This window comes from Teleopsis dalmanni, chromosome 1, assembly GCF_002237135.1.
Source record: "Teleopsis dalmanni isolate 2A chromosome 1, ASM223713v2, whole genome shotgun sequence".
In the NCBI taxonomy this organism is placed as follows: Eukaryota; Metazoa; Arthropoda; class Insecta; order Diptera; family Diopsidae; genus Teleopsis; species Teleopsis dalmanni.
The window spans coordinates 88783248-88855336 of record NC_051846.1 but is presented as its reverse complement, the minus strand read 5'-3'; the positions used below and the strand labels follow the sequence as shown (position 1 = coordinate 88855336).

The window sequence follows — 72089 nt, the reverse complement described above, 5'->3', positions numbered from 1 at the left end:
TAGCTTTGCAAGGAACAAATCTCAAAATGCAATTTCAATATTTTTGAAGGTTCAAGACCTCATTATTCTGACAACTTTTGCACTTGTATTTGTTGGCTTTTAATTTTAAATTAAATGCAAATGTTTCCAAAAACAGTATAGATAAATAGAACGTTCTAACTTTAGATTTAATAATCAATAATTACTTCGTTTTTTCACTTTTAATATAATTGACAGAATATTGGAAAAATCGTTGGTGGAAAAAGGTTCAAGAATGTATGAAGCACAACTCTCCATTGCCCATTCAAGCTGCATTATTAATTGCACTAATTGACATTTATTCGAATAAATGTGTTAAATAAAACTCGAATGCTAATAAATGTCATGAAATTTCTTATAGTAAAAATTATTACCATAAAAGTGAAAGGTTTTATTTTTTGTTACGCTAAGAGTATACTGTGTAATAATTAAAGAAACACAAATTTGGGGTAATACTCTTATTATTAAATCACATTGTACATTATAGTTATGAGAAACAAAAACTAAATTATATGTTTCGTTAATTGCAATAAATCAATGCCAGCTTGAACGAACTATTATTCAAAGAGATAAAATAAAAATGGTCAGAGGTATCCACTGCTCTATTAAAAACATAGTTTGTAATAGCGCTGTAAGACTAAAAGTAACAGGCGTATGGTTGGAACGAACATATGGACATAGTCGGATTCTAGGTACAGTTCCAAATTGTCTGTATAGGATGACATCAGATTATCTGAATCCGTGTATAGACTTCGAAAGGAATTTTCAGACAATATTCCCTTCAAGAAATGAGTGGAAAAGGAAAAATTTCGAAGCAAATTACGATATCTCAATATATACAGATGGTTCGAACATTAGCGGTGGGGCAGGAGCAGGAATCTTCGCACCATCTAAAAATATAAATAACTCTCTTAGGCTACCTAATGAGGCTACGGTTTTTCAGGCTGAAATCCTAGCAATAAAAGAAGCCTGTCGGCAAATTGCAAGCCACATCGAGAACAGATATAGTGTTGCTATTTTTATTGACAGCCAGGCAGCAATTAAAGCTCTTGAATCCTTTATAACAAAATCAAAAATAGTAAAAGAATGTAGAGAAGCAATCGACGAGCTAAATCGGTTGGCCGATATCACACTCATCTGGGTTCCTGGGCATAGGAACATCGTGGGGAACGAGAAAGCTGATAGTTTAGCCCGCTCTGGTGCCTCCCTAGATGCGTCACTGGCGGTACCAGTTTATATTACCCTGGAGACCATCAAAAGAAGTACCTTCCTTTACTTTCTGCAACTCGCCAATAACAGATGGAAAGCACTAAAGTCATGTGCAACTTTCAGGTTAACGTGGCCCACCTATAATAAAAATAAATCCCTGGAACTGATCAAAAGAGATCGCGTAAACACTGCAAGGCTTATTGCAGTTCTTACTAGTCATTGGTGTATAGGAACTCACGCAGAGAAACTGCGTATTCCCTATAACTCTCACTGCAGAAGTTGTAGAAACCCGCAGGAGAAAGAAACAATAATACATTTTCTCTGTGAATGCCCAGCTCTAGCATCCAGAAGATATAGGTTCTTAGGAAAATACTTTTGTGATAGTTTATCAGACTGCTCAATGGTGAAGATGAAAGGCCTATTAAATTACCTAAATTCAGTGGGATGGATTTAGTCTCTACTCTTCTATACTAGGGTTCTTGCGAGGAATGTGATAACAAAACGGCGAAAAATCGCTAATTGAGGTACATTTGAAGTTATCTTATAGCCAGCCACTGCAACCAACCAACCAACCATCCACTGCTCTATTTAAATGGCTATTCTTTCTATCCTGATAAAACCATTTATTTTTATATATAATTTTTTGGGTTTCTTATATCCAGTTCAAAGTGCACCATTAATACATTAAAGCGAATGGTATTAAATGGAATATGTATAGCAATAAATGTCCAGCAAGTCAATGCAGATTTATCGCAATAATATATTTATTACCATTAAACGCTTTGTAAATGCATAATATATATAAAATATAGAAGAGTAAAGAGCATACAAGTGCAATTTCCAAATAAATTTAAGAATTTGTTATATTAAAAGAATATAACAAATTCTTAGTTTTAGCTATAGTTCAATTTTAAAATCTGAAGGGACGAGCATGAAATCTTACTAATGAATATTATTAAATACGTGGTTTTTTTACATTGGGTAAAGCCTTCTAAGAACAGTATAGAAATTGATTAAAGTAACAGTCTTCGGACCCCCGTAATATTCAAATGTACCCTTTCATATTCAACAATATGTGATTTTAACATTCTCTAAAAGAGACATCGATTTTCACTCCAGTTTTGAAGTTCTTTAAAAAGTTTGATATCTCTTCTAGAGAATGTTAAAAGCACATACATATTGTTGAATATGAGAGCGTACATCTGAATATAACATTTGCTTTTCTTCGTGATATCCAAACATTTAACATTAGCATTTAAGTACATTTTTTTGATATAAATCAAATTAAAATAAAAAGAACATGACATTACATGTTGACGATGAAATAAAAATGATCTGGCACATACTATTTTTGGTTTTTATAATAGAGAGAAAGACACATAACTCAAATATTAAAAATTTTATTATAATTTCTTGTATTTTAAAAAAATTTTAAAATGTTGTGTGTATACATGGGCGTACCCAGGGCCGAAATTAGGGGGGACGCTGATATACTTATATGATACTATTATATATTATTAAGTGTGCTAAGACGCCCCTCTTTAGTACTTTTTTCTTTTTGGCTTATATTAGCTATATAAACCAAACAGTTAACAGAAAATAAAGATTTTCTTTTATCTCTTATTTTTGATCAACTTGTATTTTATCTCTTTAAATTTTTATTGAAAACAATAATAACATTTTGAAATCTAGGGGGAGGCCGAGCGCCCTTTCGCATTTCTTTGAATTGTGTCTAATTATGAGACATTCTGAACATAATGTAAATTATGTAAAGGAAATAATAAAGTATTCAGAAACAAAAAGAAGATATGTTTATATCAGTTGTCAAAATATATATTAATTTTTGAAATTCTAATTTTTAGATAAGAATATCATAACTATTTTTAATATCATTCTTACATTTTTTTCTCAGTTTTTGGAATTTTTATCGTATTGCAATACTTTTACCAGAATAGTACTGAAACAGGTATATTTATGATATACTGGGAAATTATTAAATTTTGCTTGGCGGCTCATATTAAACTGTTTTTCTTTTTTAGCATTTTATATTAAAATTCTGTTATCGTTTTGAACTTTTCATTCATTTAGTTTATCACAAAATGAATCTAATTGATGAAATGATGAAAGATTTAGGTAATGCTATTATATGAAGTAAAGTGGCAAATAATTTAAACATATTTATCTGCAGAAGTTGGATCTCATGCAATGAAGTCCCAAATGAACTCTATTTCGGAAATAATGGATAAATCAAATAAAATTTTACTAAAAATGAAGACTGTGCGTTCAGGAAAAAACAACTCAAATAAACAACGCAGCAATCTGGTTAAGGTAGAATTTACAGCAGCCAGCATGTTGGCTCTCGCAAAAATTATTAGGTTTTCCAAGCAATGCGCCGCGTTAACTAATGAAAATGGAGTAAGTTTTGAGGAATACCTAAAGTGCCAAAAAGAAAGACTTGATTTTTTGGGCGGTGCCGTGAGAGAATTGTTGGCGATTGGTGAAGCCACAACTTTTATGAAAGCCAATTTGGTATCAATCGCTAACACTTGTTATGATGAAAATAGCAATGATGACAGTCTAACAAGCGAATAAAATGATTACATTAAGTAAAAACCTTTTTTGTACTAAAATCCAATTGGATTAAGCATATTTATTTTAATTAATTAGTTTAATTCAGACAATTAATAGAGTTTAATGAATGCGTTAACAAATCAACGATATTATCTAAACGTGCCACATTATTTTGTGGAGTAATTTCGAATAACTGTTGATTGCTTTGTATAAATGCAAGATCCTCTGCTCTCTGTGCTAGGTGACACAAGTTGGCAACCTCATTCGAATCGAAAGCAACTTCTGTTGACATATCTGTAGGCACAAGCTTTTCCAGCTCTGAGGCAAAGCATGTAAGTTGCCGAAGTTTGGCTGCATATTGGGTAGTGATGTCTTGCTGTTTTATTTCATTGCAAAGTATTTTCAGGTTTTGACGAAATTTTCTAAAATCGGTAAGAGCCTTTGTTGCAGAAGCATACTCTTTTGACATCGTAGTATCACCATTTCTTACAATTGTAATGTCGCTCATGTTTTCTGAGAAACTTCTAAGATCAGTGGTATTATCTCTACTAACATCTTTATGTAATTTCTTTTTCGGTTTCTGCAAATTTACGGGATACTCATCAAAACTTTTAAATGCATTTGCAAATGTTTGAATGCTTATATCTGCTTTCCCGGATGCGAGCTGCGACTCAATTTCCTTAACTTCACTTTCGTAAGTATTGTAAAAATCTGTCATTGGCAAGATGGATTCTGCCATACACAGCTTCTTAACGCATTCTTCGTGTTCATCCAAATGTTGATACATTATTGCTGATAATTTACTAAACTCTTCATTTGAAGCCATCTTCACGAAAAATATTAAACTTTTCATACACTCCGCTATTTGCGCTAAAAATAACAGGAATTCAAAAGTTGGTAAATTATGTACATTACAAGACAAAAAAAGTGCACATAAAATTTGCTAATGAAAATGTCTCATTAATATGGATGTCACAATCATAGTACGTTTTGTTTATTATATTAATACATTTTTGTATATAATTTAAAATATATTTACAAATTATTATCATATTTGATATAAAAGGCTTACGGAAATATAGAAAATAGTAATAATAGTTATTGAATTTCAGTTACGTCTCATAAGAATTATTGTAGAATGAAATAAAAGTCTGCACTTCCTAATATTGTTCTGCACTTATTTTCAGTTACATTTCATTAAATTTTATTAAATAGAATTCTTAAGTTCAACTTTTTTAAGTAATTCCTTTTTAAGTATTCGCTGTTCGTTAATATTTCCATGAAATTTATATTTAGTTTTGACGAAAAATTTAAACTTCGGTAATTGTGAAGTGGTACGTAGTATAACATACTTCTACTTTAAAAAGTTATTGTTTTAGGTTAGTTTAATTGTATTTTAGTTTAGTTTAATTAACAAATATAATAGGTCTGTTTCACGAACTACTCTTACGAGTAGTAAAACTGAAGTAAGACACAAATGAAATTTACACGAAAATTCTCTGGTGGAACGCACTTGCGGTATTTAACTGTGGTACTTAAAGTTACAACGAATAGCTCGTGAAACATACCTATTTTTAGTTAACCAATTCAAGAATTTGTTATTAACTTTTAAAAATTTAGCTTTAAACCATGGGAAAAAATATCAGTGAATCACATTGAACAATAAATTATATAAAAATGAAATTAAGATAATTTTATTAAATATTTATTAATCAGCTTCTTTTTTTTTAAATGTTGCAAAAATATTGATCAAGATCGAATTGTCAATTTTTTCATTCTCATACTTTTATTCGTTCTGTATTTGAGTACAACGCCATTTTGGCAATTTTTGCATATAGTGGGAAATTATAAGCTACCAATAGCCGCATGGTAAAATTTATATAGAGAACTTATGACACTTCACTGTGTTGGCTACTCTACTAGATAATTGACTGCTGTTTCGTAATCGTAAGTGCAGAGTGAAAAATTTTCAGAATTTTCCAGTGATTGTGTAAGATATTTTTTAAGTGATTTTAACTTTTGTTTTTCTTTTTTACAATTAAAGGGCGAGGACGCAGAAATAAATATTTGAATTTGGCTGCTTGCAAATAAATATAGAAAAAATGTTCTCTGCCGTTCGTTCTGCCGTAACAAGGTCGGACAAAGTTATATCACTACTTGCCCAGTCCCAACGTGAATATGCAAAGGCTGCAGCAAAAGCAGCAGCAGCAGGTAATGGCAGAGTTGTTGCCGTTATCGGTGCCGTCGTCGACGTCCAATTTGATGACCAATTGCCACCAATTTTGAATGCTTTGGAAGTCGATAACCGCACACCACGCCTAGTTCTGGAAGTTGCCCAGCATTTGGGTGAGAACACTGTACGTACTATTGCTATGGATGGTACCGAAGGTCTTGTGCGTGGTCAAAAAGTACTTGATACTGGTTATCCAATTAGGATTCCAGTTGGTGCAGAAACTTTAGGTCGCATCATCAACGTAATTGGTGAGCCTATTGATGAACGTGGTCCCATTCCAACCGATAAGACTGCTCCCATTCATGCTGAAGCTCCTGAATTCGTTGAAATGAGCGTCGAGCAGGAAATCTTAGTAACTGGCATAAAAGTCGTTGACTTGTTAGCTCCTTACGCAAAGGGTGGTAAAATTGGTCTTTTTGGCGGTGCTGGTGTAGGCAAGACCGTACTTATTATGGAACTTATTAACAATGTTGCTAAGGCTCATGGTGGTTATTCTGTATTTGCTGGTGTCGGAGAACGTACACGTGAGGGTAACGATTTATATAATGAAATGATTGAATCCGGTGTCATTTCACTTAAGGACAAGACCTCTAAGGTCGCGCTTGTATACGGTCAAATGAACGAACCCCCAGGTGCTCGTGCCCGTGTTGCTCTTACCGGTCTTACTGTTGCTGAATATTTCCGTGATCAAGAAGGTCAAGATGTATTACTTTTCATCGACAACATTTTCCGTTTCACTCAAGCCGGTTCCGAAGTGTCTGCATTGTTGGGTCGTATTCCTTCTGCTGTCGGTTACCAACCAACTTTGGCAACTGATATGGGTTCTATGCAGGAACGTATTACCACAACCAAGAAGGGCTCCATCACTTCCGTACAAGCTATTTATGTGCCAGCTGATGATTTGACTGATCCAGCTCCAGCTACAACATTCGCTCACTTGGATGCCACCACTGTATTGTCGCGTGCCATTGCCGAGTTGGGTATCTACCCAGCTGTCGATCCTCTTGATTCCACTTCACGTATTATGGATCCCAACATTATTGGTCAAGAACATTACAACGTTGCTCGTGGCGTACAAAAGATTTTGCAAGATTATAAATCACTTCAAGATATCATTGCCATTTTGGGTATGGATGAATTGTCTGAAGAAGATAAATTGACCGTAGCACGCGCACGTAAGATCCAGCGTTTCTTGTCACAACCTTTCCAGGTTGCTGAAGTCTTCACCGGTCATGCCGGCAAACTTGTGCCCTTGGAACAAACAATTAAAGGCTTCACACAAATTCTCGGCGGCGAGTACGATCATTTGCCAGAAGTCGCCTTCTACATGGTAGGACCTATTGAGGAAGTAGTAGAGAAAGCAGAACGCTTGGCTAAGGAAGCAGCTTAAATGTGTAGCGGCCCGATGTCAGATCAAGTTCTGAGCCACCACGTAATATGTTAAGCTACAGCAGTGTTAATCGAACTACATAACTAACTACCCTGGTATATAATCAATTTAATATGTGAATTCATTTTGAATCAAAAAGAATAAAACTAAATAAATCCAAAACTTTAAAAGTTGCTTTGTTAATATTTATTTCTTAGTGGTTACGTAACCTTCGCAGTGCATTGGACAAAATACATTTCGTTTGTTAGATAACAACATATATAAAAATGGATAAGTTTTGCTGAAAACAAAATTAAATAATTGGATTAAGGCTAAGGAAGAATAAATAACTTCGCTTTATCATTTTTTAGCCTTAAATTCACTTTTTATTACATAACCTTAAAAATTTGTGAAAAAGTGAAAAATATAAAAAGAACTCGCTTTTAGTTTTTAATAATAATATATCAGAGGGAATGTGTTAGCAAGTGATGTACTCCTACAATTGCGTAAACTGAAATGAAGCTCCATTAGTTTCGCCACATTTTTACCAACGAAATTTAAAATCCACCTACACTTTCGATTATTACGTATGAAGTTTAGGGTTTCTTCAAATTCATCTTCTAGGTATAAGCTATTAGATTCTTTTAGATCTCCAAATACATTGATAACTTGTTACATTAAATGGACGTTTGAATATATATATATATTACAACGTCATTACTCAACTCATTCATTTAATTGGTTATCCTATATTCTCAATAAAAAATGTATGTGAATTTCTCGCTAAGGTGAGTTGATCCAATAACCCAACATTATCAACTTTTATGTAATATGTCTCGAACTTGTAAAATAAAATTCTATATATATATATATATATATTTGTAGATAAGCTTTTTGACAAGCATTTATAAATATCAAATATTTAGAAGTTTTGAACAACTTATTATTTAATAACAAATTATTAATCTGTATTTATTATTTCTAGAAATATAAAAAAATCCATTAGGACTATGAGTTTACATCGATTCACGCGTACGTATACTTGTAGTTTAACCGTATTCAGATTGTATAGTGAGGGCAAATTGGCCTTTCGGTATAGAAGTGCCGTGATACCAGATTCTAGTGTCTACCAATACTGAAAAAACCAGAATTAATATTAAATTTGTAATTAACAAGCCTATCGATCTACCTGCATCACCGGGTTCCACATAAAACGAGAAGGATTGACAAATATGATCACATTCTGGAGTTGGAGCTAATATCCAACTTTTGTTTCCCTGCAGCTGTGCCTGCCACATTAACCTAGGTATGTAGTCTAACTGAAAAATTAATTTACAAAATGTGGGAACCCATAAAAACTATTTAAAGAATGACTAATTACGTGCATGAATGCGCCTTGTTCATAGCCTAAGAAAATATAATCAGTATTTGGCATTTCTGCATCAGCTGGTAGAAAATGAGGACGAGGATAGAGTTTGCGTAATTCCCCCAACACAACTGGATGACAATTACTCCAACCAACATACCAAGTCTCATCTCCTTCCCTTAAGTTAGCTCGCTCGGGTGGCATATTTAAAACATCTCGAAGATTTTTAAAATCTGAGCGGAAATGCAAAAATTGGCAATCTTCATCTAAAGCACCTGGTATACTTTCATACAAGTTCTTTATAAAAGTAAAGTTTAACAACTTCGTCGCCGGCCAGTGTGTCACAGCGTTTTTTATAATAATTGGTTGCGATGAATAAGCTAAAGGTTCAAATTCGTCTCGAGTTAAATTTTTCAATATCAGTGGTCCATTAACTCCTCTGAAAAAGCAGATTTTATTTTCGTTGTAAATTGATGAGAAAAGAAAACTTACTTGCAGAATTCACAATCACTTATTGGTCTTGTTGCTTCTCTGATAACTAAATAATTGTTTGGTAAAAAGCAACGCACACTCAGCAGAAAAGTAATTATTTCGTAAAAGAGTGGGGTCGCCACCATTATAAAAGCCATAATTCCCAAGCCATACCAAATATTAGTTAGATTTGGGTTTTGTTCTATTTCGCGAGATTTACGATATGCTTCCTGCAAATCTGCAGTTGTTACCAAACCAGTACGTATTGCTCCATCATGCAAAGCATCTAACTGAAAAATAAATTTAGTTTTATTATACTTCTAGTTAGAGATTTGTTATCATCTTGTCATAAATTTTCATACTTTCTCAATGAATTTTTTGCCAAGCAGATTTTGAGTTCGCTGAGATGTTCTAGCAGGTGCATTATTATCTGTCCGGTTCCAAAACTAGCAAAAAATGTTGTTAAAATACTTGTAATATACAACAGATTTCTCTAATACCAAAAACATAATCCTTTTTTTATTTAGTCTCTATTCATAATGTAAATCTTAAATATTCTACGGTACTCCTTTGTTTTTTATTTAGTTAATATAATAATATTATTGTTTTTGTCCACTTAAATCTTTTTGACAGCTGTCAATTTGCGCTCAGTGAGTTAGTGTATCGCAAAAGTACTTTTTGAAGTACTTCACAATATCTTGCATTCAATACGAACGCAATATGTGATGTAAAGCGAAGTAATTACAAGTAATGAACATTTTTCATTTAGATTGTTCAATTTATTGAGGTCCACAAATGTAATACGGAACATGGAATACGCATGTTAATTTTACACATAAACAAATTGGTCTTCATATTTTCACTTGCTGCCTTGACAACTTAACTCTCAAAATTAAAATGTAAGCAGTTAACCATATTAAGAACTGAAACGTGAACATGCTATATTGTCATACAATAAATATAAGTATTGCAATTAACCAAACTAGATGTTAACCCATTTTTGTTATAGTACATTTACACTGTCTCATTTAGGCTCCTGCTCATATATATTAATGAGTGAACGTTCTCTAAAGTGAAATAATGACCTCATTTATGCAACTGATAACACTTTTATATACTTCACACAAAAAAAGTTAGTATATAGTTTACATATTAAATCATTTTTGTACATTTTATATATCAATTACATATTCAATTAATAAAAACATTTTATTAATTGATATATTTTATATATTAAGATTTTATTAAATATTAACTTCTTCAGTGCCTATGCTTACAATTCAGCTGTTTGTTACATTACACAAATAAAACATATAATACCTATTTCAAATTTTGGTAATTTCTTTTAGGAATTTCCCTTGTAGCAAATTTATTTTTAAACGCTGCATTCGACATTTTTCACCCTAAAAAGCTCATTTATTGATAATGAGCTCATTTATATGAAAGTTGTTTGTATGGTAAATCATCTTTATTAGTCGCTATAATGAGCAAAATCGCCTAAATGAGACAGTGTGAATGTGCTGTCAAGCCAGCAATTTTGATTATTTGCAATTAATGATATATCAAATTTTTTTATTTTGTGTATATTCTGGAAATTCATTACAATTTGTTTTAAAAATAATTTTCTTGAAAAAGTGAAAAATGAATAGGAATTATATATAATTGATTTGTAATGAGTTATTCAAACTATTATTAATTAAAAAAATAATAGTATTGAAATTTAACAACTAAAAATAAAAATATAAATAATTAATTCAATTAATCTACAACTGGTTTATGATTTCGTTCTAATATAACAATGTATTATATATTTTTAGCAAAAGTGAAACACACGGTCCGATGTATTTTTAACATGTTCTTTACTTCGCTTTATTAACTATACTAAAAATGAATAATGAATAATAATTACAAAAGGAATATAGAATAATGACAGGCCAGAGTTGCCAGGCAATTAATATTTAAAAAGTACTTTACATAACAACACCCCCTCTTAAAGTGCTTTTATTATGTATAAAATATGACTTTAATATTTCATTCCTAATTTCCGTAAGCAATTAACATGCTTTTCTGTAGTGAGTCCTTTGGTAAGGACGTCTGCGGGCATTTCTTCTGTTGGCATATATTTGATTTTAACAGTGCCGTCGTTAACCTTGCTGCGAATAAAGTGATAACGAATATCAATGTGCTTTGTCCGTGGATGATACCTGAAGCTTTCCGTTAATTTTTGAGCGCTTTGATTATCATTAAAGATTTCAATTGTCTTACTTGTAATGCCAACATCATCAAGGATTGCCTTTAGATATAACGCTTCTTTTGTGGCCTCAGATATGGCCATATATTCTGATTCAGTGCTTGAAAGCGCTACTGTACGTTGCTTTCGAGCTTCCCAACATATCGCTGCTCCTGATATAATGAACGCATACCCTGAATATGAACGTCTATCGTTTAAGTCAGCGCCCCAATCAGCGTCAACCAAACCATACAATTCTTCATTGTTTTTCTCATACAATAGACCATAGTTGCTTGTACCTTTAAGGTATCTTAGAATTCGTTTTGCTGCTTTCCAATGTTCCACGTTATAATTTGAATTGAACTGGCTAAGAAAGTTTACAGCAAACGCAATATCAGGTCGAGTTGTAACAGCTAAGTACATTAATGCTCCTATCAAGCTTTGATAGGGATACATCTTCATAACACCTTCATCAATTTTTGTTGGTTTCGTTAACTTAATGTTCAATTCTATGGGAGTCTTCACTGGTTTACAGTCTTTCATATTGAACTTTTCAATGATGCTTTTTGCATACTTCTCTTGTGAAAGAAAAACTTGATGCTTGCTTAAATTTTGATGAAACTCGATGCCAAGACAATTACTTACTATTCCCAAATCCTTCATTTCGAAATCATTCGCAAGTGCAGCCTTTATTTCTTTTATACGAAACTTATTATTGGACGCTATTAGTAAATCATCTACATATATTGTCATCAAAACAATGTCGTTGCCTTCACGCTTAGTGAATACACAAGGATCCTGTTGTACTGCACTTAGACCCATATTCTGTAGTTTCTTTGTCAATTTCATGTACCATGATAGCCCAGACTGACGGAGTCCATAAAGAGCTTTCTTTAATAAACATACAGGTGACTTACTTGATTTAATCGCCTTTAACCAATGCTGCGCTGTTTCTTTAACTTTTCCACACAATATTGTTGAAGTTTTTCCCACTGGTTTTGATGAAACAACTTTGTTCAGGAATGGTATAAGATAATCGGGAATTTCCATGAAGACACTCTCTTCGAGCTCTCCATTTAGGTATGCTGTAATGACATCCATCTGATGGATCTCCAAATCCATTTTTGCTGCCAGTGCCGCAAGTAGTCTTATAGATGTTGAACGAGCGACTGGAGAAAACGTATCATGAAAGTCTTCACCTGGTCGTTGTGCAAAACCCTTCGCTACTAATCGTACTTTCTGTTTTCCGTCATCTTTAGTTCGAAGCACGAATCTATTCCCAATAACTTTTCGTGATTTCGGTCTTTCGACCACTTCCCATGTTTTATTCTTTAGTTGTGCCACCATTTCGTCTTCTAGCGCTTTTGACCAAGAATTTGTTTCATCGCTTTCAAGTGCCTCCAAAATCGTTACTGGAGTTTGATATGTAGTGAGAAACGCCATTTCACAATCTTCAAAAACGTTGTTGTCAGGTTCATCATCTGAATGGTTTTTATCAGCAATTTTTCTTACTGAACTTGTATTTTCGTCTTCGTTGGATGATTCTTCACCATTCCGATTTGACGTGTAATATTCTTTTCGAGGCCTACCGCGTGAATTTGTGCGAATAAGTCTCGGACGACCTCTTCTACGAATGGAGTTTTCTTCTCGCGTATCTGTATTTTCTACAATTTTCGGATTGACCGACGGTTTCTGATTTTCAGAATTTTCGAACGCAATATCGATATAATCATTTGTTTGGCAGTCATTTTCATTGTTAATATAAATGTTTTCGTATTTATTATGATAGATATTTTTGTTTACGAACACGACATCACGACTTATTGTTATATTTCGTTTTGTAGGTGACCACAGCCGATAGGCTTTCGCTTCGTTTGAATATCCAACAAACATGTAAGGTTCTGACTTAGAATCGAATTTATCTCTAGTCTTATCCTTTTTTAGGACATATGCTTTAGAGCCAAATACTTGAAAATGTACAATAGTTGGCATTTTACCAGTCCACAACTTGTGCGGTACTACACCGTTCAATGCTTTTGTAGGACACCTATTCCGAATATAGCACGCTGTATTTATGGCCTCTGCCCAAAAATTTGGCGGAACTTCAGCTTGTTTCATCATGCAACGGGCCATTTCAACTAGAGTTCTGTTTTTACGTTCAGCAATACCATTTTGCTCCGGCGTATATGGAGCAGTTAAGCGTCTTTGTATACAAAATTTCCTCAAGAATAAATTAAATTCAGAATTAACGTATTCTCTACCATTGTCTGATTGTAAAGCCTTAATTCGTTTACCCGTAAATGTTTCTACTGCTCTTTTGTATTGCTTAAATACATTTAATACATCGGATTTTTGTTTTATAAAATATACATGACAATAGCGTGATTTGTCATCAATAAATGTTACGAAATATTTTGCATCCGAATTTGATGCTGTTCTCATTGGTCCGCACACATCACTATGCACGATCTCTAATAAATCACTTGTTCTAGTTTCTTTACTCTTAGGAAATGGTTTTTGTATTTGTTTTTCACTAATACAAATTTCGCAAGTCGGAAGTTTTTGTTTAGGATTTAATTTTAATCCGTGTACTAGGTTATTACTAGCCAATTTTTTAAGATCGTTTTCATTTATGTGGCCCATTTTCTGGTGCCACTTTTCAATGTCACATTTTTCTTTTATTGAGCTAATAAATGCATCTTCAACATGATAGCTAAAATTATTGTTTACAGATTTTTCCGAATTTTTCAATTGCGTGTTATTTTCAGCTTTTGCTTTATTTTTACATCCACGTGCAAAATGTCCGATTTTGCCACAATTAAAACATTGTTTGTTTCGTTTAGAATCACTGTATCGTTTGTTTTGTTTTGCGTTTCGGCTTTTATTTCGATTTATGTATAGAGAGTTTTCATCACTATGTCTGTCTTCTTTTGTCCTTTGCGATTCAGCTTCTTCTAATATTTTCACTCGAAGTATGTCTGGCTTTGGCAGCTCGTCGCGCGTTTCTAACGCGCACCTGAAAGTATTAAAAGAGTCGGGTAGGCTATATAGGAGCAGTATGGCCAGAAGCTCATCCCCGATGGTGACGTCAATTTCCTTTAATTTTACCACGGCTTCAAAAAAATCGTTGAGGTGCTCTCTAACCTTTTCACCCTCCTTCATGCGCGAAAGTGCAACCTTTTTCAGCAACGTCGCCTTGCGCGCAGGCCCTTTTGATGAATATGTGGCTTGTAGTTTCATCCACATTTCGTTTGAATTTGTGCATTCTGCAATTAATCTTAATTCTGATGCACTTACTGATAACATTATATCAGCACACGCTTTCTGATCAAAGCTGATCCATTTTGCAGCCCCTTCGCCCGTTGGACACGACGCAGTACCTTCGACATATGACCATAAATCGTTTTTTATGAGAATAGCTTTCATTTGTAATTTCCATGTATCGTAGTTTTCCGCGTTAAGCGGTTCAACTCGAATCACCGTTCCCGACATTTTTATACACGTATTAAATCTACTTTTTATGTGCACGTGCTTTTTACTTCGCAGTGGAAGCGTGCTGGGCCCATAACCTATTATATATTTTTAGCAAAAGTGAAACACACGGTCCGATGTATTTTTAACATGTTCTTTACTTCGCTTTATTAACTATACTAAAAATGAATAATGAATAATAATTACAAAAGGAATATAGAATAATGACAGGCCAGAGTTGCCAGGCAATTAATATTTAAAAAGTACTTTACATAACAACACAATGCAAGTGAATTTGTTAACGAACTTTCATTTAGTTTTATATTTTTATTATTAAAAAACTTCAAGTTCGAGCATACAAGCATTGAGTAAAAATATTAATATTAATATTTATATAATATTTATTTATATATATTAATATTAATATTTTTACTCAATGATACAAGTCAAGTATGAATTTGAGTCAGTTGGCTAATAAAGTTGGCTGACTCAAAGCTTCAAATTTGGCTAGTTCATCCCTTGGTATTTGCAGTCTTAAAAATTTTTTTTACGAATAATTAAATATAAGAAATGATTTCTAATACCACTGATGATGGGTATTTGGCAATACTCGAATCCTATATGATCAGCCAAATATTCAATTAATTAAAATATAAAAAGAATTTTTGTAGTTCACTATTTTTCGAATCCTCTCTATTATTTATTTCTTGATATTAAAATAAAGATAATTTGTCGGAAATTAAAGCATTAATATTCAGTTAGTCGGTACGTACCGATTGAAATGGATCGAATTGAAATATTTTGAAATAGTATTTACTAATCCAATGAGACTTAGAAACTTATTACACGTTCAGCTCATACATCTTTTCATATAGATTTTGTGGAAAGCATCGAAAGCCACAGTGTGAGACTTGAACCCACTAAAACTACCTCTTAGGAATGAATGGAGAAGATTGCCACAGCAATGTGGGAACTTCATTCGAGTAATCAGGGGAGAAAGAAAGTAGATAGACTTAATACCTAGTGAACTAGGTTCATCTAATATGGCGTTTACATTGGCCGAAAATGGCTCATTTTGAATGAGCCATTTGAAAGTGTTTACATTCGTTGTATTTCATTTGTTCTCATTTCAACAGCTGATTTTTCAACTTGCATGTTGATTTGATTTTTGGCCTGTGCCAAAAAATTTTGCATGAAGGTTAAATATGCCTTCAAACCTTACATTAGAAACTTAAAACATATTTTTAACTTCGATTAATTACTTTTTGGGAAGTAAAAGTTCTAAAAAGCAGTGCATCGTATCAAGAAAATACAACCACCAAACATTTGTTTACCTTTTTTTGTAAATATGTCAAAAACAGCTTTTTCAAACTGTCAAAATGCCATGAAGAGCTTCATTTAGGGTATGTTCAATGGATTCCTTTGCATTTGGAACATATGTGGAATGCATTCGAACGGCTTTCATACAGAATGTGAGAAAATTGCTCATTTTTGCGCTTGAAATTTTATATGCAAGAATGAGCCATTCGTTACTCATTTTCGATTTTTGACCAAAATCAGTCATTTTCGGCCAATGTAAACGCCATATAAGTCAGAAAGCAAGGGCATGAATTAATAAAAAATGATAATAATGAAGGTGGTGGGTTTACGGCTAGTTAGCGGGGGTGAGACTAGTGATATACTTTGTGACCAGGGTCACGAAAGCCGCGGTTAAAAAGAGGAATAGCGAGAGGATTTTGATCTTGCTCATCAAAATAGTGGAGAAGGTACTGTGGAGGTTTAAAACGTAAAGCTAGAACAAGGTCTACTGAGAGGGTATCTGGACAAGAGACATCAGAAGGGAGGTCGTGGAGCCGGGTGAGATACCTACGGGCGAGTGTCAAAAGGTACTCATCAATACGAGTAATCTTGGCATTGCCATACAGAGTGGAGATAGAGAAGTGCTTGCCATTAGGCTTGCGCTTATAATTGGTGCAATTACGGAGAAGTTTCCGCTCAAACAGGCGGATTCTTTCCATCTGAGCAGACCTTACACGTTTGTCGGGATAAACTTGAAATTAAGTTAATTACCATAGTTTAAACATACTATAATAGCAGAAACTAATAGAGCTTCTAAAATAATATATTCAAATATGATTTCACAAATATTTCTATTTGGCTCATGCCACTTGAGTAAAATTAAGGATTAAAATTACGTTTTATAACAGTTTTCGCACAGTTTACTGCATTTATGGCGTTTGTAATTAGTAAGTCTTAATTCAATCTAGATTTTTAATTTTATTTTCTATTTTTCATTTACACAGGCATTTTGATTCTAATTATAACTGGACAGTGAATAGAGAAACTAAAAAATTTATATGTAATTGGTGAAATTAAAATATTTGTTAAGGCCGTGTGCGAGTTCGAGTAAATTGAGGGTAATAGTACATTATGTCAGTATGGCAGCGAATATTAGTAGTTACTGTTGTTATGTAAAGTACTTTTTAAATATTAATTGCCTGGCAACTCTGGCCTGTCATTATTCTATATTCCTTTTGTAATTATTATTCATTATTCATTTTTAGTATAGTTAATAAAGCGAAGTAAAGAACATGTTAAAAATACATCGGACCGTGTTTCACTTTTGCTAAAAATATATAATAGGTTATGGGCCCAGCACGCTTCCACTGCGAAGTAAAAAGCACGTGCACATAAAAAGTAGATTTAATACGTGTATAAAAATGTCGGGAACGGTGATTCGAGTTGAACCGCTTAACGCGGAAAACTACGATACATGGAAATTACAAATGAAAGCTATTCTCATAAAAAACGATTTATGGTCATATGTCGAAGGTACTGCGTCGTGTCCAACGGGCGAAGCGGCTGCAAAATGGATCAGCTTTGATCAGAAAGCGTGTGCTGATATAATGTTATCAGTAAGTGCATCAGAATTAAGATTAATTGCAGAATGCACAAATTCAAACGAAATGTGGATGAAACTACAAGCCACATATTCATCAAAAGGGCCTGCGCGCAAGGCGACGTTGCTGAAAAAGGTTGCACTTTCGCGCATGAAGGAGGGTGAAAAGGTTAGAGAGCACCTCAACGATTTTTTTGAAGCCGTGGTGAAATTAAAGGAAATCGACGTCACCATCGGGGATGAGCTTCTGGCCATACTGCTCCTATATAGCCTACCCGATTCTTTTAATACTTTCAGGTGCGCGTTAGAAACACGCGACGAGCTGCCAAAGCCAGACATACTTCGAGTAAAAATATTAGAAGAAGCTGAATCGCAAAGGACAAAAGAAGACAGACATAGTGATGAAAACTCTCTATACATAAATCGAAATAAAAGCCGAAACGCAAAACAAAACAAACGATACAGTGATTCTAAACGAAACAAACAATGTTTTAATTGTGGCAAAATCGGACATTTTGCACGTGAATGTAAAAATAAAGCAAAAGCTGAAAATAACACGCAATTGAAAAATTCGGAAAAATCTGTAAACAATAATTTTAGCTATCATGTTGAAGATGCATTTATTAGCTCAATAAAAGAAAATTATTGGTGCCTAGATAGTGGATGTACTGCCCATTTAAGTGCAAACCGTGAATATTTTACAGACTTTCAAAAATCGAATAAAGTGCTTAACTTAGCAAACGACAACACAACAAATATAAACGGCGTCGGTAAAATGAAAATAACTGTAGACGTATACGGTCGTGATAATAACATTGATCTTAAAGAAGTTCTATATGTCGAGGACTTGCGTACAAGTCTACTTTCTGTATCAAAAATAGTAGACAGCGGATATGAAGTGCATTTTCGCCCTTCAGATGCAATCGTATTGGACAAATATCAGAAGGTTATAACTCGAGCGAAAAGATGTGGAAATCTTTTTATTGTTGAAAATAAAAATCATTTTGCACAAGTTGCTGAAGAAAAATGTGACATTGAAAAGTGGCACCAGAAAATGGGCCACATAAATGAAAACGATCTTAAAAAATTGGCTAGTAATAACCTAGTACACGGATTAAAATTAAATCCTAAACAAAAACTTCCGACTTGCGAAATTTGTATTAGTGAAAAACAAATACAAAAACCATTTCCTAAGAGTAAAGAAACTAGAACAAGTGATTTATTAGAGATCGTGCATAGTGATGTGTGCGGACCAATGAGAACAGCATCAAATTCGGATGCAAAATATTTCGTAACATTTATTGATGACAAATCACACTATTGTCATGTATATTTTATAAAACAAAAATCCGATGTATTAAATGTATTTAAGCAATACAAAAGAGCAGTAGAAACATTTACGGGTAAACGAATTAAGGCTTTACAATCAGACAATGGTAGAGAATACGTTAATTCTGAATTTAATTTATTCTTGAGGAAATTTGGTATACAAAGACGCTTAACTGCTCCATATACGCCGGAGCAAAATGGTATTGCTGAACGTAAAAACAGAACTCTAGTTGAAATGGCCCGTTGCATGATGAAACAAGCTGAAGTTCCGCCAAATTTTTGGGCAGAGGCCATAAATACAGCGTGCTATATTCGAAATAGGTGTCCTACAAAAGCATTGAACGGTGTAGTACCGCACAAGTTGTGGACTGGTAAAATGCCAACTATTGTACATTTTCAAGTATTTGGCTCTAAAGCATATGTCCTAAAAAAGGATAAGACTAGAGATAAATTCGATTCTAAGTCAGAACCTTACATGTTTGTTGGATATTCAAACGAAGCGAAAGCCTATCGGCTGTGGTCACCTACAAAACGAAATATAACAATAAGCCGTGATGTCGTGTTCGTAAACAAAAATATCTATCATAATAAATACGAAAACATTTATATTAACAATGAAAACGACTGCCAAACAAATGATTATATCGATATTGCGTTCGAAAATTCTGAAAATCAGAAACCGTCGGTCAATCCGAAAATTGTAGAAAATACAGATACGCGAGAAGAAAACTCCATTCGTAGAAGAGGTCGTCCGAGACTTATTCGCACAAATTCACGCGGTAGGCCTCGAAAAGAATATTACACGTCAAATCGGAATGGTGAAGAATCATCCAACGAAGACGAAAATACAAGTTCAGTAAGAAAAATTGCTGATAAAAACCATTCAGATGATGAACCTGACAACAACGTTTTTGAAGATTGTGAAATGGCGTTTCTCACTACATATCAAACTCCAGTAACGATTTTGGAGGCACTTGAAAGCGATGAAACAAATTCCTGGTCAAAAGCGCTAGAAGACGAAATGGTGGCACAACTAAAGAATAAAACATGGGAAGTGGTCGAAAGACCGAAATCACGAAAAGTTATTGGGAATAGATTCGTGCTTCGAACTAAAGATGACGGAAAACAGAAAGTACGATTAGTAGCGAAGGGTTTTGCACAACGACCAGGTGAAGACTTTCATGATACGTTTTCTCCAGTCGCTCGTTCAACATCTATAAGACTACTTGCGGCACTGGCAGCAAAAATGGATTTGGAGATCCATCAGATGGATGTCATTACAGCATACCTAAATGGAGAGCTCGAAGAGAGTGTCTTCATGGAAATTCCCGATTATCTTATACCATTCCTGAACAAAGTTGTTTCATCAAAACCAGTGGGAAAAACTTCAACAATATTGTGTGGAAAAGTTAAAGAAACAGCGCAGCATTGGTTAAAGGCGATTAAATCAAGTAAGTCACCTGTATGTTTATTAAAGAAAGCTCTTTATGGACTCCGTCAGTCTGGGCTATCATGGTACATGAAATTGACAAAGAAACTACAGAATATGGGTCTAAGTGCAGTACAACAGGATCCTTGTGTATTCACTAAGCGAGAAGGCAACGACATTGTTTTGATGACAATATATGTAGATGATTTACTAATAGCGTCCAATAATAAGTTTCGTATAAAAGAAATAAAGGCTGCACTTGCGAATGATTTCGAAATGAAGGATTTGGGAATAGTAAGTAATTGTCTTGGCATCGAGTTTCATCAAAATTTAAGCAAGCATCAAGTTTTTCTTTCACAAGAGAAGTATGCAAAAAGCATCATTGAAAAGTTCAATATGAAAGACTGTAAACCAGTGAAGACTCCCATAGAATTGAACATTAAGTTAACGAAACCAACAAAAATTGATGAAGGTGTTATGAAGATGTATCCCTATCAAAGCTTGATAGGAGCATTAATGTACTTAGCTGTTACAACTCGACCTGATATTGCGTTTGCTGTAAACTTTCTTAGCCAGTTCAATTCAAATTATAACGTGGAACATTGGAAAGCAGCAAAACGAATTCTAAGATACCTTAAAGGTACAAGCAACTATGGTCTATTGTATGAGAAAAACAATGAAGAATTGTATGGTCTGGTTGACGCTGATTGGGGCGCTGACTTAAACGATAGACGTTCATATTCAGGGTATGCGTTCATTATATCAGGAGCAGCGATATGTTGGGAAGCTCGAAAGCAACGTACAGTAGCGCTTTCAAGCACTGAATCAGAATATATGGCCATATCTGAGGCCACAAAAGAAGCGTTATATCTAAAGGCAATCCTTGATGATGTTGGCATTACAAGTAAGACAATTGAAATCTTTAATGATAATCAAAGCGCTCAAAAATTAACGGAAAGCTTCAGGTATCATCCACGGACAAAGCACATTGATATTCGTTATCACTTTATTCGCAGCAAGGTTAACGACGGCACTGTTAAAATCAAATATATGCCAACAGAAGAAATGCCCGCAGACGTCCTTACCAAAGGACTCACTACAGAAAAGCATGTTAATTGCTTACGGAAATTAGGAATGAAATATTAAAGTCATATTTTATACATAATAAAAGCACTTTAAGAGGGGGTGTTGTTATGTAAAGTACTTTTTAAATATTAATTGCCTGGCAACTCTGGCCTGTCATTATTCTATATTCCTTTTGTAATTATTATTCATTATTCATTTTTAGTATAGTTAATAAAGCGAAGTAAAGAACATGTTAAAAATACATCGGACCGTGTTTCACTTTTGCTAAAAAATATATAATAGTTACCAGAATTTCGAGTAGGGTAAATTAAATAAAAATTAGGAAAATTAAGCGTTACAGTTGTGGAAATTTTATAAGCTATTAAATAAATAAATAAATAAATTTGAAAACTTTCAATCAAAAATAATAAATAAGTGCCATAAATAAAAAAATAAATATTTACACAAGTGCACTGCAAAAAATCCCTAGGAAATTTCAATTTACTTTACCTCAATTCACTCGAACTCGCACACGGCCTAAGTTATTTCTTAAAATTTTTCTTTTGCTTTTGTATACATACACAACCAAGTAGAGTTCAAGTATACAAATTTTCAATCTGGAGAATTTATCAAGTGTTGCAGGCATCGAAAATTAATTTAACAAAATTAATCCTCAAAAATTATTCAAAGTCCTTTAAAATTAATAATATTAAAAGAGTAAATTTTATAATAATTAAAACAAATTAATGCGACCGTTACGCATCTGAAACTAATGTTTCGGCTGTAGGGTACTTAGAGATTTCAGTGTTAATAAAAAGAATTTCATTATATCTGAGTCGTTTTGCAACACATGTTGCTATTACATACGCGAGTTTTAATCTTTATCAAATCGCCCATCTGATGAGTTAAGTCGCGAGTGTTGAACGTGGAGTTCAGTTATTTTGTAGATTCGACCTGTAGAGCAGAGTTTCTGAAAACATGGGATTGTAAAATTTTGTAACGCAATTTAACATTTGTAAATATGTTTTCATTCATGTAGAGCGTTTGGTTTTCATTCAAAGTTTCGAAAACGTGAATAAATACTTTCACAAGTTATACAGGGTGCGACCAAAAAAATTTACTGATATATGTAATATATTATTTAATAGCACATAAAAAATAACGTAAACTAAAGCAATGAATGACGAGAAGCAAAAAACCATTCGCGTTGGATCAAGAAAGAGCGAGGTAAGCGAACATTTATTAATTATACAATTCAATGCGAAGTGAAGTGCACATTATTTCGTTAATATTATACAACAAAAAGTCACAAAAAAACCAGGTATTCAAGGCTCTTTTATATTCGTATACTATATACGTCAATTGCGAATTCGTAAAATTTGAATTTCTTAATATTCCAAATTAGATGAATAATAAAAATATTTAAGAAGTTTTGCTGAGTTACCTTACGTCGCTTAAGGCATTTGATTTGTTGCTTTCACTGCGATTGTTTTCGTCATATTCAAAATTAATTTCAATTCGTTTTTTTAAAATATAAGCGAATAAAATATTTTTTCTTGCTACTTATGAATATGGAGTAATTATAGTAATTTAGAAAAAAAATATATGAATTGAATGAATTAAGTACAAAGTCGAACGTTTAGTAGTTAATAGGTTTTTTATTAGATAATTTCTTGTTTGAAGTCTTCCTCATAACAGTAGATAATTAATTCAATTTCAAAAACTGTCGTATTAATTGAAGTTCATAATTTTATATTTCATTCCAGCTTGCACTCGTACAAACCAAACATGTCATCGCACGCTTACAGAAGCTGTATCCTAACAAGAAATTCGAAATTCGTAAGTTTTTGAACTACTCACCATCATTATTATCATCATCTATTTCATTATCATCACAACATCCTGTACCTCACATTAAGTACATTTGAGCGAAATAGACTGTAGAAGTTAGAAATATTTGTGTATTATATTTGTATATATAATAAATATTACCACTTGTGTAAGGTTTAGTCTAGATATGTGTATATCTAAAGTATTTTTTTTTTCAAACTGATTTTGATAAATATAAATATAAATAGCCTATCAATATTTAGATAATATCCAAATCTCTAAGTGTCACTCTGTTTGCTGTGTATTTCCAGAATAAACAAATACCACTATATTAACGATAGCTGCAAAGATTTTGCGTTTATTTTCATATTCAAAAAATAAATTCGAAAATAGTAAATATTAAGAATCATTCTGAAATTGAAAGTCACGTTTCTTATCAGTTCAAATAGTGCTGTTTATATAATAAATAGCAGCGTTATCTATAAATATATATATTTTTTGAAACTGAAATGCATCGTCATTTCTTCAACACAAAACAGAAGAAACAAATGAAATCGAAAGTTTTAAGTTAATATTTACTTAATATAATAAAAATTATTTAGATATAATATAATAAAAATATTTTACTATGTATCATCCAACTACAAGGATGGTAGTTCAATTTTGCGTGTCTCACGACATCATTTCGTGTTATAAACGCATTTTAATTCTAGTCCCAAAAATGATTACTATTTACTTAAATTAATTATGTTAGCAGTACGTATTCCTACAAAAATTGATTCTCTACAAATCTACTTTTTAACTAAAAATGGATAGACTAATATTCACTTCAAATAAACTCCATTTTCGATTTTTAGCATCGCTAATCCTATATGTAAAAGTTGTATAGGCACATAAAAAACCTAATTGAACGTAAATAATATAATCCATAACAGTAAGAATGAACAATGCAAGTGCGTGTAGTAAGAAAATTTTAAAAAAAAAATTATTTTTCAGAAACTTTTCATCCTAGCAGGGAAATTCATTAACGAACTCCATGTAATAAGTCACTTTTACAATGTCATCCCAACTAATTTAATTTAAGAAATTTTTATAACAATGTTTTTAGAAATAGGGGTGTCTTATGCTTGTTTTCAGGGAGAGAGTTTGATGGGCTGAATCCCTCTTCCACCCTAAAATGAAACGTAAGACTATAACTATTCGTTATCAATACAACATAATTGTTTAAAAAGATAAATAGTGATTTAAAATAATCAAAATAAATTATTTCTTAAACTACATAAATTACCTGAAAATTCCTTCTAAGGTAAATTTCCGACTATAATTATATATGTGTGTATTCATTATCAATACATCATAATTGTTTAAAAAGATAAATAATAATCAATAATAAATTATTTCTTAAATTATGTAAATTATCTGAAAGTCACTTCTAAAGTAAATTTCCGACTATTATTATATATGTAAGTATTTATCATAAATACATCGTAATTGTAAATGAAAGTTAATAAAAGTATTTAATTTCGGGCTACGTGGCTATGATATCCACATGGGATGTTGCTGTTCTAAATGTCATCACTTGCATCCCTTTTTTGGTTAGCTTCATTTCATCATTACTGTGTGATGTGCAAAAAAATCATAAGAAATGTTCACAAACAGATTATATTGGTAGATTTCTTGAGATTTACACATTCCACATTCCAAGGGAGATATTATTAGAAAATATTTTTTAGCAATGTTTTTGCAATGGATTATCTTTAGTTATATTATAAATGAGAAATCAATTTCTTAATATTCCCATCATTGTACGCGATCCCATTCAACAGAATTGCATCTGAAGATGTAAACTCCTATAATAAAACTTCTATAATTTAAGCACATTAAATTGTTTTAGATTTTAATACAAAACTGACTTTTTATATATTCCATCTGGGTAGTTAATAACCAGCAAATCAAGTAATATAATCCGTTTTTGATTATTTCATTTTCTGATTTGACTTGGTCAAATGTGTCAAAAAGTCTATTTTAACTTTCTGGCTCTACACCATTTTATTTGTTATCCTAATATGTAATTAGTTAAAATTATATATTCATTTTATATATCTTATAATTTCTTGAAAACAACAATTGTACCCAGAGGTATGGTCAAAATTTGGTATTAGATTGTTATTATTTACTCAAATGGATTATGTGATTTATCTCTATCGATATTTCAAAGACTGATTAAACCACCACTTTTTGAAAACTAAGAGTTAATTCTATTTTTAGTTTAATTTTTTTATATTAATCGAATTTATTCGATGTGCGCCTTTATGTACTTGTGCAACATATAATTTAATATAACTATCACATATTTTATTTCAGACACCATGTCAACAATGGGTGATCGAGTACTTAACATTTCGCTGCCAAAAATAGGAGAGAAAAGTCTTTTCACGAGAGACTTAGAAGATGCACTACGAAATGGCGGTGTTGATTTTGTGGTGCATTCACTAAAAGATTTGCCTACTGCCTTACCCACAGGAATGGCTATTGGTGCCGTTCTGGAACGCGAGGACGCCAGGGATGCGTTAGTGCTTAGAAACGAATATAATGGCTATACTATTGGTACCCTACCGGAAGGTAGCATAATAGGTAATATATATATTTTTTTAAACTAAATCCTTATATCCATTTTAAAATTTTAGGAACTTCGTCATTACGTCGTACTGCTCAGATAAGACGTCAGTATCCACATTTAGTGGTTTGTGACATCAGAGGAAATTTAAATACTCGTTTGGCAAAGTTAGATGCCACAGACTCAAAATTTAGTGGCATTATATTAGCTCAAGCTGGTCTAGTGAGAATGGGTTGGATGAACCGCGTCAATCAAATTTTGGAACCAACTGATTTATTGTATGCAGTTGGACAAGGTGCTTTAGCTGTTGAATGTCGTGCTAACGATGAAGAAATTTTAGGCATGCTACAGAAACTAATGTGTTTATCTACCACGTGTCGTATACTTGCGGAGCGCAGCTTTTTAAAAACTCTTGGTGGGGGTTGTAGTGCTCCTGTAGCAGTGTGTAGTAGTTTATGTGGAGATGTAACAGATGCGAATGCTAATAAAGAAGCAGGTTTATCTCTGATGGGTGCGGTGTGGAGTCTAGATGGTAATACAGAAATACGCGATAAATTGAAGTGCTCCCTTGCGTTTATTAAAAGTAAAAATGCGGAGATAATGAGCAATAATAATGCCGAAGATAGTAATGAAGAACCACCAACTAAGCGAGTTCGAAGTAGTGAATCTATCAGCCCTGATAGAAATCGAAACAGTCCACCTGTAATAAACGATGACGCTGACGTAGAAGATTTATCGAAGTCGTATGATGTAAATGAATTGATTGAAAAACATATTGATTTGGCTAAAAAATGCCCGGTGGTTGGTACAGATGTGCCAAGTAATCATATCAAAAATGGAAATGTTTCGCCAGAACGAGGTGGAGGTGATGCTGATATTGTACATAGTGAAGCGCACTGCCCTTTACATATTGAGATAGGACAAGATTTCATGGGCCAATGTCCATTTGTAAATAATGAAACTAAAGTGTCCTTAGCCAACGTAGGCAAATGTCCCGTTACACAAACTTCTTCCTCTACTAATGCGGGAAATGACGAAACTGACCGTTGTGCGCCTTCAAGTTCAAAATGTCCATTTTCTTCATTACATCAAAATGGAGATAAACTGAACAGCAATGCTACCCATGGCAAGTGTCCGTTTCTTCAGAAGACTGTGCAAATGTTTGATTATGCAGATGAAGAAAAACCAGTTCCTACAAAAATACCTCTTCTCATTGAAAATGTTGAAAAACTTTTTTGTGGACTTTACCAGCACGAATGCTATAGTCGTGAATTATTTATTAAAAGTAATGAACTTGGAAGGCACTTAGCAGAACAGTTAATTAGTAAAGGTGCTTTAGATGTAATGAAGTGCGCTCAAGCGGAAATACACAGCAAAGCCTAATGAGTACAAAATTAAATCAACTATTTTTTATGTTGAATATTTTTTAGTTGATATACATGACATTTATATCATATAAAGATTTAGTTAGTTGCATTCTTTGATTGTGAAAACATTGCCTTTGGTTATTTATTAGCTAATTTGTTACTCATCAGGATATCATTGTTAATTTTTAAATACATAAAATTGATTTGGGGTGTTGGCAATAAATTTAAAAAATAAAATTGTTCATATTTGGATATTACCGGTGGTTTTTTCATATTTAAAATATTTTAATTAAACAATTATATATTTATAAAAATCTATAAGATCTAATTAAAATTGTACGCAAATACACTATACTCATTAGTCAATTAACCTCCTCCGTATGACTTAATTCATAGGCGTGAGTGTTTTCCATATGTTTCTTCATGTCTTTAATTTTAGAAAACATCCTGTTGCAATTCGATTGCTGGCAGGAATAAATTGAATGTTGGCATATTTGAGAAAAAACGTGTTTATCAAATTTTGATTGAGATTTGAACGACAACCCACAATTCGGACAGTCTTTAGATGGATTTTCGATATGGGCTGTTTTTATATGATCTTGCAACTTCGACATTTTTCTAAAAGATTTGCAGCATACCTCACACACAAATTGCTTCTCCGTTTGTTTATCGAGAGATTTTGATTTATTTTTTTTCTGCTTGAATTGTGGGCTATCCTCCGTCACCTCACTTAGTAATACATTAGAAAAGTCCGTTAATTCCTTAACCTTTTTTTTTTTTATTTTTACAGGCATTAAATCGTTATCACCAACATTTGGTTGCACTACTGAAGTGTTTGAATTTTCAATTTTTGCAGCCTTCTTACTTTTAGACTTTTTGACAGCATCCGTAGCACTAATCTCAGTTGAGTTATGTTTTTTAGATTTTTTGACAGTATTTGTAGTGCTAATCTCAGTTGAGTTATGTTTTTTAGATTTCAATATAGTAAAATCAACAGTATCATTCAAAGAGTTTTCAAGTTCACACAAATTAGCAGTTCGTTCCTGTGCGAACTGATTTCGAATTTTATTTGGACTATTAAACCCGTTCATTGCTTGTAATTTTATTTTTGATGCATTCATGTCCTCAATCTGTTTCTCTGCACTTTCTGTTTCTTTGGAATCAATTCCAATAGATTTATTTCCTTCGGATTTTGAATATTTTGATTTCACTGATGTATCCGATATGGCACTTTTGACGCTAACTCTTCTCTTTCTGTTCCTCGTCGCTTCTTCAACCGCGCGATGTAGTTTCTTAATAAGAACATCAGCATGAATAATTGCCACTGCACACTCTTGGCAAATTGACCACTTAGAAAGTTTGGATGGTGCAAACTGTAATTAAGATATGTATGTGTAAATGCATTTAATATAAAATATCTAATTTTTTTGTAATATTCACGTACCTTCCTCACTATAATGAATTGAATGGCGCTTAATAGGTCTATATCAATAATTTTGTCATTAACTGACATACAATTCTCTTTTATTGAACAACATATTTTGCACCTCTTTCCCGGCATTGTAGTTAAATATATTTAATATATTAATAACGTTCAAGAATTTAACTCTATAAAGCAAATTTCATAAACACGAACTAAGCAAGCACGTTATGCAATGCTTCTTTTTCATTGATTTCAATTCACAATTGTTGATTTTAAAAGTTGTTTAGATCTTGCAACAGAAAACTATTGTGAATTAAAATAATATTCTTTGCTTATGAACTCTTCCTGTTGTCAGTGAAAAATGCTTTATCAGTCATCGAAATTTTGATTTTAGCTTTGCTTGTCCGGCTGACTTTTTCTTACAGTTTATTTAAATTTAAAAAATTTAACTGTTACGTACATACATGTAAATGCCAAACGTTGTAGGAATATTTTATTTAGCTTAGCATTAGTTTAATTGAATTACACAGATATTCACATTTGACGTTTAATTGGTATACAAAATTTACTCTTAAAATTTGAAGCGTATTTCATTCGAAATTGTGGCAATGATAATTGAGTCCGTTTCGAGTGCTAGTGTGAACACCGTATGCAGAGTAAGACTAAGAAGAGAACTGCTTATATTAATAATTTAAAATTTTGTGTAACTTATATGGCGTTTACATTGGCCGAAAATGGCTCATTTTGAATGAGCCATTTGAAAGTGTTTACATTCGTTCTATTTCATTTGTTCTCATTTCAACAGCTGATTTTTCAACTTGCATGTTGATTTGATTTTTGGCCTGTGCCAAAAAAATGTTGCATGAAGGTTAAATATGCCTTCAAACCTTACATTAGAAACTTAAAACATATTTTTAACTTCGATTAATTACTTTTTGGGAAATAAAAGTTCTAAAAAGCAGTGCATCGTTTTCAAGAAAATGCAACCACCAAACATTTGTTTACCTTTTTTTGTAAATATGTTAAAAACAGCTTTTTCAAACTGTCAAAATGCCATGAAGAGCTTTCATTTAGGGTATGTTCAATGGATTCCTTTGCATTTGGAACGTATGTGGAATGCATTCGAACGTCATTCATACAGAATGTGAGAAAATTGCTCATTTTTGTGCTTGAAATTTTATATGCAAGAATGAGCCATTCGATACTCATTTTCGATTTTTGACCAAAATGAGCCATTTTCGGTCAATGTAAACGCCGTATTATAATAGTGCGTAGTTAAAAATATATATATATATGATATGTGATATGTTAATAAAAAAATAAAAACTTAGAATTGCCTACAGAGTTATTTTAGCATTAAATACTTAATATAACTATTATCTATAAATATTAATTGAACACATTTGGTGAAACATAAAATCACTCACTTTTAATGTATAGTTGTTGTTGTTGTTATTAACACTTTACTTGTGCCAATCATGTTGAACATTTCGTCTATGGGTTTGCAAAAATAACCACCAAACAAACAAATGAGTTTTATATCGCACTGCTTGAAAATAAAATAAATTCATTTCGATTTATTTTGCTTTGCAGTGCGACTTGCCAATATCGTCTGTATCAGTTGATATAACATTTACTTATGTTTATGTCAAAAAACCAAAATATTAAAAATTATTAAAGAAGATCTTTGCTAATAATATCAGGTCACAATGAGCAGTTAATATAAGGCATGCTTTTAATGAGGCAGAGAAAACATTAAAGATGAAGCGAAGTCTTGGTGTCATACCACATCCATCAAAGATGAATACGTGAAAAAACTAAAACGAATTGTATTTTCTTAAAAAGATCTACCATTAGAAAGATATACGGATGTTATACGTCACAACATTAGGATTTCTACAAATGTAGATCGTGTTGAGACAAACTGTAATGTTACTGTAACGTCGCAATCACACTATTTTCTACTCTATCACTTTATTTTATTTTCTAAACTCAATTAGACACAAAAAAGAGAATTCTTTTTAACAATAGAAGATATAAAGGCAGAATCGCAATTCAAGCTCATATTTAGACCATATTTAGATCATATTTAAAAAGTCATTCCAACACTATTTTTCCACCTAGAAACTCTGGTGGTATAAGTGTATAATATTAAAAAGGGATTTATTTAAAAGAAATGGAATATTTAGTAAAGATTCGGTAAATACTTATTGCATACAGTAAAATAAGCAAAGATTAAAGTACTAGCTAATAGCACCAAAAAGAGGCAAAACAAAAAGCAAAAATGTTAATTTTTTTGCCGAGAGTCATGCGTCTTTATGAGACAGATTGTAGCACTGAAAACACCAGCATTCTACAGAACTGGATACCATCTAATAACATTTATCTTGATACTGAAAATAACTGCATTACCTTTATTTCTTGAATTTGTATTCGACATTTGGATGTGATGACAACAGTCTATTTGATATTATTTTTAATGCACCATTATTGGATATTTTACGTAGATTGTCTACGTTATGCTCTAAAATATTATTGTTGTGAATCAATAATTATAATCTTCTACTTGTAGGAAGAGTGTCCACTGAATATCCTGGTGTCCATGTACCGAGAGTCTTTAACAACCATCTTATGCCTAAATCATCAATAGCAGAGAAAAAGACAGCCACGATATACGCCTGCTTCCAAAATACGTTGAAAGTATACGAAAGTAACTCGTTATGCATTACCTCTATTAAGTGGAGTTTTTTAGATAAATTTTCTATTCAGACTATCGAAAGCGACATTTTTGTCGTAATGCAGTAAGTAAGTTGCTTAAAAAACGATTATTGGAAAACTGCACACGATTAAAAAAATCCTTAGAATAATCCAAAAAATATTAACAATAAAATGGGGTGTTGAAAACAAAAATGAAAAGAAATTTAACAAAAGTTTTGAAAAAATAAGAGTTCCTGCAAAATAATTACCTCGGAACCAGCATAATTCAGAAATGTTTTTAGTTATAAAATTATATCAACTACATTTTAAACTAATTTTCCTCTGATTATGGACTCATCTTTCAAAGGGCACATCCTCCATATATATGGAGTTAGAAATAATTTCCAAATCAATCGTCAAACTTTGTTCCCAAAAAGTCGTAGTTCTGTTTTAATCAGGGCATCGAACCGGAATTTTTTCCGTTCGAGTTCAAAACAAAAAAAAAATATATCGGTTCGGTTTCGGTTTTCGTTTTGGGAAAAGTATAGTTTTTTTTCGGTTTTCGGTTCAGTTCCGGTTCGATGCCCTGGTTTTAATATTTCTCTTTCGCATGTGAATTCTAATGTCCTGCTGTCTTGTGAATTACAAGTACGAGTATAATCTAGAATTTTAACAATAGAAATAGTTTCCACAAACTTAAGTAAAATGTAATCAATTCATTTATATTTGCAGATGATGATCCCTGATTTATGGTGGGGAAAAAATCACTATAAATTAGGCACCTCATATCTGACATAAATAGAATAATAAATATTTTATTTTTTATTGACATTTCAGTTATAATTATTGCATATTTTTCCTTTTATTTTTTCAGTGACATATTTATTTATTTTTTGGTTTTTTCTGTAAATAGTCTAATGGCGCGTGCTACACAAATTGTACGTTATGGACCCATTGCCCTTACCTTTTGTTATGGTTAGATTATTAAGAGAAACAATACTTCTATCGCACAATCTGCATAAATTAATGTGAGCAAGTAAAATACTCACTTGCTTGAGAGCAATCCAAATCGAAACCGTAGTAACCATAGCCAAGAGACAATGAGCTGCGCGAACACTGTTGGCCCTGCACTCGTACGTATATAATCCATCGTACCGTATAATCTTCCATTCATGAAGAAAGAAAACAACAAATACGTTTATCTGCCACCCAAATTGAAAGGCTTGATTTAATCTTCGGTATGAGGTCCGAGGATTATGTGGTACGATAATTGAATCGAAAGTAAATAAACATTACGAAAATGAAATTGAATGCTTGATTGTTGGAGTGGCACTTCATTTGGTCCTCTTCTAGGCCTACACATTGACGCTTGCCCGGCTTACTCCATTACGTTGTGTTCTTAAACCGATTCAAGTATTTATTTAGTAAATTATGACTGCGCCGTGACTCTGTCAGGTGAAAAAGTGATTTAAATGAAATACAGATAAGTGATCGACCGTTTGAATTGTTTCTTGTTCTTCACGTTTTCATTTAAGAAAACACTTGGAGCGCGTTACGTCTGCTCTGCTCTTATTAAAAAAGATACAATAATTAAAACATGAGTTTTGTTTATTAGGCATTAATTCATGAATTCGATTGAGTGTAGATATTTTCATTTGCATAAATTTATTTAAAAGTAACTGATATTTAATTGAGTTTGATATTCACTGCTTATCCAGAATTTAAATACAAGCACATAATAAAATACTTATTTTAGAGTAAATGTTGCCATCTCAAAAACTATTTGTGACGTCTTTGACCATTTTATAGATAAGTCATATACCTTTACTAGTTATTTAGACTTGTAAGACGTGATTATAAATGCATATCAAGTCTGTAAGCTGATAAGAATCAAAATACAAATCAAGTTAGAACTACTTAGAACAAACTTTACAATGCTATTCAGAGGGCGGTCTTGCAGTGCGCCAAGATCCTCAGAAAAGAAAGTCCTAAAGTGATAAGCTGGTGCCGCGTATATGGTGGACAGAAACAAAGCAGAATGGCACTTTTATTATCCTCTCCACAATTGTGACAAGTATGATTGAAATGGAGATTTAGTCTTCTAGCATGGTTACTTAAAATACAATGACATGCAAATAAATCTATTACAAGACTGATATCTCTATGGAGCATATTAATGAGAGAGTTTGATTTTCTTTTATTAGAAAGTGGCAAAATTGCACACAGATACCTACATATCGTTGAGTCTTCCCATCTTTTATTAAAAAGTTCGGCACAGTAAAAACAAAGTAACAGTTTTCATGATGTCAACTATATGTCCATATTGTATAGGTGTTCCGAATGGTTTCCAGAAACACCCCGTCTGGAAGAGACCTATTGTACCAGTTTCACTATTGATTACACAAAGTCCCTTAAAGCTTTGTGAATAAAGTGTAGAACTAAATCTAGAGAAGAGTTCTTAATCTTTCTGGTGACAGAAATTCTTTATGAAACAGGTTTCTTTTGTGCGTTATTAAAGCTGGACAGTCACAAGGAATGTGCATGGTCGTTTCCTCATCTTCGACGCATAATCTGCATTCCGACTTAGCAGATAATTGTAGTTTATGAAGGTGATATTTCAGACCATAATGACCTGTAATGAAACCCGTTATCAACCTTAAATTACATTTTGAGAATTTAAGAATGTCTTTGTAGGAGTACGGTGTTATCAGTGCTTTGCTTTATCTGAGTCCTGGAAAGTTTACCCAGTACTCCAGCCGCATATGATTTTCCATTTCCTTGATAATCTGTTTTGTACTGGCCCAGTTTATTCCACAAAAGGGTTGAGGGCCCATGAAAGCAGTTTTTGATGCAGTTCTGGCTAGCTCATCGGCTTTTTCATTTCCCAAAATTCCTCTGTGGCCCGGAACCCAGTAAAGGCTTACCTTATTCCGAGCTGCAAGTGATTGCAGAAGTTCGTAACACTCAAGGACCTGTTTTGATTTGAAAGTCCAAGAAGAAAGAGCTTTAAGAGCAGCCTGGCTGTCAGAGTAAATAACGATTTTCGAGCCAGAAGATTTTTTGATTAAATTGGATCTTACGCATAAGTTGATTGCGTGGATTTCAGCTTGGAAGACACTCGGCCATGTGCCCATTGCCTCCGAAATGCTGGTGCTGGGTCCATATACACCAGCGCCAGTGGCTTCATCCATCTTTGATCCATCTGTGTACCAAACCAAACTTTTTGGGTCAACCTGTGGGCCTCAATTCTCCCACGTTGAACGTGATGGTAGGTGTACCTCAAATTTTTTGCCAAATCGATGGAGTTCTGTTGTATAGTCTCCATCGCAATGAAGAATTTTATGTGCTCCAAATGTTTTTAATATTGTTGTATGACCATAGTCAAGACAACCCTTGTTCACGTGGAGTTTTAGTCGAAGCGCACTAAGCGCAGCCGTAGATTGAATGTGTATGTGCAGAGGTGTCAATCCAAGTATAGCCTCAAGTGCTGCAGTTGGACTTGTCCTCATAGCACCAGTCATTAAGAGACACGCTAATCTCTGGAGCTTCATGCAAACAGCAATAGATTCAGCCTGTGTGACCTTTTGCCACCAAACCAGGCAACCATATGTCATGATAGGACGTACTACTGCCTGATATATCCAAAATATAATCTTTGGGTTGAGGCCCCAAGTTTTACCTATACAGGACCGTGTTGTCCATAAAGCCCTTAATGCTTTGTTATATACTTTATTTAAGTGTGAACTCCAGGTGAGTTTACCATCTAGGACAACACCTAGGTACTTTGTTTCACTGGAGAGAGAAATATTAGTGTTTCCTAAACGTACGGGACCTATGTCTAGTTTACGTTTGAGTGTGAAAGGAAAAACAACAGTTTTCTCCGAATTATGGAGAGACCCTCACCTTCGCACCACGCTAAAATGCGTCGAAGGTGTCCTACCAAGATCTCTGATAGACTTCTACCATGCTTTCCAGATACTATTATAACTAGATCGTCTGCATACCCAATGGCGTCACAACCAATATTCTCCAATAAGATTAAAAGTTCATTAACAACCACTGACCAGAGCAAAGGAGACAGTACTCCACCCTGTGGGCAACCTTTTGCGGCCTCAACAGCTACAGACGTTCTACCTAAGGTTGATGTAATTTTTCTGTTTTGAAGCATCGTCTCAATCCAGGAAATAACATTAAAATCAACATTTCTGTTAGTTAAGGCATCCGAGATCGAGCCATAACTCGTATTATCGAACGCTCCTTCAATATCCAGAAATGCACAAAGCGCAATTTCTTTGTTTTTGTGGACCTTTTCAATTTTGCTGACTAAGTTATGTAAAGCCAATTCGGTAGATTTCACTTTGGAATAAGCAAATTGAGTTTTATGAAGAGGTTGACTTTTAGACAATTCTGTACGAATATAGATATCTATGAGTCTTTCCATAGTTTTCAGGAGGAAGGAAGAGAGACTAATCGGTCTATACGATTTAGCGTCATCACTTGGTCTATAACCATTTTGGTATAAATACCATTTTCACTTCTCTCCAAGCTTCAGGTATATGCTTCCAGCATAGGCTTGCCCTAAAAAGCACCTTTAAAGGATTGATAAGACCGTCTATGCCATTTTGTATAAGTGCCGGGAAGATACCATCACTTCCTGGTGACTTGAAGGGGCTGAAAGAATTAACTGCCCATCTGATTTTATCAATGTCAAAAATGATACCAGATAGCGACCTTAATCGATTGCCAGGTTGTTCATAACTTAACGTGCGCCTATCTATGGATGCATCACATAAGATCTATCCTGGAAAGTGCACATGTAGTAAATGTTGTAAAGTTTCCCTGCCATTTGCTGTGTAGAGACCATCACTCTTTTTCAATAGACCAATGTCATTTGAAAGAGACTTTCTCAACACTTTATGAAAGCGAGCCATTTGCGGAGTGTTGTCAACACTGTCACAGAAAGTTTTCCATGATTTCCGTTTAGATTTTCTAATCTCATTGTTGGAGGCAGTCAAGGATGTTTCATAGTCTACCCACACCTCTAATCACTTTGCTAAATTAAAAAGCTTCCTAGCCTCCCTGCGCATTTCTTCGAGCCTGTTGTTCCACCATGGCACATCCCGTCTGGATGTGCGTGGTTCAACCTTACATGCATCTTCTTGCGCCTGAGAGATAACAGAGTTTATTTGATCTCCTTACTAGCTAAGGATAGTCTAAAGATTTCCCAGTTGATACACTTACGTGCAGCTGGCGAATTTTTGTGTAAAATCTGGCCCGGCAGTTCAAAAAGAATATGTTGGTGGTCAGATAAAGAAACCTCCTTTGAGACCCTCCAATTAACAACATAATTGGAGATAAATTGACTAGAAAGAGTAAGGTCAAGAACCTCTCTTCTAATGGCATTAATAAAAGTGGGTTCAGAACCATTGTTCAATATGCTGATGTTATTACTATTTAAGTATTCTAAAAGCATTTGCCCTCTTCTATTTATATTAGTACTACCCCATAAGGTATGGTGCGCATTAGCGTCGTAACCAATTATAAATTGTAAATTGTTAAATTTGCAATAACTTACCAAGTTTGTGACTGCTTCAGGTGGTGCTTCATCTGCATCGCCTGGAAAGTAGGCCGATGCGATCACGATCTCTCGTGTTCCGCACTCCGTCGGGACCTCAAAAATGGCCCGAGAGGGACACTACGTCCCTCTGGATGAAATCTGGAATTGGAATATAGTTAACATTTTTATTTACTAGTATAGCAGTTCTAGGCGACTCTATGTCACGTTTATATATCAACTTACTTGATTGATGTTGAAGGCCTTTTATAGGCCTTTTTATATATATAAAAAGATACAAAGGTTTTTAAATTCCACACTCTATGTAAATCCAAGTACAAGGAATTTTCTTCTGAAAACAACTCTCTCATTATTTTTTGAAATCATTTTAAGAAAACTAAATTTCTTCATATTTTAATAATCATAAAAATACCTTTAAATTACATTTGAAAATAAATCAGCATTAGGTGAATAGATTAACATTTTCCATTTGTTGTTCTGCAAATTCAATTGAAAAAAAATATGTAGAATTCGTCTCATCTATATGAAGAAAATCACAATCGTATGACCATCGTTATGAAGGTTCTAAAAATCGGAAGCAGCAAACAAAATTGATTTATTTTAGATACGAATGGAGATAACGAAAACCTATGACCCAATATAAAAATATTTTGAGGGTTTGATGTGAGGGTTTGATTTCAGGTTTCTTTCATTAACTAAATTTCAAGAAAGCAAAAACAAGAATTTTTTAAAACCTTTAGAAATTAAGACTGGAATCCCTTCCCTTCAAATATCACCTTATTTGGATCATCAGTAAAACTTAGCAATAAAAAAACTGATTATTTTGATTAAAATATTTACTTAAAACAATCGTAAACTTTTCATTATGAAACTAATAATTAATAATTCTAAATAGATATTGCACAGCACAAAATTGTATTACCAGTGGGGTTTCATTAAATAGAAGAACTTGGAAAAAGACCGATCGTCTGCAGAGTAAGTAAGAGTAGGTTGCTGCAAAATGTGGACGTAAATACATAGTAAGTATATTAAGATACAATCAGGAAGAAATTTGATTAAATATATCAAATTAATTGATAGAAGACGAAATAATGAAGTCATGCCACATCCAAAACCAGCAGAAATAAAAATCAAATTTTGTAGCTTGAGGTTGAGATACTATATTTGTATCAAATTAAAAGACTGATAAAGTAATAAATTCCTCTCTTGTTATGTTTTAAGTTTCTCTAGGTCATGACTTTAAGTACTTACACTCTCTAATGTGTAGATCGCCTCTTTATATTGTTTACTATATTTACTAATCGCCTTGGGTTTTAAATTATACTGATGAGGTGAGATGATAAAGTGAAGTGCTATTTATATGGACTGCTTTGATTTTAGTCTGTTTATAGTAGTGTATAATTCACAGTAGAGTATCTATTGTATTTCATGTGAGGATAGTAAAAGGAAAAATGAGATGAAATTAAATGATAATCAACAGATATTTAGGGGTTCAGTGCATTAGTACTATAATTAATCCTAAACTAACAGCAAGCATTCAGCCTTTCAAATAAAAACCACATTATATTTGGTTTCTTAGTGGTTTCTAAGACAGCACTAGTGGGCATTAGTTGGGCACTAGTTATGTTGTCACAGTACGCCGCCATAATGTGATCAGACATATCTCCTTTAAGCGGATATGATGTTATGTCATAATCAAAGGACATTCAGGCACGTATTCTAGACAAAATTTATAGGATTAATAATAGCTGAAACGATGTGTCTTAATTTTAATGTAATTTAATATAAGAATAAGGTGTAAGGTTTGAGTTTTACGTTATTCTTTTGAGGATAACAAATACAATTAACATGAAGTGTCCACACTTTTAAGCTGTCGAATGAAAAAATAATAGAAAATTCATCACATTTGTGAATTATGTTGCCACAGATATTTCAAACACTATTTTTTAATTAGGACTTATCAATCTTCGTCCTTGCGCGAACTATTCCACGATCTTACTTGGTATGCTAGCATTTCAAAGGAATGCTTTATCGTTTTATCAATTTATCTAAGTAATATTGTCTTAATAATTCCCATCGAAAGCTGTAATAAATTATCCAATGACAACCTTTCGTTTTATTTCGTCAACAAATCTTAAATATGTCAAACTTTCTAATGGAAATATCAGCTGAAAATGAACAATATATATCAATACACATATTTGGATAAATATTTCTTATGTTGAACTCAAAACCTCACAATCATAGTAAAATTTTTATACTAAGTAACAGGAGATAAGAGACTCCATCCAACAATGGAGTAGTAACGAAGCTATAATAAATTTAAAAAATGTTAAAATATTTTAAATTTTTATTATATTGGTACATAAATTAGTGATTAAAATGGTACCCAAAATGAACATCAAAGTAATTATATTCTTATAAAATAGAAAATTATTTTCGAGATTTTTTTCATTTGTTTATATTTCTATATAAACTATTGTTTCTTCTGAAAGTCCTGACTGAGTTGTTTTTGCAATAAATTAATTTTTAAATCACAGTTCTCATGTATTGAGTCAGTCAATCTCGTTTAACACGAAAGCATTTGATTTCGACAGACTTCTTTGATCATTTTGATGAGATTAAGCTTCTGTGTAGGCACCTGTGTAATTTTGTATCTTTTCATTTGTTTTTGTGTTGTATTAAAAAATGTTCCAATTTTGCACATCAATCATGTTTGCGTGATTTGCATTCATCATCGTACGATGGAATGGAGCCGATTCAGATATTTTCCAACTATAACTTCCTATAATGAATAAATAATTGTGCTTAGCTTTGAGTTTAAAGCGTTCATAAAATGGGAAACAACTTTTGTTTAAATTTCATTCAATAATTGCTGGTAACGTAAGTCTGTAATCAATACCAAGTATAGTTCCTATAGCTCAAACGTTATTCTAAAAGAATTTCTAGTTTTTTTTTAACAAATAAAAGCATAATTATTCCGAGTTTTGCAATAATTTTTTAATAGGAGGAAGTATTTGGAACAATTAACATAATTGTATATATAGGCATAGGCATAGGATGCCTGCCTACTCCCTAGGACACCCAGAAGGATTGGTACACCCTCCTATCCACTCTCACCCTAAGGTCATGCTTAAGTAATATTTCATACTGAAAGGAGCGCCCATGAGCCAACGACACCTCCTAAAACTGATAGATTGATGGCGAAGGAGTAAAGTGCTTTTGATAGCATTTTTTTTTGGATCGTTAGTTTTTATGAAGAGGAACTTATCTCTACTCCCTTCTTCACACCCTGGCAACGCATGGGATCGGTCAGTCGCATTGTATGTAATACGCTGTAAAGAAAAACATATACCTTGTGGAGAATAAAAAAAGTTCAATTATTATAGCATAAACATGTTTACATTCAACGACCCACCAACTAAATTACTGGGATTATTATGTCTAGTTAAATGTGGTAAAGTGTACTACTACAACTATTTATTTATTTACAATAATTTTTTATTATTATAGTAGTGCATTACAATTAATTACAATAAATATAATTATAACAAATTAGCAATAGAATAAGTGAGGCAAACAATATTAATATGAGTCAGATGTGATACAGATATTGCAGAATAGTTTCACACGACAAACTCTCTCTGCTGATGTAATAATGCCGAAAGTTTAATTATTTATGTCTTCAAATAAACACCTGATAAGATCTTGAAAATTACAGATTGTTATCATTTCAACAAAAGTAATGGAAACTTACATATATCATTGAAGACGCTAATGGAATGTGCACTATCAGAATTGACTTAACCGCAGCAACAGCTTGGTGCAGGTGATGTTGGTGCTCTCTTTCGATAAAGTTGTTATACCCATGAAGATTAACAGTTTCGCAAATTTACAGAAATTGGTACGTCTGATGTTAAGGTAGATGAGTTAGAAGTTGTGTTTTCTTTTCTGCAAATGATGATTAAACTAACTCGTTATTCGTATGTGCTATAAGTTACAAATAACAACGTACAATAATAATTCTCAATTTTGCATAGATTAGTTAAATCCACTGATAACAATTAATAGGAGTATTATTGATATTACTTTTCACTAAACCTGATAAATTGCTGTAATATTTCTGGTAAGTGGTTCTTCCATAATTACGCTTGATAATATCATTGATAATTGGATTGCATTGTAAAACGCTCTACATGTGCTATTGGTGATGATTTTTCACCATTACCACCCACCATCCACCTTTCACCTTTCAGAGGATTTTTTAATTGACATGTAGTTATAAAATAGTAATAATGCCGCCATTAAACAAAAACAAAATGAATTTTGTTAATGACATTAAAAAACTATACCCAAAATTTATAAAAATTGACTTTTATTTTTTTCTTCGTAAGATTTTGCAGAGGTTTTTGAATGTTTCCTAATTTCCTTGAATTATCTATAATGATTTCTGAATTTCAATGTCTATATTTTAAATGTATTGTACTAATATGAAACTAGATAAAGAATATTTTTATGCCAATAATTTTTGTTGCATTATCATCTAATTTTGGAATAATTTCAAATCTTCTGTTATCAAAACTATGAAAGATGACCCAAATGGGGAACACAAAATTCAGTTTATAGTTTATAAAAATAAATAAATGTTAATAATTCTGGTATTTAGGTTCCTCCAATATTTTACAAACATATTCATATAATATATCACCCAAATGTTAATTAATAATATTTAACAAAAAATACATATATATATATAAAAGAAAAATAACTAAATAATAATATTAGTATTAAATAATTATAACAACATAGTATATTATTCTAATATATATCGTAGCGCTGATATGCAAAGCCCTTGCGTTTGATTTCGATTATGCAGGAAGGCCATTGCGAATTAATTCTTAAAGTGTAATTATGTTATTTATGTGGCGCCGATATTTACTTCAGAGTTAATCAGCTGCTCAATAAGAAGCGAACAGTAATTGTTAAGTGGAATGCTCATACACATTGTACTTTATATATGAGAGTGGCATAATTGATGGAGAAAAAGCTCCTCCCATTTAAGCGAGAGCATATAGCTATTTCTCTCATTCCCCGTCATGTCCGCCATTATAAAAACACAAGCACTCAAGAAAACAAGTTTCAAAAAACACTCAACATTCAGTGCAAATGTATTGACTGTTTGAGTGTTTTTATAATAAATAAACTGTAAATAATAGTTAATAATTAATTTATAGTACAATTTGCCTTAGATTATGAAATGAAATTGACAAAGTCAACTTGGCTTTAATTAATTAAAAGATTTGCTTCCAGTGTTGTTTAAAATTCCACTGGTAATTGCTTTGAGTGCTTTAATTTCATCATGCCAACAACTTGAAACAGGTATTGCGTTTATCTCCACCTTTTTTTATACATACCGATTTTTGTTGGCAGTGCATGAGTTTCGGATGTGCTGTGATCGCTCTTTTCCATTACTTCATTATTTTAGTTTGTTGTCTCTGGCTTTCGTGTCTGGATTGTCTACAAAGGTTGGCGCATTGTTCAGTTGAATTTGACAGTACCGAAATAAAAAAAAAGTGTTGAAAAATTAAAAACGAAATGTGCTGTATTTGATGTATTATCGACTTGTGATTAAAAAACAAAAACAATAAATATTTTTGGAGATAAAGTTATGATCTGTGTTATGAGTTAATGTCTCTTCTTCAAAGATTCTTCTGTATGTTAAGTGTTAGAAAATTAATCGGTGGCCTTCTGTGTAGCGAAAAAATATTTCTTTGTCATGTTGATTGAATCGGGAATCAATCGTGAATTTGGTTCGTTGACAGCTGCTGCTAATAATTTCTCAGTTCATTGGAAGATGGACCCCAGAATACCAGGTGGTGCTTCGTTGCCAACTCCACCTAACGGTAAGTCTGAAAGTGTATTTAGTCCGTCGGAATATATTTTTTAAAATTTGTGTAATAAAAACTAAAAATTAAATAACGATTTTATTAAAAAGGCAGTTTTAATAAAAAATTAAGAATTAATAATTTAATGAAAAGTAATCTATATATATTAGATTTTACTCAAATTTAAAATGACTAAATTTATTTTTATAATATTATATATTAAAATATAATTATTTTTCTAATGTCAATGGTTGCGAAGGATTTCTGTACAAAGAATAAATATTAAAATAAAGATATTTCTAACTAAATATAAATTAATAAATATGACTATACAAGTATAAAAGTTGATGATATAGAAATCTTAAGATAATATAAAAATGAATTAATATCGAAGAAAATAATGAAAAAAAAAAATTTGTATGTTTCGGTTTGTGAAAATTAAATTTAATTTTTGCCAAAGTTGAATATTTCATTTCCTTATTAAGTTCAATATTCTGTTTAGATCAATATTTAATTTCATATTTATATATTAATATAATATATTTTAGTAATGAATCTGAGTTTTTTTTAATTCTGTTATATTGAGGGAATTAACGGTACAACTAGAATCCATATGTAGTCAATTTGCTTTTATTTAATATTTTCAAAACTCATTTAAAACTAAATATCAAGAATTAAATTATTTATTTTGTCAATGATAGCAGTTTTATTATAATTGTGTTCTAGACGCATTTTCCTAAATGTAAAATGAGATAAAAATGATATAGCAGCATCATTCACTGAAGAAATTGTTTTATACATCGCATCACTAAATTTAATTCTTGATACATATAAGGAATAAACCAGTTAACTCACTTCACGCAAGCAGTCAATACTCAACCTACCTCACATATGTGCACAGATTAAACTAAAAAAAGTGAAAATGCTAGCGAACAGCAGCAAACGTTGCAAAACCAATAAAAGAGAAAACACGACGAAAAGAACAATTTTACAAAAACAACACGAAAAAGCGAAAAAAAAGTGCTATTATGCTGTGAAAAATAGTCTAAAATAATAAAACAAACATTGGCTATATCGAAGCTTTAATTTCTATAATTATTAATTTAATTTATACTGTTTACATTAATAATTCCATTTCAATACAATCGTAACTTATTGCTTTTATGACAATTTTTTGTATGAGTTAAGATACTAAATATTCAACCAAATTTATTTTGTTTAGATTGTTTTATATATCACAATAAGTTCTATAAAAATTTTTTGGCTGCTCATTGGGGTGTAAGTTCCTATATGAAAATAATAAAGAATTTTACAAAGGTAGTTCCTTTCTTGGTCTTAAACAAAACTAAACATCTACACAATGGACGACACCTGTCTATGTTTAAATAAAATTTAGCAAATATATTTGAAACCCAATATATTAAATATTATATTAATCTCATATTAAAAATCTAAGAATGCGTGAAAAGAAATTTTATATATAAATTTATAATTTATTTAATTTGGAATACGATTACTTGTTTTAATGCTGACCATTAAAGAAAATTGTACCTACAAAATAGGTAGTAATAAATATCTCATCATCTCATAAAACATTTATCTGAAAAGAAAGTTTTTTTCCATAATTTTCTACTCAATAAATCCTCCTTTCTATTTTGCAAGAATATATGGTATACAATAACATATATATTTTAAAATTACTGAAGAAGAAGAGTATTAAAAAATGAAAATTTTTACTACTAAAAAATTCAGGTAACGTACATTATTTTTAATATAGAAGTAGGAACCATTATTGTTTCATGGCAGTGTAAGTTGATATACCAACTATGTAGTTAAAACAAGATGTTTTCTACTAAAGGACATTAACTGGAAGATATTTTAGATTTTGATATGCCAACTATGTAGTTAAAACAAGATGTTTTCTACTAAAGCACATTAGCTGGAAGATGTTTTAGATTTAGATTTAGATAAAAAATGAATAGAATATCGTTAAACATCCATTGATATTATATGAGAAATGTGCTTTTTTTGTAATATTATATAAACCATCTATTTGTCTATATACCCCATTAAGACCTCTAAATACATTTTTTCTAAGATTATATTTTATAACTGTACGGATATAAATTTGTGCAAGCTACCACACCATATTAGAATACTCTGTGGTACTCAATACAGTTTTGAACCGAAATTACTTACTGCACCGAAAAATTGTAAAAAAAGCATAGCCATAAAGTATACGAAACCTTTTACTAAAACGTACAACCTTTTTCGTATTATTTCCGTAAATTCCGTATTAGAAACTACGGAAAGTCAGAAACTAAATTCGAATTTTCATTTTACTCCCTGATTATTATCGTATGTCAAAATGCTATCAGAAATCTTTTACGAAACACATAATACTTTTCTGCCCTTCATCATTAAGATTAGAGGTTTCATCAGCAATGACACCTCTTATATTAAGTACAAATTAAATTATATGATCCGTTGCATAATATTCTAATACATCTGTACTTAATAAAAATTCGCAATCATAATTACACTAAGAAACTTAATTTGCACTAAATGAAAAATAGATTAATTAGGTCCTGATCACAATCGGTTATGATTGATTAACAGATCCCTGTAGGCCTCTGAAGAAGCCCACATCAATGTTACCGGTTTGAAAAAGTGAAAATATAATATTTTACAGACCGGCAGTACTTTGGAGACCGGTAGTTGAGAAAGTCTAGTCTATATTATATTCTCTGTGAACTTAATATGAACATACATGTTAAGTATGGTAATTTTAAAAAAATTTTATTTAGTTTAGGGGTCTATTATAAGAGTGTAGCACACGATAGTTGCAAGTCGACTTTGCGCTGCCTTCTTCTAATATAATCAGACATTAGAAGTAGTTTTTGTGCCGGATGCAAATTCTAACTGAACAGTAGGTATACTTTCTGCTAAATCGAAACCGATTTTTATTAAGCAGTTTCTGTACAAAAATATTCTAATATAAATGATTTGATTGTGTTCGAAATACATAATTTTCAAATTCATTTAAGAAGACAAGAAGATCTAACATCGAAACAAAGAATAAAAAATATATTTACTAGTTATTGAAGTTGTTTGACATTACTTTTGTATGAAGAGCGAGCTTTAGACCCGGAACTTCGATTATTAGTAAGAACAGAATATGTTTTATAACATAACTTACGATTTAATCAATTTTATTATTTAATACAGCGCGTTTAAAAAGTCAAATAGTTCCAGATGCTATCTACACAATAATTTCAAAATATGTTTCCCAAATGGGTCTAAGTGTTATCTGCTACAGCCCATTGTTACTGTATACAACTCGTGTTCGTTTGGGAACACTTGTTAATGTTGAAATTTCACAAAACGAGATCAATATGACATCTAACAATATTGTAGGTAGCTTTAATGAAATTGCTTAACTTTTTGAGGAGAACTAGTGCCGGTAGATTACTATAACATAAAGAGATATTAGAGTTATTGTCCTGAAATGTACACACTATAAACACAATTCAAACTAAGGTTGACTATGTAACACTATATTTAGATTTTTTTAGTCTTGAAGTGTTTAAAGGCAAACGATGTTGTGGACATGAGCACGAAATTTGTATAATTTTGTGAAACCCATTTAGAAAAATATACTTGTAAAAATTATACTCAGTTCATGTGCTTTATTTTCAATGACATTACTTTCAAAACGTAAAATTAATCTTTCTTTTGACAATTTTTTTATTATATTATTAGTAAGCTTTCGTTGATGTGGTTTTGATTCAAAAAATATCTTTCCTGGCCCTTAAGTTCCTAGAAGTTACGTGTAGTTTACGATACTGCAAGAACGGTTGTTATAGAATCCAAAATTTGTAGAAGAAGATTTTTTAAAAACTAAGGGGCGGTGGATTTGATGAGTTTTACATATTGTAGTAGCATTAGCGAATTGGGATGATGATGTCAAAAATAAGGTCCATTAAATTTGTATTCATATCAAAAATAAAATTCATATACAGTTAATATGAAAATTTGATGTGATATCGTTATAAATATATATGGACTTCGAAGAAGAGGGCACAAATTTTATACCTCAATAAGATGTATAATAATAAAAACATGAATATTCGATTAAGTCGTTTTGGGTTTATTAAGAGTTTTGTAATTAAAGTCTTTTCGGGTACAAAAACTTACTTCACCCACATTTTTTTTTCATATTCTGAACCAAAGAATAATGTCTTGCATTTCTGATATTTACTTAGATCATATCATATATAGGGTGTGTTTATATCTGTTTTAAAATAATTAATAAATTGTTCTTTGCAACATGCAAGACATATAAACAACTCTCATCTCAAATTGAACAGGAAGCGTAGAAGAATACGATAGGTGGTTGGTCTTTCAAATAAAAGAGATTAAAATAAAACAAGTGTGGCAATTTTACTGGAGTTTTTAGGCGAATGTTGATTTATAACTGAGTGAAAATATTTTGAAAGACAAATTGATGTTGAAAAAATACAATTTAATTAAATTGTTAATTCTACTGTCAATAAAGTTTGAAAATTATTGTGTGAGGTGACAGATAGACAAACAAAAAAGTGCCGGAATCCCATGATCGAAACGCAAACATTGTTAAGAAATTAATTGTTTGCTGAAGGAATATGCCAAATTGGCAAATATTAATATTTATGTTCGACTATGCCATAAACGAAATAAACAAGTTTGTTTATATATTTTATATCACAGTTAATGTGACTATAAATTAACCCTAAAGAGTCACGAATAACAAAAAGGCTCGTGTGGCAAAACAATAGGTAAGCAAACATCGATGGGCATAATCTGCCACCGAAAATCTACCGAAAATCACCTGAACAAAGTTTATAATTTGATTGTATCTTATTTTCATTGTTTTTGTGTTTATTAAAACGTAAATTTGTTTAGCATAAATTTGTCACTTGTGTAAAGATTCAAATATCCGATTTCATGAACAATCGCAACCATAATATATTCCTAACTTCCTAACTTACATATCCAAAGAATTCAACTCATTCTAAGGCAATCAGTGTGGCATTGCTTTTGTCATCAAATTTATTTCTTTAATGCTTGATGTTTAACACATAATTGATTGAATTTCGCTTATTTGCAGTGGGTTTAACTTCATCCATTCCAATACCAGGCTCCAACATATTCGCTGGTAGCGCAGCATCGCAGTCAGCATTGGGTGCGTTAGTATCGCAACAACGTTTATTGGAGCTATCTAGATTTGGTGGATTACGAGGATACGACATCGCACAACATATGTTAAGTCAGCAAGGCGCTGTTTCAAAGCTATTAGGTAAGTCATACCTATTTATCAACTTCAACATGTGACTCAAATTACTCAAATATAATATATGTCTTTTTTGGACCTTCAAATTTTATTTTATATATTTCATTCATATTATAATAGAATTGTTTAACAGACTTAATTGTTCTTATCATCGACTCCACTATCAATATTATTTTTCAGGTAAAATTTTGTATGTCATATATTAAGACAGAACTGGTTTCCTGTTGAACTCACTTTGTTAGAGATCATCTACAAATATCAGGTTAATCATGCTAAATAAAATGGAACTATTTGCATAGATAGGAAAATTAAAGAATTTAGTCTACGGTTACTTGCTATGCAGACCAAATTGGTTTTCAAATGTAATGTCATCATAAGTATATATCTTAATTATAGATCCACTGCTTTTATAACGACTTTGGTTTGCTAAACACAATCGATCGTCCAGATCCTGTAAAGCAGATAATTCTGTTTTGATAACTTTATAATGATAGTGTTTCAATAATTGAATCCATTAGATTTTTGTAAGTTTATATTCTTATTTTAATTGAATCCGAGACTTTAAATTTCCGGCTAAAGGATTTATATAATCCCAAATTTTTTTTGTCAAATTTTGGTCAGCAAAATAATTGATGCAGAGAATCTAGCAGTATATTGTTTCATAAGAGAGATATATAATCTAAATAATCTACTTTACTTATTTTATATGATATTTCTTTCTATTTAATATGAAATAAATAATCGCTTCTGACTAGGTTTAGGCGTAAGCAATTTCGTTAATTTTTAAAAATAATGTATTCCAATGATAATTTTTTCAAATAAAATAATATATTAAATTGAATATCGCAGATTTCCAACATAGAGGTATATATATAGAGGTAGAGGTATATATATACCTCTATTCTCTTTAAAATTTCGTAGTATGTTCATTTTGAATCCGTCAGCTCTGCAAACATGAGTTTAAAACAATAATTTCACTTTTAAAAACTTTTAAAAATTAATTTCTTAAAATTGAATCCAAAAAAGTTTTGCTTCATTTTCAAATAGAAATTATTTTGAATGGAATATATTTATTTTATATGTATTTTGTGTTCGAATTGCAGTCAATTATACAATAATACTTATCCTTTCTCCAAAAATTGCAGTCGGTTTATGCAATCTGTTGCATTAGTGCCTCATCAGAAAACCATACAACGATAAATTAGAATGTATTGCTATATGATAATGTTGATATATACTTTTTGTTTTAGCTATAGAAGCAGTAACCCTCTAAATACGGCTCACTTTTCATCTTTCATCTTTGTGTTTTATGGCATCCACTATGTATCTGACGTTTAAACACATCAGATATCTGTGTAATGTCAGAAAGTCATCCTAATTTCTGCTTAATTTTAATTAATTGTTAATTTACTAATATGGTATATTAAGTATTACCGAAAGGTTTCCGGAAATTTTAAATAAAACGCAAAATTCTTAATCTTCATCAATATTTATTTTATCTCCTTCAAAATATGCTCCATTAGAAGCGATACACAAATGCAAACGTTTCTTCCAATCATCAAAACATTTTTTATAGGCGCTTTCCGGTATGGCTTTGAGTTCCCTCTGCGAATTCTGTTTTACGTCTTCTATGGATTCAAAACGCGTTCCTCTGAGTGGTAATTTGAGGTTGGGAAACAGGAAAAAGTCACACGGTGCAAGATCAGGTGAATACGGTGGCTGTTCGATGGTATTTATTGAATGTTTGGCCTTAAAATCGTTGATAATGTTGAACAAATTGAGGTGAATCGGAACAAGCCGGGCGTTGACACGTCGCATACACAAATTGTCCACCAAAATCAAACGAGCCATCTCACGACCGATGCCTAGCTCTCGTGCTATCTCTCTAACACTCACATGAGGATTTTTGAACACGATTTCCTTTGCCTTTTCAATGTTTTCGTCGGTGGTAGAGGTCGAAGGTCGTCCAGAACGCGGCATGTCTTCGACGGTCGTACGACAGTCCTGAAAGGCTTTGTACCACTCATAAACTTGAGTTTTCGATAAAACTGATTCCCCATAAGCCTTTTGTAGCATTCGCAACGATTCTGCACACGAAATTTCGTTCGAAAAACAAAATTTGATGCAAACTCTTTGTTCAATATTTTTTTCCATTGTTTTTTTCGCAACGCACTACTGAGGTGAACTGGTTTCAACAGCTGCCGTAAACGAACTGTCCGACAGATCGCGCTCATTTTTGGCATAGTAATTAAGGACAGTGCTGCCAAACTACATAAACTTAAAATATCGAAAAATATACAGCGCGCGAATTTTAAATGAGAATTTCCGAAAGCTTTTCGGTCACAATGTATATATATTATTATATGTCCTAAAACCAAATTTTTTTATTAAAATTTCTCCGAACTGCATATAAATGGCACCTCCTTACCAAAGTAACATCGAACTTTGTAAATTATGGGCTTGTTTGCTTAGTTTGATTAGTCGTTAAAAGACCAATATAATCTGAATTAGAATTTAGAGATACATATAATGGGTATTCACGAACTCAAGCAAAGAGCTCGGTAACTGAGTAACGTATTAAAAATGCAAATCAGGAACGACTAACTACATGTCGAGTAATGGGTTTCAACGTAACTACTTTCGTCAAGCTTTTGCTTTGACCAACATTTACGTTGCATTTTTACCTTATTTTCAATATTGCTGAGTTACACATAAGATTGTAAATTGACTCTCTTTAATCTTCAAATGGACTAGTATCGTTGTTATGGAGTAACATATCAGGAAGATACAGATCTTTCTCTGCAGAAATATGTATTTCTTCACGACTTTGACTTTCAAATTCAGTAAAGAATATATTGTTAAATATACACCACACAAGTTTCTATTTACAACCAAATTTGTGACTTTTATTATATTTAATTCGAATTTTTAGTTCTTTCAAGTTACAAAATTTTTCCTTCAATTGCCTAAACCAATATTTCACCGGAACTCGATATTTACTATGGCGTTTATTGAGCTGAATTCGTTTTGCACTGGTAAATTGTCGTGAATTGCTTTTGTAAGGTGTTATAACAACATCGTATTATGAATATGTGGAGTTACCAGCAATCCATGATTGATTGGAAAAAAATCAATATGTTTGTGCTAGAAGTGTTGAGTTCGGAAAAACTTTTGCATCCTCAGTCGAGTTGGGGTAACCAACAACAACATCTCTTATTCTTAATTTATAATCAGAAGCAGCTTAGAGTTTAATGGAATAAATGTGATTTCTTGAAAAATATTTTTCATGATTAATTTGTGGTGCTTCTGCAATTTTTATGTTGGTGCCATCAATTATCTAATACAAAACTTAAATACACTGCACGTGTCACTTTTTATTTGTTCCCAGTCTGAGAAGCTTGGCCGAACGATATATTTCAGCAACAATTTTATGAAAACACTGAAAACTCTATGTGTAAATTTCATCAAAATTGCATCATCCCCAACCACAAAAGTAACTGCCATCTTCCGAATTGACCCACTCTCTTCTGAAGAACCGAAGCGATACAGAACTATAGCTAACAGTAGTTCAATTGGAAACTGTTTGCTGGGGTTTGCTTTATCAAACTTTTCATCTTCAGAAATTATCTTCAGAAATAAGCAAATTGGTTTCTGTTCACACACATTATTTGCAAACACCGACCGTCGTCTAACTTGATTAAAATGTTATTGCAACATTCATTGCTTATCTATACCATGTGTTTGAAACCACGGCGATTCGAATAAATTACCAACACATTCCTTTTCAAATCGTTCAAAATATCATCAATTTTTTTCTCGTCACTACCTTTACCTAAAAAATATTAATTGTAATCATCCGTACACATCATATTTTCCATATGCTACTAATCATCAAACCACTTATCCTGTTTAAACTATTTTTTTCACTTAACTTCCGTATAATATTAATATTTATATCAGAATCTCTTTTGTTTTCACAATAACGTACAAATTCATTAAAACACAGCTGATTTTAGCAAGAGAAAAATTTCTTTTCAAATCAACACAATCAGGTGTGCTCACGACTTAGGGTAACCTGTTGCACTTTTACTCTATTCCCGAACTCATTACTCTAGCTTGTGTATACCCCCATAATTTTGAGTTTGAAATTATGAAGTAATACCTAATAATTTCATATAAGTATATGTCATAAATGGGAGGAAGAGGATACAAATTTTCGTTTTTAAAAACAAATCAGATACTTCCCTTGTTAAAAAGGGAAGTTAAACTTCCCTTAACTTCCCTTGTTAAAAGATAAGAGGAAAAATTCTATAAGTATATATTCTATATATAATTAAACATACAAAGCTTTTGTTACACTCACGTGCAAGTAATTTATAATAATGTATTGGAAAAGGTTTATAAGGTTGTGGGGTCTTACACCATTAAAAAACAGAATATTTTCAAATAGTGATTTAAAACGAATAATTTTAAAATTGCTATAAAAAATGACGAGTTTTTAAAATGAAATTCTTTTAATTTTGAATTTTTCTTTCAAATCAATCAATTCCATAAACTTACAGGAGCACACATAACATCATTCCCAACGTCATTCAATAATACTTTTTGCAAATATAGTACAAAATATTTAAAACAATTTTTTATTTTAGATTATAAGGTTGAGCCTTCTATATGTCCCATGTCCATAATTTGTATTTATTGACCTAAGAGTGTAATTATGTAATTTTTACAATATGTTATAAATAAAGTAGTATAAATTTCTAAGCAAGCAATCGATTAACCTTGCTGAAGGCACTTCAATAAATCTCTACTGTTTGCAACATAGTTTTTGACATCCAAATTATCTAGGAGCCAGAATTGAAGCTCAAGGTAGCAGTAGAGAATATAAAATAATGCCTTTCGTCTGCAATCGAAAAATAAACATCACACAGTTAATGATCACATACGATATGCGTCGCTATTTATCACACATCGCATCCGTTTCGTTACAATTGTGCCTGTGTAGATTTTGGCAAAACGTATCATTATCCTAAATTTGTGGAGTATACTCGATGTGGTTTTATGACGGCATGACCGTAAACATAAGAGGCGATGTTATGTGTAATTTGGACGTCATCTACATCAAATTGCATCAGTTCGCAGTCTTACATGGCATATCGCGACATTGTTTAGAAGCGTGTAACCTTAGTGTTCGGTGTTTTGCTCTACCGTCGATAAAACAAAGGGAGGTCGTATGGTCATTAATCAAATCGTTCCCATTTAAAGAGGTTGTAATAATATCGTTTATGGGTACGTGTGCTGCATTGTTTGAGCACTGCTGGCGTATGGGAAAGATGTTATGCCCAGTCCTACAGTGCTACAGTCCTACTGCATAATTGCGAATGCATCTGAAACTAAAATATAACTACTTGTAGCTTCCGTGAATGTTCCGAACACTTTTCGCTCAAATGCTGATTGCTGATAAAGCTATTATGTGTGCGCGATAACAATCAACAACAAGCCTCAATCAAAAATTGAGACCAAACACAGAAAACAAACTAAAAAAAATAGCAAGAAGAAGAAACGTAGTAAAAAAAATGATTAATATCGATAAGTTGGAGGTTGTCCCGTTTCTACATTAACAAAGTTTGCAGCATAAAGTGTAAATAATGTTAATTGTTCCTTTATTCATTGTTGCTAAGTAGATTAATAAGCTCTTTAGAGTGGACGAATTGATTGTTAACTTTTATTTTTGTTCAAAATTTCAATGATTTCATTATATTTCTTTATATGACTTCATCATTCTGCTACTTAAACTGAATTTTTTTTAGTTTTATATTCATTTCAAGAAAATCTTCATATTTTCTTTATTTCAGGTTCGCTACGTCCACCTGGACTAATTGGTGGCTCTAAGCCAAAAGTTGCAACACCGACGGTTGTCTCGAAAATCGAGCAATATAAGCGAGAAAATCCTACAATATTTGCATGGGAAATACGTGAGCGATTAATATCAGAAGGTAAGCACAACAAAGCAAAGTAGATCAGCTCCAATATTGCCTCAAAACTTCATAACACCAATACTTCATTACCTCTCCATTACCTTATTCCGTATTTAAACTTATGTGCTCGCACATTTTCAAGCATTTAGTTATTCCGAATGTAGATTTAAATCCACTGATATTGATTGTTTGACCGATCTTTGATTGATCGGCTTTCTGGATTAAAAAATCAATGTGTTTTTCTTTTGCCGCAATTGATTGGCCGACAAAGAAACTATTAACAATAATAAGTCGATAATAGGAATAATGCAGATACGTACCGTTGGTGAAGATAATTTTCAAAACAAAAGACGCATCTTGCGTCTTTAGTTAATCTGCACATTAAAGTTAAATCAGAATCGTTAATGCTGCGGGTAAAGACTTTGAATAATTCGTTTATACTTGTATAATAAATTTAAAAAGTAGTTAAATTGTTTTTGTTTTGATTTTGTTCTCACAAATTGTTTATATAATCTTAACAGGTGTGTGCACAAATGCAACAGCGCCCTCTGTTTCCTCAATAAATCGTATTTTACGTAATCGTGCAGCTGAGCGCGTAGCCAATGAGTTCGCTCGAACTGCTGCGTATGGCCTTTATCCTCCTCACCCTTATAGTGGTTTTGCTTGGCATCCAGCAGCTGCCGCAACAACACCTCCACATTTTTGGCCTCCCACAGCAGGATCAACATTGACTACGCTCCCACCAAGTTCAAGTGTACCTAATGGGATAACGAATTCTTCAAATAGAGCGATTTCACCTAGCTCAGGAAGTCATGACACATTAGAGTCTCCGGATGAAAATCATCACATTGATTCAGATTATTTAGATGACGACGACGAACCAAAATTTAGACGAAATCGCACAACTTTCAGCCCAGAACAATTAGAGGAACTAGAAAAAGAGTTCGATAAAAGTCACTATCCTTGCGTTAGTACACGCGAGAGATTGTCTAGCCGCACTTCACTAAGTGAAGCTCGAGTACAGGTAATATTGTATTTCTAGTAAGACTAGTATTTCAGAAAACTTTCATAAATTTATTTTTGGATTTGCTAATCTTTGAAATAATTAAATCTTTAAATATAGTTTTATAAATAAATTGATATCAGCTATGGTAACTATTAGGCTACATTTAAAATGTAATTCTTTCTAAATTAGGTATGGTTTTCAAATAGAAGGGCAAAGTGGCGTAGACATCAACGAATGAATTTATTAAAAAGGCATTCAAGTCCTTCGCAAAGTCAACATTCGCAACCATCTGCAAATGAAGTTCATTGCAATCTTCCAGCAAGTTCACCTACCTCGAGTATTAATAGTAACCCGCCAAGTTGTCCAACAACGGAGCAGACGACAAATCATCGACATGCATTTACACCAACAATGCAACAAAACCCAGCAATCAATGATATTCATAGCTTACACCATATTTCACCTGTGCAAACTCATCATAACTTACATCTACCTCAAGCTCATTCGCAAAGTGCAGCGGCTGCGCTTTTACTTAATCATTACCATCAGCAACAGCAGCATCAACAGCAGCATCAACATCAGCATCAACATCAGCAACAACATCATTCAGCAATACTTCCCAAAACTATTTGCTCACCTGATCATGGTACAAGTGTTCCTGTATCAACAGCTTCTGACCCGCAAAAACAATTAGCGGCAGCGATTGCAATGAACTCATCGGCCACATCAGCAGTTCCATTGTCAATGGGCGGAGAACGTAGTGCATTTCGTTCTTTGGTTAACACTCCCTCTGCAGCAGCATTTGCTTTTGGATTGGCTCGACAATATTCGATAGCAGCTTCCTTGACAGCCGCTAGTGATGATAATCACCATGTTATTTTGGATTCAAGTGATGCTTTTGGTACGCAAGTTGCAGACGGCTCTACATCTGAAGAAGAAGAAATTAATGTGCACGACGATTCTGATGATGAGCTTGACAAGTGTAATGCATCAAATGACAACAGACCAAAAAAATTACTACCATCGCTAAGTGTCAAACCTCCACTGCAGCTTACCAAGCATGACCGATAAACCTAAGCATGACAAATATCAATTTCAAACTCGACTTGGAACCGCGCTTGTGATTGACATAAACACTCCAACAACGCGAATGTGTACAAATGCGAATTAAATTATACTTAGCCTACTTATAATACATTGAGTGGGACTACACCGTTGTTATACAATGTATTTGGTTTTATTTAATTAAGTTATGAGCAGTTGTAAGTTGAGTAATTCGAAACTATTTCAAATGGTACCACTAATGTAAACCAAAGCTAAAATGTTGCTCACCTAGTTCAAAAATTACACCGGTTGCTCCAATGAACGCGAGAACCGTTTCAAATATACATTGCTCTATAAATGCTAGTATATAGTATATGATATGGTTAAAGATACAATAATTGTTTTTATTCAAAATGAAAATGAGACTTAATTTATTTGTATAAATAATTAATTATAAATATTTGATTCTGGTAATCATTCACCTCACGTGAAAAGGCTACAATTGCAATACACTTAGAAAAATTTTTCATTTATTACTTGGTAAGAAATATTAACCACAACACATGTTAACTAATTAAATTAATTAAATAATTAAAATAAAATAATTTGAATTTCATTAAAAAAAGAAAATTTCTTTTAAATTAATTTTATATATTGTTTGTTGATGTTTAGCTGGATATATAGCCCACTGTTTTCCGAGCCGAGATTCACGGCATCGAGATCTGCGCTTGTATCAACACTAATAATGGGTATCTGTATTTTTAGTAGCAATCAAAGCATTACCCTACTGAAAGTTTTCATTAAAGCTTCTATTAGATTGCTATGACACGCTGCAGCAGTTGGCAAGCAAAAACAAAGTGATGTTTTGCTGGATACCTGGCCACACAGGAATCAATGGTAATGAGTCTGCGGACAGTCTTGAGGTCAGGATCTGCAATTCATATCTTTGGACTGGAGTCATATTGTGGGTAAAGTTGGTTTACAACTAAGTCTCTGATTCATAAATGGTTTTTAGCCGAGAGAAGTCGCTACTGGCGCGACATTCCAAGTAACCGTCAGGCTAAAGAGCTGGTTGATCCCTACAGTTATGGTAAGGTATCCTTCTACAGCAGAACAGAGTTGAGGTTGCTAGTGGGATATTTAACGGGTCACCATGGACTGCGTTATCAGCTTAACAAAATGGGTTTGTCCGAAGAGATAGATTGTGAACTCTTCTTAGAAGCAGATGAAACTTCTAGTCATATTCTCTGTGACTGTCCAGTCTTGATGTAGGCCAGGAGTCACTGAGTCGAGAACTACTCTCCCCTTCTTACATTAGGAGGTCCTCAACGGACGACATTTTGGCTTTCATCCAGAAGACGGAATGTCTTCTGTTTTGTGTTGCAACACAAAATATCAATCTTGGTCGCAGTGCTCAGCTCCATTGGGAGCTACTACCCTGTTTATTCCTATTCCTATTCCTATTGATTGCTAGACTACTACTGCCGGTACATAATTTATAAGATCAGCCCATATTGTGATCAAACAAAAAGTTACTGAAGAAATGGTGGAAAATGATATATATTATTATAAAAACAATTAGGGTAAGTCGGTAAGTAGCTAACGTTTCTAAACAACACTTTCATTACTTTCAATTAAATAGCTAATAGATTGTTATATCTAATCTTTTATGCTAATAGATCGATCTAAAAAATGTTTTCACATTGCTTGCTTAAGTCAAATGGATTTAGGCTTAGTATAAATACAGTTAAAGTAACGTTTCTATTCTGAATGACTCGGTAAACGAAAGAAAGTTATGGTAAATATGAATGATTTGATAAATTTCCTCAAAGTGTTGACACAGAGGACAACGATATTGGAAAAAATTAAAAAAAAGTGTACACAAATAATAAATAGAATTGTTTATGCATTTGAATAACTCTAAAACGCCTATTCATTCTGCAGCCACAACAGACTTTAATACGGATATATAACATGTGAATATATTTCTGGAAATAGAACAGTTCGTATATATATGTATATATAAGCTTTTGTATAAATGATAATGAAAAGAGAACACTTCTAGTAGATCCATTAAGCAGTTATCTTTCAGCATGGAGAGAAATTACTTCTCGCTAACGAAATAGGTATTTATGTACTTGCTCAAAAACAGATGACATACAACTAGATATGAGATTACTCCGACGAATGCGGAATGAAGCTATATTTCTTTATGAGAACAAAAGCAAGAAAGTGGTTTCTTAAGTAGCAAAATTTTTTACTGGAAATTTTTTTGAAATAAAAATATAATTTATATTTTCATATCTTTTTTTTTTAATTTATATAAAATAAATTAAAATGTATATTAAACTTGTTACTTTAGCCGTGGTGACTAACAGCGACTAAATCAATAATTTTATTTCTGTGGAAACACCATTGATGAATACTTTATCGAAATCCTTTATATCCAAAAATTTCTCTCATTTTATGATGTTCTGACTGCGCTATGAAATCGAGTTGATCCAGAATTCTAAAACTAATCTTACACGTTAATTTATGTTATTAATATATAAATTACAAAATATTTACACATTAAAATATTGTTACTTATTGAACTAAAGGCATGGCCCAAATGCCGTCTGCCAACAAACTAATTAACTAATAATGAAGTGTTCTAAAGCTAATTAAAGTATGCATATGTAAAACTGCTATTTTAGAGTAGTATTTATAGATAGTATAAACCTAAATAGGTTTTTTAAAATTTCGGACTAAGTGGATCCAATTTTCTTGGAATCGGTGCCATTAGCTATCTTATGGTGTTCTTTTCTACGGAAATTATGTATACATCAATTTATTGAATATACATATTTATTATAAATAAATAAATAAATACCTTTTGCATATTAGTCGTATGTTATTTGAAGATGTGTTTATTTAATTTTCTATTCTCTTTAACTAAATGAGAAGTACTCATTTCGATATGGATTATAAATTTTTTTGATAATTTTATTAAAAATTTTTTCTAAATATAAAATAGTTTTCTTCAGTTGACTTCAGTTGATAAGATGACATACAATTAGTTTAAAGTGACAACTCCTATCTACAGAAGGGAACTTAATTAGCTCAGTGTTGTTCAACGGATAGCTGTAATAAAACTCACATCAATTTTGTCTAACATTGTTACACATTGAAATGTTGTAGACGCAATTTAAAAGTTTGTTTCCCGTTTACAATCAGTAATCTTGTAGGTAATCAGATGTTATAGGAGGAACACGTATTTGCATTAGTTAAGAGGGTTCGAATAGGTTTCGATCCTTTTTGTTCAGATTTGAGTTATTGCATTGCTTGACAATCAATCAACTGCACATAAATTTCGTGCTGAAATGGGTTCTCGGCTTAAGTTTCGTTTGTATTTTGAAGCGAGATGCGATCATTAAATTGAATTTTAGTGACCATTACGCCAAAGAAACAAATCAAACTAAACTGAGTTAAGTTGAACCGCCTTTCAGACACTGCAACAAAGTTGCCACATTAACCATTCTTGGTCAAATTTCACAGTATTTCATTTTTATTTGCTGCAGTTAAAGTTATTTTACGCATTTATGGTCTATTTAATCTCTCAAATGTTCTTCTCCCCTGAAAGGTACAGTAAGTAATATTACAAAAGTTTCGATACTGAAGATCATTGAGTCTGTAGTTTCATACGAGCACAATAAATCCACAGGACTTGAAATGGGTACTAAACCAACAATGTTGCGGATTTTATGCGCTATTTTGTAAAATATTTTAGAGTTGGAACCAAAACGAAGACAAGCTCATAAAGTTGTTGCTGTTATATGGCGCTTGTGTCAGCGCCACGTCACCAACAGACCAAACTGCAAGTTGCGGAAATTGGGACTATAGTGACTCCTAAGGATTTAGTGTCTGAGAAAAAAAATCGGTTTTGTTCATTTTTTCACTCTGAATAAAAGTGCGTTTATCATAAAACTTATGCAAATAAAAGCGACGAAAATACCTTTATTTCTTTTTTAATGCTTAATTTATTTAAATCACAATTAAAAGGCATTCAAACAACAAATTAAAATATTTCTTCAATAGGCAAGACGGTATGATTATGAACACAAACAAAAATCTTCTTCGATAATTTATCACCAAAGGTGAAAATACTTTCGATGAAAAGATTTAGATTTATTAAGAGGTTCACAATTGGTTTCGAAACCGTAAAAGCAGATTTGTTAATTCTAATTTAAATACGCAACGCTGAAAAGAAAAAACTAAATTATAAATAAAATCACCAAATGAATTGTGGGCACTAAAATCTGTGATATCACAACTGGCGAACTGATTGTGAGTGCTCGCGCCTCGACGTTTTTTTTGTCTAACTTTTGGTTGGCTTTTGTTAACGCCATAATTTATATTGATTTATTAGCTTTAAACTTGACCACTTCTCGAGCGATAATCGCGCGCAGTCTTCGTCTAATTTAATTTAATTCATGTATTCTCCTTCCATTTTTCATTTTCATTATTTATTTATGCTTTGCTTAACAATTAAAATGTTGATATTATCTTAGCAATTCCAAATTTTTTTATACAGTGTTAAATGTATATAAATTTTTTTATTCAAAACTCAAAAAAAAATATTTTCTACTATAAGTAATTAATCTAGCAATTATTAACGCATGATTAAAGGATAACAAGTGCTTCAGGTAGACGACAGGTCGATGTCGACTTTAGAGAGGTGCATGTAAAAATATGTTTGTGCATAGCAGATAACAAAGGTTAATACAGTCGTTACTCAAAAAAAGACGGCAGATATCAAGAATTTATTATGATATTAGGTTATACCGACGATCCCAAGGGATTTACTTAGGCTTATAGGCCCATTGTGTTACCGTATAATTAAAAATTCAAAGTCAGAACCACTTAGAATCTCTGGCAAAGCAGAAGGATCTTGCAGCTCGCCAAGAAAGGATCTTGCAGTTCGCAAAAAGAGAGTCCTTAAAGTGATAAGGCAGCGCCGCGTAATTGCTGGAGAGAAACAAAGCAGATGGGAGTCACTTTTATCGTTCTCTCCACAACTGCGGCAGGTATGATTGCAAGGGAGATTTAGTCTTCTAGCTTGCTTTCTTAATAAAAAATGACCTGTAAGTTAACCTAATACAAGAGTGATATATCTACGGGGCATCTCAATGAGAGAGTTTGATTTCCTTTTATTGGAGCGTAGCCAAGTTGGATGTAGATGCCTGCATATGGTTGAGTCTTCCCATCTTTTATTAAAAAGTTTTGTACACGAAGAACTCAGTGACAGTTTGCATTTTATTGTAATATTAATAAAGGAATGTAATAATTATAATAATAACAATATATAATATAGTAAGAATTGAGAAAATGACTTGTTAGGCAGTTGAATTATATTAAGAATTAACAAAAAAGCAAAGGCACATTCAGAAGAGTGAATAGATTCCCTCTTTCGACGAGAAAAATTTTAATTTTCTCGCAGTGTTTGTGTTACAATAACTTTGTACAAAAATGTTACTATAAACATATTTTTCTGTTCTAATTAAAATGTTCAGAAGCTAAGTAAATGTATACCATGTATTGACTATTGATTGAAACAGATTGTACATAGAATTATTGAAGTGAACTAGGTAGCAGACGGCATGACAAAAAGATCCTCTGAAATGCATACAAGTTAGGGAAGCCTTTCGGTTCAAACCCCGATGTCTGTTATAAAACCGTCGAGGTGATAAATGACTTGTAAACTAATCGTTAACACTCTGAAGCCACTGGGACCTTATGGCGTATATAAGACAGGAATAAAACGAAGTCTTTTGAGCTGCAGCAAACCTGCAATTTGTGCTCTTACTGAAATACTAATGTGTCACCGTGTCACTGCACCGATGCTACAATGGCAGTGAATCCGACAAATGAGTTATGCAGGAGTTGCCATTACGAAAATGGGATAGCATCTACCAATTAGCGTCATGACGACATACGAAACCTATTCAATACTTTTGAGATTTAACAAGAAAGACTGGCTTAACAGAGATAACGAAAGTGGACGTGTCGAATATCCCTTCTAAAATATCAAATAGTTCAGAAGTGTGAATACGCAATGGTAAGAAAGGTTAGTGTAACTCGCCCTTCTCATGCAATTTTGACGCCATCAAAATGCTCTTGGTATATACCATATTTCGTGGGAAAAAATATGAATTAAATTATAAATTATCATTAGATTAGATATTGTGTCATTAGATAGATTTTAATAAGAAGAAGATTTTAAAATTTTTGGGAAACTAAGTTATTTAGATTAATTGTTGTTGAGATATTGAAGGTTTCGTAATTGAACATTTCTATTGGATATACTTTTCGTTAACACAATGTATGGCAATACATAAAAGAAATGAAACATCATTTTCATACTAATATTTTCCTCTCTTGGACTAAATAATCTTTTTCTGTATTTATAAGGAACAATTATGAAATATAAATTTGTGTATTAATAAATCTGCTACCAAACAATTTTTTAATAATTCACTTAATAAACTGTAAATAAATTTCAACAAAAAATATTTTCGATTTCAATATTGTTAAAATTCTTTGTAAGCTATTGAGTTTTGATTTTGTTCTAAAATACATGAGCTTGGTAAAACTGTAAATATATATTCTCATTAGATGGGATGTAAATGTATATATATATATATAGTTTAGCTCGACGAAACGTATCGATCATATTGTATTTGCCTGTTTATCTGTATTTTTGGTTTACTGTAGACCAGTCTCTTAGCTTTTGCGATAGGCGAACAAAATTTAGCATATTACCTTCTTGGGACAGAACATTAATTGCTTCAAGTGAAATCGAAGTGCTCAAAGATATCATATGAACTAAACATTCATAATTAATTTTTATTTATTGAATATATAAATTTTTAGATAACATTGACTATATGATAAATGCGCCTAAAGACTTCTTTTTATTTGGATTTATTTAGATATTCGAGTCCTATAAATTGACGATTATATTAAGAAAACTCTCTCGATTTGTAAATATTTTTCACTTAATTTGAATTATTATGTTGAGGAGTGAGATAAAGATGATTAGCTAGTCCATATTAAAAGTATTTAACCAAAACCGAAATCAATTTCATAAGTTATGTTTATTTCGGTTAGAAGTTTTTAAATCCTGTACTATATTAAAGAATACAATTGTACTTCTTGAGATAATCCAGAAATCAGTTAATACAGAATTATACCTTAAAAATGATCTGTAAGTGCAGTAGCGGTACTCTGGTTTTTTTTAAGATAGTGTAAATATATCTTCATCTTTCTTCAGACTTCATTTCAGTGACATTTTGCAATGTTATTCTTTTCAGATAATGCTGAGCCTTCTGAAAAAAAGGATTTTCCAATATCTTCAAAATTTAACTTTAAGATAATGTTTGTTGAATTTCGGAAATATATAGTACGTAATTAGATGGTGATATAATAGCATTTGTGGTGTTATGCGATCAAGTTTGTTTGTGGTATTGCTGACGAATGAGGTGATGACGAAACAAATTTTTTTCAGCGCAACAGAATATTTCCCTTCTTTATGGGAGTGGGTCAGAATTATGATATATGCACCCCAGATGCCGTTTTCGCTTGCTGCACTCTTTTTGTTAACAAATTCGTCAAATGAATATGTTCTTACCATACAACCACAAAAACATTCGTTAAACTACTTACCTTTTTTGAATTAATCTATATTATATTATGCAGTTTTTATCTTAAATGCCAAACTTTTTTTTTATTTTTGAAATCTTTTTAAAAGTAGTGCCTAATCAACATGCCCAACTCTTCATTCTACATTTTTACATATTTACTAAAAATTGTATCCATTAAATGCCCGTCGACACAAAAGATGATTCTATATATGTATATAATATACATCAAATTATATAAACTATTAAATATTTCCAGTTAATAAAAAAATATTTTAATATTTATTTAGCCCAGTTATCGCCGATTTATCAAGCAGATCCCGTAAATAAAATATCAATTGTTTTAAATAGCTTAGCTTCACAAATAACCGGTACAAACGTTTTAAAGAGTACATATATAATATAATATAAGATTGGATATGGATTAAATAACTGTTAATTTTATGATTATTAAAATATTTTTTAATGAGTTAGATCGTAGTAAATCAAATCCTAATTTATCGTTAAATTTACGTCAATTTTCTACAGAACTTTTTAGCAAACTTATAAGTGCTTTAAAACTGTAACTCCATATTTAATACATAGAAGCAAAAAAGAGAATTCAAAGTAGTAGCAGTACCAGAGGTTCAATTGTGTAATGGTTTGCATATACCATATTCAGGTCAAATCTACCTGTCTGGGGTTCTAACCGTAGAATCTTAAAAATCTTTTGTATATTTTTATTTGGATGACTTTATATTTTCACCTTTACATACTTCAAATTTACATATAATATTAATAGAACGCCTATATTCCATAAACTTGGAATAATTATATTTTCATCATTTTTGCTTTAAATTTTGGAAGTTCTTTAATTTTCGAAATAAAATAATGCCTTCTTTTTAAAAACATAAATCGATTACATCTATAATATATAATATAATCATAACCCTTCAAGGCGAAATCATGTTATAATATTAATCTGGAAATAAAATATCAAAATCCTTCCCTTTTTTTAAATAATGTGAGAATGGGTATATTATCATAATGTCAGTGATGTATATTGTTTAATTGATATATAATATTTAATTTGCTTGCTTTTTATTGACGTGAAACAACGACAAACATTAAAAAAGATATAAATAAATATGTAAAAAATTGTATCTTAAAAAATTGTGCACAAATTTTTTATTCAATTTCAATTATTTGCACTTTTGCTTTCATAGCACTACACTGCCTCCAAATGCGAAAAAAAACTGATATCGACACATTAATTATTTGTGAACACACCTATGACTTGTATGAGTGTCTGGGATAAGAGATAATTTCGAAATTTATGACTACATTTAGTGCAAAATCTTAACCAAAGTGAGCCAATGCTGTTGCTTCTTAATCGACGCTGCAATCGCAAAGATTGGCATTGCTATTTATTTCCGATACGAATGAGGGCAGTTATGTATCTCATCATTAGTTATTCATCGAGTAATATCGTAATCTTAGACGAGTTTTGGTAGACTTTTCTGCTTACTACATTCAATCAGAATGCTGAAGTAGATTTGGACAGATTTCACTAGATAATTTTAAAATTATGTAGTACTGCTATATACAATATATTGCAATTCTTGATTAAATTTAATTATTAAACGACTTATATGCACACTATCACTATTAAATTAAGACTCTGATCTGGTGTCGCAATGGACCTTAATGGAGCTTTTTGGTTTGTCAGCATAACCTAACCTACATCAATGTTTGCATATATACGCACACATGTACATTAAGACATCATTGACATGTCTTAATACAAAAATAAGTAAGGGGTTTAAATATCATCGAAGATTTTTAAAAGTTTAATTAAAGCATCTACAAACATTTAGAAATTTATAAGTTTGTCATATATAAAATATAGTAGCAGCTTGATTGAAAGTTAAGAATGGGACAGCTATTTATAATTCCTAATTAAGTTCTTAATTCTGTAAAATCTCTTTGGTCTCGATTTATTACGGTTCAGTAGAGTGCAACACATTTAATTTAATAAATGTTAAGGGTAAAATTTTAATAAATATGGTACAGTTTTGCAACGTCAGAAATAGATCAACGTATTTTCAGTATTATATCTCACATCAAATGATAGATATTCCTAAGAGGTGGTTTTAGTGGGTTCAAGTCTCACACTGTAGTTTTCGATGCTTTCCATCTACTACAAAAAAAAAAAATAAAAAACATGAAATGATAGAAATTTTGCAACGATAAACACTATTAACTTTCTATTAAAAAAAAAAGGAACTGATCTTACAGGTACGAAAATAAAACAACTGATTCACAAATGATTACTCATATAAAACTTAATTAGATTTTGCAAAACTTATTTTGAATAATTTTATACACAAAATCTTTATTCAAAATTAATCTAACAAATCAAATTTTAATTAAAACGAAGATATTTATTCTTAAATTTTCGAAACTTTGTTGTAAACAACGGAGCCAGGTCCGAGTTGTCTTAATCTATTTTTAACATTTATAATTTTGTCGTTTTAATTGATTAATTCTGTTGATTAGGAGTTATGGTGTGGTGTTTAATCGTTAATGCGATGTGATTAAAGGTATCCATTTGTATTTGTCTCTCCTTAAATGATCTTAAGCCGCGTCTAGTTATTAGCGATAAATAATTTTGTCTTTGTCGTCTTCATTAAGAGACGCGAGATAAGACAAATTTGTTTTTGTTTCGTTTTTAATTCGATTTTTTTGGTTAACTTTTATTGTTAAAGCTTCTGTCAATAAAAAACAGAAACAGAAATGATTTGTTTTTGCTTTGGATTTTTCTTCTAAGTCGACAGTCAGTACACATCAACTTATGTTAGGTCGAGAGTAAGTTTATGGGTGTGAGTAACGTATTTTGAAAAATGCCACAAAATTCGTTTTTAAATGAACACTCGGAGTTTTATTTCTCAAAACTTAAATTTTAATATGGTGGAGTTTCAGTTACTTAAGTTAATGACTGGTGATCAACGGTGTAATGAAGTGTTGATAGCATAAAAGTGGAGTTCATTAACGAACAATCGTCGATTCTGAAGCGCGGGACTGTAGGTGTAGCTACCAAAACTAAATGATGATTTTTAATAATCTCTTCTTAATGCTGCACAGTAAGGGGCTTAGAAAGTTTATTTGCTGCTTTGTGTCACTCTGATTTGCATTTGATTAATTGGCTATAATATTTTATTCCAGCAGCAGTTGTTTCGGGCCAAGACGAGTTGAACGATTGACGCGTATTAAATTGGTTGTATTGTGAGATTTACTAATTAAGTTAGCTACTGTGAATTCAATTACAGGTCTGAGAGGAATTGGCAATCGAAACGATATCGTAATAAATCGATCGTACTTGTTTATTAATTTTAGTTAATGAACGAAATTCTTAGAAAGCCGGAATTTCTTTGTAGATTAATGTTATTGTCGTAAATAAAAATAATATAATTACGATTGATATACAAAAATATTGATATATGAAAATATTGGTACAAAAACAGGTAAGAGAATAAAATGTTAAATAATTTGTAATTTTTAATTATTTTCAAATTCTATATTACTGCTGTTTCACTATGTCCAATATTAAAATTGCTGGTGCCCTTTGCTATATAATATCAAATAATATAACACAATGCACTTTTATAAAAAACACGTGTTTTGGTTTTACTTCTTTATTTCTCAATTAACAAAACAATAATAATAATACAACATTAAATTGAATTGTAACGAATATCCAAGTCAAAGAGCTATTAAAAACTATTCAGAAACGTAAAAAATCGAAAGTACGTTGAATTTATCGATAAATTAGTGCGTTAAAGTGTAAAATATTTTTAATCCTATTCTTCACATGTTTAACAGAATCATGGGTGATGGGTGAAAGAAAATTTAATATTAAAAACAAAATATTATTGTATAAACCTTCTCTACAAGCCTTCTCTAGTTGCATAGCATTGGAAGAAATCGGTGACTTCAACCATTAAAGACCCTTTAACGTACAAAAATATTGTTCTGAAAATATTTCTAAACTATTAACTCTAAATCAAACATTAGTTTTATTATCTATTCTAGATAAGCGGAACTTCAACTGCGGAATATATTAAAGAAATCAGGATAACTAACTGCCAACGAAGCATAATTATCTGCTGTGATATACTTTCTATCACATATTCGGCTGCAATAAATAATTTTTTAAAGACTCAGAACATTGTTTATCCGTCGTACAGCCTTGATGTGAAATCCAATGAGTTTTTCTTCTTCCCACACTTCATAGACAACCTGGTATACACGATTTCCGTCGGCAAAAAACCTTTTTTGAAACTACTAACGTGCTATAACATATAGCTCGATAGACGTAAAAGTGAGTAGATTATAATAAAACACATTTTAAAGAATAATAAAGGTATTTTCAATGACAAATTATAGTTTTTTATTTTTAAGCTCACAATATTATAGTAACCAACATATTCTGTTTTAGGTCGGCTATACTTATTCCCATAAGGATTGAAGAGTCGATAATTTTAAGTACTATATCCTAAAGTGGGACGAACTAGTCACAGGCGAGATTTGATAGTTAAAAACAATAATATAAAATTTGACTTCAACATAAATAGATCTTGTTAACTTGGGAGCCATTGTGATCACTAGACATCACAGTCTTACCGGGATAATCAACAATATGGTGATTTAATAATAGAATGGCTTTTTGTATCAAAGAGTGACGCAGAATAATCTAAAGTCTTATGTGGGGCATTCTACAATAAGCGTAAAGAAATATTGTCAATTCAAGTCAAATACACCGATTTTAGTAAGTTAAGTTTTATATATTCCTAAAAATATGAAATTCAAAAAAAAATAATGAAAAAAACAAATTCAAAAAAACTATATTGTTAATAATGATCAGTTTCGATAATTAGACTTGTAATATGATTATATTTTAGAAATCTAATCGTTAAAAAGATAAAGAATAGAAAGATAAAACAAAACGGTTTTCTTTTGTGTCTTAACACAAAAAATACTGCAGAGCCTAAAATATTGTTAAACAATTAAAAAAAAATGACTATTCTATTAGATTATATTATTTTTTTCCCATTGAATTATAGATTTAAGTAATATTGGATACAGACAAATTTATTTGTCATATATTTTAATTTAACTTTCGACTATTGTTTTTTTGTTTAAATAAAATTAGAGAATCAAAGAAAGGGACTTATTACTTTTTATTATTTTTAGGCCGTGTGCAAGTTCGAGTAAATTTAGGTAAAGTAAATTGATTTTTTGCACTGCACTGTAAATATTTATTTGTTTATTTATTGTACTTATTTATTATTTTTGGCTAAACGTTTTTAAATTTATTTATTTATTTATTAAACATCTTATAAAATTTCCACAATGATAACACCTAATTTACCTAATTTTTATCTAATTTACCCTAACCGAAATTCTGGTAAATACCAACATTCGCTGCCGTACCGACATACTTTACTGTTTCCCTCAATTTGTCATCAATTAACTCGAACTCGCACACTGCCTTATTAATAAAATTATTGACGTGAAATCGCTCAACACCCGGTACTGCGACCAAAAGAGTCGTACTGTACCAATGACTTATTACTTTAATACATACTTAAATTTAATAGATTTGAATGTTTGTTGTTGATTTTAAGGAATTCAAAGAATATTTAAGTTCAATTATTAAATAAATTTACAAGATTATTCGAAATACCATTGTTATCATCCATAATTTTTAACTGTAGCCTTAGATAATAGCCTGGCAGTCAATAGAGACGAGATTAACTTATTTCTTATGAAACAGGCAAATTGACGCATTGTGATACAATTAAAAACTTAACAATTAAAGATAAGAGTATGTATCATCCGGATCACCAATCGATAAAATTGACATAGAGCCAGTTCTATGTTAGGTAAAAAACTTCAAGCTAATGTAGTTACATTATTTTTAATGAAAATTGACACATAAAATATTTAATATATCGTATATACTTTATTAGTTCAAAAGTCGAATGTTTTAAATATTAGAAGTAACACAATACACATTTTAAATAAAAATCAAAGTTTAGTTCATGCATAGATTCATAAAAATTTAAATAAATTAAATGTGAAATGAAATAAGCAGTGTTTATCTCTAAGCATTAAACTACTTTATGTTCACCTGAACACTTTTAAGTTGGTCACTTAAATGTTAATGAGAATTAAAAATCAAAGATTTATTACATGTCTAAAAGCAGTAGAATGGCTCTAAAGAAATTAAGATTTTAAATAGGTGAAACAAAGTAACCAGAAAAACCAACATTCCGATCATGAATTAATGAAAACAGAATTAATGCGCCTCAATAACTCTGTCTAATTGACCCAACGACACCCAAATCCAGTGTCAACATATGCAGATATTGCTGTAATTTCGTGGCTATACATGGGCGGAGTGCCGTGGAGCACAAATGGGACTCCTCAACTAGAATGGTTTATAAGATATGTGATGCCTTTGTGAGTGCCTTTGAAATGAGTGGACACTCCAAATGTCTTTTGTACTGTGGCTTCATTTGTTCGCTTATGGCAAGACATTATTTGTATTTTAATCGCTATCGCCACCTCTGTAACCGATTTATTCTCTTTGTGTTCAAATCTGTACACTTAAGCCGCCGTTCCTCATCGTGAAATTCAATTTAAATATTTTCATCTGATGATGTCTCATAATGCATACAATATGTCTCTATAGGATTTCAGTGGCTTCATTGATTCTTATCACCCCATAAAATACATTTGGTTTGATTATTTGTTTTTAGTTTTATTTCTTTATTTCTTTATTTTGTTCTTTTTTTCTTATCCAAAGTCTTGCTCGCTTTTTTTGATCATTTTATAGAAAGAAGCAAGTTCACAGTCAAATCATCCCACCTTAGCCTACTACATTTTATTCGTTTCGTTTCGTTTCGTTTTTCTGTGGTCATTTTGGCCTTTTTGTTGCTTTGTTATTTTTTTCTCACTATAAGTGTAATTTATGTCTTTATTTAGTGAAGATTTCGTTTCCTAATTTATTGTGATATCTTTTGGGTTAGGGAGCCAGCGTACGCAACTGCCAGATTGCATTTGTGTTGTAGGAAATGTTGCTCATTCTTCGCCTTTCTTCTGTGGCTTTTGAATTTTTTGGGTATTGATTGTGTACACAAGAAATGCCATTTGTGCTCACCTTTAGTTAAACTCACCTGTGCTGCCGGACGCGCTGCCGTTGACATTGGCGATGTTTGTGGCAATGGCGAATGTGATGCTGTAGCTGTAGCTGTAGCTGATGGTTATGGTGATGGTGACGATGACGGTGTCGTTGATGTTACTGATTCCCATTAAGAGCGTGAAGTTATCCAAATTTATCTGCTATCTCTTGATAATGCTCATCGAACAAAGTGAATTAAATTGGACTTAAAAAACACATCATCTAAATACAAATACTCTTGCCGAACACAAATGACCTGAAAGCGCGATAACCTAAACCTCTGAACAAGTCAACCGACCGTTGTACATCTTAATTTACAACATATTTTTATTTAGATTTTAATATTTAAATTAAGTAAGATAAGCTCCAACAACATGTCCAAAGGAGATCAGCCAGAATATATTATGAAATAAATTTAAAAAATTGGCATACTTGTTTCTGCTTGTGGCCCAGAATTCGAGGGGTATGAAAGTGAAACATGAAACCATTTTAAAAACTTCTAAGCTGATATGATTTCAATTTAAACCAAATTATAAATAAAATTGTCAACACTTGTTGTTTATATAAAAATTGTATAATTATTCTAGGAACATTTCATAAACCTTTCTTTTTTCTAAAACAAACTATCTTTTAAACTTTGTTAGATTTTTCATAAGGATTTATCGAATTACTGTGGTGCTACCGGCGTTGGCTACAAATAAATTTTTTAATATAGATATCTTATAGTGATTCGTATAATATTGTACAATCACAAAACGTCCTCTTTGATTG

The 72089-nt window shown here is 31.9% G+C and overlaps 7 protein-coding genes across 8 annotated transcripts; 4 read left to right on the top strand and 3 right to left on the bottom strand.

The window, feature by feature from the left end:
- The first annotated feature begins 3131 nt into the window (after positions 1-3131).
- Positions 3132-3852, top strand: LOC119672984. 2 transcript variants are annotated; one of them, XM_038084172.1, is made up of 3 exons: positions 3132-3193; positions 3267-3360; positions 3416-3852. In XM_038084172.1, exons 2-3 carry the CDS (start codon positions 3327-3329, stop codon positions 3817-3819), a joined length of 438 nt encoding a protein of 145 aa, XP_037940100.1. In that variant the 5' UTR covers positions 3132-3193; positions 3267-3326; the 3' UTR covers positions 3820-3852. The 2 variants fall into 2 exon arrangements, with proteins under 2 accessions (XP_037940100.1, XP_037940101.1); XM_038084173.1 differs by lacking the exon at positions 3132-3193 and having other exon boundaries at positions 3244-3360.
- A 13-nt stretch (positions 3853-3865) lies between these two features.
- LOC119672983 lies at positions 3866-4673 on the bottom strand. Its single transcript, XM_038084171.1, has one exon. It carries the CDS (start codon positions 4649-4651, stop codon positions 3896-3898), a length of 756 nt encoding a protein of 251 aa, XP_037940099.1. The 5' UTR covers positions 4652-4673; the 3' UTR covers positions 3866-3895.
- A 974-nt stretch (positions 4674-5647) lies between these two features.
- LOC119670191 (ATP synthase subunit beta, mitochondrial) lies at positions 5648-7591 on the top strand. Its single transcript, XM_038080355.1, has 2 exons — positions 5648-5745; positions 5843-7591. The coding sequence occupies exon 2, from the start codon at positions 5901-5903 to the stop codon at positions 7419-7421; it is 1521 nt and encodes a 506-aa protein (XP_037936283.1). The 5' UTR covers positions 5648-5745; positions 5843-5900; the 3' UTR covers positions 7422-7591.
- A 767-nt stretch (positions 7592-8358) lies between these two features.
- On the bottom strand, positions 8359-9778 carry LOC119668358. Its single transcript, XM_038077834.1, has 6 exons — positions 9738-9778; positions 9600-9683; positions 9259-9527; positions 8782-9205; positions 8590-8719; positions 8359-8535 (listed from the first exon to the last, which is right to left on the bottom strand). The coding sequence occupies exons 1-6, from the start codon at positions 9744-9746 to the stop codon at positions 8450-8452; spliced, it is 1002 nt and encodes a 333-aa protein (XP_037933762.1). The 5' UTR covers positions 9747-9778; the 3' UTR covers positions 8359-8449.
- Positions 9779-22539: 12761 nt separating this feature from the next.
- LOC119670154 (porphobilinogen deaminase) lies at positions 22540-27697 on the top strand. Its single transcript, XM_038080308.1, has 4 exons — positions 22540-22887; positions 23427-23499; positions 25855-26124; positions 26178-27697. The coding sequence occupies exons 1-4, from the start codon at positions 22837-22839 to the stop codon at positions 27488-27490; spliced, it is 1707 nt and encodes a 568-aa protein (XP_037936236.1). The 5' UTR covers positions 22540-22836; the 3' UTR covers positions 27491-27697.
- A 47-nt stretch (positions 27698-27744) lies between these two features.
- LOC119672904 (zinc finger and BTB domain-containing protein 11-like) lies at positions 27745-29566 on the bottom strand. Its single transcript, XM_038084071.1, has 2 exons — positions 28919-29566; positions 27745-28847 (listed from the first exon to the last, which is right to left on the bottom strand). The coding sequence occupies exons 1-2, from the start codon at positions 29033-29035 to the stop codon at positions 27837-27839; spliced, it is 1128 nt and encodes a 375-aa protein (XP_037939999.1). The 5' UTR covers positions 29036-29566; the 3' UTR covers positions 27745-27836.
- A 13109-nt stretch (positions 29567-42675) lies between these two features.
- LOC119671554 (paired box protein Pax-6-like) lies at positions 42676-56970 on the top strand. The gene is made up of 5 exons (XM_038082247.1): positions 42676-43072; positions 48204-48392; positions 54242-54382; positions 54886-55388; positions 55560-56970. The coding sequence occupies exons 1-5, from the start codon at positions 42946-42948 to the stop codon at positions 56439-56441; spliced, it is 1842 nt and encodes a 613-aa protein (XP_037938175.1). The 5' UTR covers positions 42676-42945; the 3' UTR covers positions 56442-56970.
- Positions 56971-72089: the final 15119 nt, after the last annotated feature.

What these genes read in the sequence shown, in the direction of transcription:
- LOC119672904 (XM_038084071.1), bottom strand. Translation starts at nt 29,035, where the DNA reads ATGCCGGGAAAGAGGTGCAAAATATGTTGTTCAATAAAAGAGAATTGT. An exon ending in AATTCATTATAGTGAGGAAG is followed by an intron (nt 28,848 to 28,918) that starts GTACGTGAATAT and finishes TCTTAATTACAG; the next exon opens with TTTGCACCATCCAAACTTTC.
- LOC119670191 (XM_038080355.1), top strand. Translation starts at nt 5,901, where the DNA reads ATGTTCTCTGCCGTTCGTTCTGCCGTAACAAGGTCGGACAAAGTTATA.
- LOC119672983 (XM_038084171.1), bottom strand. Translation starts at nt 4,651, where the DNA reads ATGAAAAGTTTAATATTTTTCGTGAAGATGGCTTCAAATGAAGAGTTT.
- LOC119668358 (XM_038077834.1), bottom strand. An exon ending in GCAAAAAATTCATTGAGAAA is followed by an intron (nt 9,528 to 9,599) that starts GTATGAAAATTT and finishes TTTATTTTTCAG; the next exon opens with TTAGATGCTTTGCATGATGG. An exon ending in AGTGATTGTGAATTCTGCAA is followed by an intron (nt 9,206 to 9,258) that starts GTAAGTTTTCTT and finishes CTGCTTTTTCAG; the next exon opens with AGGAGTTAATGGACCACTGA.
- LOC119670154 (XM_038080308.1), top strand. Translation starts at nt 22,837, where the DNA reads ATGAATGACGAGAAGCAAAAAACCATTCGCGTTGGATCAAGAAAGAGC. An exon ending in TAACAAGAAATTCGAAATTC is followed by an intron (nt 23,500 to 25,854) that starts GTAAGTTTTTGA and finishes ATTTTATTTCAG; the next exon opens with ACACCATGTCAACAATGGGT. An exon ending in ACCGGAAGGTAGCATAATAG is followed by an intron (nt 26,125 to 26,177) that starts GTAATATATATA and finishes TTAAAATTTTAG; the next exon opens with GAACTTCGTCATTACGTCGT.
- LOC119671554 (XM_038082247.1), top strand. Translation starts at nt 42,946, where the DNA reads ATGTTGATTGAATCGGGAATCAATCGTGAATTTGGTTCGTTGACAGCT. An exon ending in CGCTGTTTCAAAGCTATTAG is followed by an intron (nt 48,393 to 54,241) that starts GTAAGTCATACC and finishes TCTTTATTTCAG; the next exon opens with GTTCGCTACGTCCACCTGGA. An exon ending in TGAGCGATTAATATCAGAAG is followed by an intron (nt 54,383 to 54,885) that starts GTAAGCACAACA and finishes TAATCTTAACAG; the next exon opens with GTGTGTGCACAAATGCAACA.
- LOC119672984 (XM_038084172.1), top strand. Translation starts at nt 3,327, where the DNA reads ATGAATCTAATTGATGAAATGATGAAAGATTTAG. An exon ending in TGAAATGATGAAAGATTTAG is followed by an intron (nt 3,361 to 3,415) that starts GTAATGCTATTA and finishes ATTTATCTGCAG; the next exon opens with AAGTTGGATCTCATGCAATG.